Here is a 59,358-nt window from a genome sequence, read left to right as displayed (position 1 = left end):
TTGAATTGTAAATTCAAAGCTTTTTAGTTTATTTACAGAGTTGTGGAACTATCCCTGTAATCTAATGTTAGAACATTTTCATCACTCCGAAGAGAATCTTGTATCTATTAGCAGTCACTCTCCATATCCCCAATCTATAAATTGATAAGAAAAACACAAATAACTCAAAAGACAACTGGACAAAGGAAAGGCAATCCCAGAAGAGGACATGCAAATGAATAATATACATATGAAAATATGATCAACTTTACAAGTGGTAAAGGAAAAGGAAATTAACACAAGATCCCATTTCCCCCTTCAGATGGGCAAAAATGAAAAAGATTGATAACATCTGGTACCAGTAGGGGTGTGGGGAAACAGGCATTCTTAGACACAGTTGGCAGGAGTATGAATTGTTACAACCATTTTTGGAAAGTAATCTGGCACCATTTATTTACTATTTTTAAAGGACATACCACTGGGGCCAGAAGCCCCACTTTGGAAATCTATCCTACAGTGATTAAAGGACCAGCATGTAAGGACATATGTGCAAAACTGATTTCTGCAGGGATTGCAAATTGCAGAGCAGTGTGCAGAATATGATCCTATCTTTGTGTCAGGCACTGCTCTCTGCATAATACATGCCTACTTTCAGTCCTCCCAGCAACCCTACGATTGCAGACAATCCTCTCACCCTCCATGGGGGAGCTGGGGCTCAGAGAAGTAAAGCAAATTGCTTTGGGTCCTACGTGCAACTACCAAGCGGCACAGCCAGCATTCATATCCAGGTCCACTTGGTCCCCAAGCCAAGATCTGCTGAAAATAGTAAGTTTCTGGTTAGAATATCTGAAACTCCCTCAGTGGGAGTGGGGCTAATCTTTTGGGACCTCGCTTTTTTTAAGATGCAAAATGAACTCCTGTCTCAATGAAAGGGGTGGAAATTTGTGACGCTGGGTCTGGGTGAAAGAATAGTAAGTGGGTGACTGGGTTGTGAGGAACGTGCCAATTCATTTCTTAAACCATCCAACGAATATTTATTAGCTTTTACTATGTGACAGGCACCATTTAAAGCACTAGGGGATTCATCAATAAACAAAAGAGAAAAAATCTCTGCCCTGGAGAATTCACATTTGGTGGGGATGAAGCAGACAATTAACAAGTTACACATTATACAACAAAGTATACTTTATATACAATTACATTATATAATATAAATATAGATAGATAGAGATAATATGTGAGATGGTAAATCAAGCTGTGTAGGAAAATAAAGCAGGGGAGGGGAATGGGGGTGGGGGTAATGGAAGGGGCATTACAGTTTGAAGAACAGTGGTCAGAAAAGGACTCACTGAGCAGGAAACATTTAAGCGAAGATCTGAAGGATGTGAGAGAAGAACCATGCAGCTACCCAGGGGAATAGCATTCTAGCAGAGGGAACAGTAAGTTCAAGGAAGCTGAAGTAAGAGTCTATCCATCACATTTAAGGAGAAGCAAGGAAGCCCATGGGCTGGGACCCAGGGAGGTGGAGGGGGTGGAGGGTGGGGGGGATGGTGACGTCAGAGAGGGACCTGGGAGCCAGACTGTGCAGAGGCTTGCTGGCCATGACTTTACCTTATCCTCCCAACAAGATGGGGAACCAACCAGTGCAGTGCTAAGAAGAGGAGTGACAAGATCCTGCTTACATTTTAAGAGGGTCACCATGGCAGCTGTGTTGAAAATAAACTGAAGGGGGGCAAAGATGGAAGAAGGAAGACCAACTAGAAGGCTAAGGCAACGACTAAGGAGAAAGGTGATGGCGGCTAGGACGAAGGTGGTAGCAGCAGAGGGGTAAGACGTGGTTAGATTCTGAATGTATGTTGCAGGTAGCGTCAACAGGATTTGCTGATGATTTAGGTGCCGGATGTAAGAGGAAAGTTTTTGCATGAGAAACTGGAAAATTGGGCTTACTATTTACGGAGAGGGGGAGGCGGAGGCTGGCGGGAGGGGCAGGCTGGGGGTGGTAGAGACCCAGGGCCTGACTGACTTGTGTGAGCTCACAGAGATGGGCCAATTCAAAACACCCACCAGCTTCATTCCTTAAATTGTATTGTAAATGAGACCCAGATATCTCAGTACTGAAAGACGCCCTCCTGGGGTCTGCTAGTTTACACTCAGGGATTCCTTGCCAGTGAAGATGGAGGCCGTCCTTTTCATCCTGAGGTGCATCTGAATGAAAGCAAAACAGAAAAGCAACAAATTCAAAAGCCAAAGGTTTCTTATATAACTGTACAGTGACTATAAACAGAAAACCTAGCCCTGGGCATTATGGGAGGTGCCCCAGGGAAAGGTGTCTGTGGCTAATTGAAAGAAAGGCCCTCTCCAGAGTAGAGAGATGGGAGATAGTGGTCGGCAGAATAATGTCCCTGCCAAAAATCACCACATCTGTGGCTTGCTTTCAAGATAAGATTTAAAGTCTCTGATGCTGGAGAGGCTGTGGAGAGAAGAGAACCCTCCTACACTGCTAGTGGGAATGCAGGTTGGTGCAGCCACTGTGGAAAACAGTACAGAGATTCCTCAAAAGACTAGGAAGAGACTTACCATATGACCCAGTCATCCCACTCCTGGGCATATATCCAGAAGGAACCCTACTTCAAAAAGACACCTGCACCCCAATGTTCATAGCAGCACTATTTACAATAGCCAAGACATGGAAACAGCCTAAATGTCCACCAACAGATGACTGGGTAAAGAAGATGTGGTATATTTATACAATGGAATACTACTCAGCCATAAAAACTGACAACATAATGCCATTTGCAGCAACATGGATGTTCCTGGAGAATGTCATTCTAAGTGAAGCAAGCCAGAAAGAGAAAGAAAAATACCATATGAGATCATATATGTGGAACCTAAAAAAAAAAAAACATAAATACAAAACAGAAACAGACTCACAGACATAGAATATAAACTTGTGGTTGCCAAGGGGGAGGGGGGTGGGAAGGGATAGACTGGGAGTTCAAAATTTGTAGATACTGACAGGCATATGCAGAATAGATAAACAAGATGATACTGTATAGCACAGGGAAATATATACAAGATCTTGTGGTAGCTCACAGCGAAAAAAATGTGACAATGAATATATGTATGTTCATGTATAACTGAAAAATTGTGCTCTACACTGGAATTTGACACAACATTGTAAAATGACTATAACTCAATAAAAAATGTTTAAAAAATAATAAATAAATAAATAAGATTTAAAGCCTCTGAGCCTTCACCAATGTTTCCTTTCCCTGACAGTTGTCCCTTTTTGTCTCTTCTTCACTTAGCATCACTCTTACTGCCTCCTCTGGAGACCTCCTATGATTCCCACTCTCAGATTTTCAATTTATGTTGATGCCTGTGTCATATGTGAAAACCCTTTAGAGACTCCTGCACACGATAAAATTGAAGAGCATTAGTACCACCTGCCTGCTGAGCAGCCAAAGTCTTGCCCACAAGTAGCGTACATCTAATAGGAGTATGATTAATACGACCCAGAGAAACACATGCTAAGAGCCACGAGAACAAGGTAGAAACTAAATTACAAACTCAGATCTGCATCACTCCCATCTTGAGCAGTCAACAGGCAGAAGCCAAGGGCTCTACCAGAGAGCATTTTCAAACCTCCGCTAACGATCACCATCATTTCTGCCTTCGTTTCCTAACACTACTCTGACAAATTACCATCAATTTCATGGCTTAAAGCAACACAGATGTATTATGTCACAGTTCTGGAGGTCAGAAGTCCTGCAATCCAAATGCCAGCAGGGCAGCATTCCTTCTAGAGGCTCTTTGGGAGAATCTGTTTCCTTGTCTTTTCCAATTTCCAGAAGTCATCCGCATTCCTTGGCTTGTGACCCCTGACTTCAGCTTCAGAGCACGTCACTGCCACTTCTGCTGCCATTGTCACATCTCCTTCCCTGACTCTGACCCTCTTGTCTTCTTATAAGGACTCCTGTGATTATGTTGGATAATCCCAGATAATCTTCCCATCTCAAGATTCTTAACATGCTGATATCTATCTACAAAGTCTCTTTGGCCATGGAAGATAACAGGTTCCAGGGATTTTTTTTGGGGGGGCTGCTCTCTATCTAGGAAGTTCCCCTCTATTCCTAGTGAACTGAGAATTTTTACTCTGAATGAGCATGGCATTTTGTCAAAAAGATTTTTCTGCATTAACTGATATGATCATGTATGTTTTCTTCCAGAGCCTATAAATATGGGGGATTACATGGGTTAATTTCTCAATATTGAATTAGCTTTGCATCCCTGGAAAAAAGCCCACTTGGTCATGGTATATGATTCTTTTTATACATTGCTGAACCCTATTTAACATCTCATTAAGGATTTTTGCATCTATATTTATGAGAGTTATTGGTGTATAGTTTTTTGTTTATTGTGTGATATCTTCACCTGGTTTTGATATCAGGTTAATATTAACTTCATAAAATGAATTGGAAAGTGTTCCCTCCTCTTTTACTTTCTGGAAGACATTGGTAGAATTTCTACAAATCCTTCTTTACATGTTTTGTATAATTCTCCCGTTTAGGTATCTAGGCATGGAGATTTCTTTTGGGGGAGTTTTTAACTATAAATTCAATTTCTTTCATAGTTACAGCATTATTCCAATAATCCTGTGGGTTTGGAAGGGAGCATGATCCTGCCAACACCTTGATTTTGGACTTCTAGGCCCCAGAACTGTGAGACAATAAATTTCTATTGTTTCGAAGCCACTCCGTTGGCAGTACTGTTACGGCCACCCTGGGAAAGTAATACAGTATCTATTGATTTACTGTTTTTCAATCATTCGGTTTGAGATCTTCCTGGTTCATGGTCTGATGACTGATCTGACATTTTGGGTATTATGTTATAGGACCCTGGATCCTATGTAAACCTTCTGTCTTAGCTGGCTTCCTGTGACACTGTTCTGTCAGGGGAGAGGAGACACTGTCATGTTACTGCCAGGTGGTGCTGCCAGGTCACCAGGGGCCTCCTTTCACACCTGAGGAAGGGCTGCTGCGCGGGGCCAGAAGCACCAGCTCCCCGCGCAGGCTCTGCTGATACTTCCCTGGCTAAGAAGTGTAGATAGCTGTCACCGTCTCCACATGGCTTCTGCTGACACCGTGAGGGAAGGCAGGCTCATTACCGCTGGGCAGCGCTGAACGTCTTCACTCTCCTCCAAGCCTCCTCTGACCCCACCCTGGCAGGGGCTGTGGGTGCTTCATTACAATGCGATGAGGGAGGAAATCTAAGCTCCCCACCTGGCCTCTGCTGATAGGGCTAGGGGTGAGGCCGCTTTTTCTCTGTAGTACTTGGCTGGAGTAAAGCAGTTACTGTCTGAACGTTTTCTGTTACTCTGGGCTGTCCCTTTTCTGGCCTTTGGCTAAAGAGAGCAGGCTTTTCTTGGGGCTTTTTTGTCCGCATTCATTACCAGTGCCAGGTTGCTGGCCTCGGCCGCTCCAAGTCTAGGAAATGAGGCCAAAAGGAAACCAGAAGAACTCACCACCACATCATTCCTTGGGTCCTAAAATCCCTAGATGGTCTGCCTTCTCTCCTTTTGGAATCTTCATATGTTTGTTTTACATGCAATGTCAAGAATTTTTAATTGTATTTCATCAGAGAAATAGCAAAAAGTATGTGTATTTCATCTTCTAGAAAGCAGAAGTCCTGAACTTTTTAAAAATAATTAATTCAAACAATATAGACCAAAGGTGAAAATACTTTCCCACTCTTCAGTCTCATTCAAAATCAAGAAAACGGGCAGCCTCAGGACCCAGGGGATCTTTCTCTAAAGAAATACAGCCCTTGACTTTACTATCCCTTAGTCAATTGGGAAACCCCAAATACACACTTTAAAAAGAATATTTTGAGCTGCTTGTGTTCATTCTTATTCATCAAGGTTTTGTTTTTTTTTTTCCCCAAATTGAGCTCCACAGAGGACCCTCCTCAGAATCACCTTGAGATGCTTATTAAACATGCATTCTGACCTGCCGAATCAGAGCCCGGGACTGGAGACTTGGAACCAACATCTTAACAAGCATCGTCTGTCCACAAGAGATTCTGATCTGCCTTAACATTTGAGAACCACTGATCTAAGCCAGTGAGTGATAGAATTGCTGAAACACACCAGGTGGAGGATAAGGCCTTACAATGGGCCTGGAGACTATCATTCAGGGGATATTAATCATTAATCAGGGCTCTCAGAGCAGACTGGATCTATCCGTTACTAACCGCCCCCCACACTATAGCCTTCACAGCCAGTCACTATTGTGCTGCTTTGCACAAACAATGCCTTGAAAGTCCTAAGCTAATGCTTCGTCACATTTCACTTGTCCTCTCTCTACTTCACTGCCCCGAGCTATCAATCTGGTAAAACTACCAAAGACAGTGAAACTAGTCTGACAGGTTTTGTCCTCAGTGAAGTCACACTGGGTCCTCTGAACACAAACCATCCTTTAAAAATAATCCATTTTCAATTGTCTCCTGGAATTACCATCAAGCTTACTGATCTGTCTATCACACTTCCTCTCTTTTTTCCTTTTTTGAAAACTACGATCACATTTGCCTGTCTTCAGGCTTCTAGCACCTCTCCTAGTCTCCACATTGATGAAAATAAAAATACCATCAAGAGCAGTTTAGAGGTCTCATTTGCAAGCACTCCCAGTACTCCAAGAAATGTGATTTGTCCAGACTGGAGACTTGAACTTGGTTAAAGCAATGAGATACTCTTTTGATAACCATTTCATCCATCCTGGACTTTCCTTCCTTGACCAATGTTTGGTCTAGACTCTTGCTATTCAAAGTGCTGATGGAGGATCAGCTGCCTCAGCATCACCTGGGAGCTTGTTAGAAATGCAAATTCTTGGGCCCCATCCAGACCTACTGAATCACAATCCCCATGTTAACAAAATCCTGAGGTGATGCATATGCATGTTAAAGTCTGAAAAGCCCTGGGCTAGACTTTTCAGTATGAAAATTTCTCCTTGACAGAAAATACCAGTACAAAGTGAGAACAGAGTTCTGCTCTCTATCACCCTTCACTCTGTCGTTGTTAATTGTATCCCCTTCTTGATTGTCTTCTTGTTCTTAACGTTACTTTAAAAAAGCTCTTTATGGTGACCTTACCATTCCTTGAAGGCCCCAGGTCTACATCTGGTGTTTAGTCTTCTGAACACTGTTTACACAGATCTATACTAGCCTCCTGCACTTATCATTGACTTGGTGGGGCTCCTTTCCAAATTTAACCTGCTAAGAACTGAAAGTAAGGGACCTTTCTTCATTGAGAATCCACAAGGCACAGTAATTCTCTGCACAGGGAAATCTGCTGAAGTCAAGGCAACAGAGCCCTCATCCCTCTCTTTCTGCATAAACCTTCAGACAACCCCAGATTTTCAAAAGGATCTTTGACACTCGCCCGTGAAGGATCTTGTTTCTTATTCCAGAAAAGTAGACTATTCCACCTTTGGCTCCCAGTGAGTTATATATGCTTATTATGTAAGCACCCATATAATAGTAAGGCCGCACATCCCTTTAAAGTGCTCCACCCCATATCATCTACTTCTGGGAGTCCAACCCTGTTTTTCCAATACTGTTCCAGCTTCCACTTCTCCATGTCTTCTGCTTCTCTAGGTGCTTAGTGTCCATAATGAAATACCAATGTCTGTGCTACCAGTGCTTTCTGTAGCGCCTCCCAAAGCTCGTAATCCTTGGGGTGTCCAACTGGTTCTGAATTAGAAAGGTATCCTCCCCAACTCTGTGTCATCCTCTGTCACCTGGGCCTTGAAACAGCCCTGCTTTTGCTCAGTCTCTCAAAGTCTCCCTTAGGCAGGTCCAGCAACTCATGGTTTTCATTTGCTTAACTGTGGAAGTCAAAGGTCCAGAGAAGGAATGCATGCCCTGTTATCCCCTTAGAGCACCTCTTAAGTCTGTCAAGCCCTTCTCACCACCAAAAACTCTTCTTTTCTCGTGGTTACAAAGCAAAAGACCCCACATATATGAATGGGTACAAATGGACCCTGATATGTGTTAGGGGGAGGGGGAGGAGGAATAGTAATCGTATACTTTAGCAGTGACTGGCCTTCAGTTAAGTCAGCAAAAGTGGCCTGTTATCACTGCATTTGGTTAATTTCCAAACATTTCAGGAATTTCCCAGATATCTTTCTCATTACTGATTTATAACGTAATTCCCTTATGGTCAGTGAACGGAATGAATAGAATCTATATTATGTTCATTCTTTTAAATTTATCGACACTTTCATTATGGTCCAGCATGGTTTCCCATGGTGAGTGTTCCTCATAAACTTGAAAAGAATGACTTCTGCTGTTGTTGGAGGGAGAGAGCTATAAATGTCAACTGGGACAAGTTGAATGATGGTGTCTTAATGATTATCTACTTGTTCTATTGATTACTGAGAGAGGAGTGTTAAAGTCTTCAAATAGAATGGTGGATTTGTCTATTTCTCCTTTAAATTCTATCAGCTTTGCTTCACACATTTTGTAGGTCTGCTATTAGGTACACATATATGTTTAGAATTATGTCCTCTTATGAATTGATCCTTTAATCATTATAAAATATCCTTCCATATCTCTGGCAATACTCCTTGTCTTAGAGTCTACTTTATCTAATGTTAATATAATCACTAGATTTCTTATGATTAGCGTTTGTGTAGTATATATTTATTTTTCTGTCCTTTTACTTTAACCCAAGTATTTAAACTAGTTTTCTTATAGGTAGCCTTTATAAAAAAATTTTTTTTGCCAATATGACAACGTCTGCCTTTTATTTGGAGCACTTACTATATTCACTATAATTATTGATATGGTCTTTTCTAAGTCTCCCATTTTAGTGTTTTTTTTTCTATTTGTCTTATCTACTCTTTGTTCTTTTTTTCCTCCTTTTCTCCTTCCTTAGCAATTTCCTGAGTATTTTTAGTATCTTTTTTTTTGGCTTTTTAGCCGTATGTCTTATTTTATTTTTTAGTAGTTGACCTGAGTATTAAGTATGAAACCATAACTTATCACAGTGTACTTTGAATTAATATTGAACCAATTCATATAAAATGTAAATGCCTTATAACAGCACACTTCCTTTTACTTCTCTCCTTCCCACTGTAGTGTTGTTTTCAAGCATTTTTACTTTTAGATAGATTATAGATCTCACAATACACTGTTATTCTTTTTGCTTTAAACAGTCAATTGTCTTTTCAGTACATTAAGAAAAGAAAAACAAGTCTTTTATATTTACCCTGATATTTACCATTTCCAGTGCTTTTCATTCCTTCATGTAGCCCTAAATTTCCAGCTGGTATAATTCCCCTGAAGTCTGAAGAATTTCCTTTAATATTTCTTATGGAACAAGTCTGCTGGGGATGAATGAAAACTGGTTCTCATTATTGGAGGGACTTGTGTTCTATAGAGTCGCCACGCACACTGAGTTACTGAATACTGAACCAATGCCCCTAGGGGAAATACAGGGTTAGGTTCCTACTAGTCTCTGGTCACAAGATTTTCACCAATGGATCAATAAGTCACCTTGTTTTACGTGTTTCTGTTTAAAGATACCTTATTTAATATATAGTTGATTCATTAACATTGAACTCCTGGCTAAACAAAACTTGTCTAACACACTTAGGAGCACTAGACAGGACTTCAGCACTACCCTTGCGGTCATTTTAAATACCAAAATCACCAATAAAAACGTGGCACTAAACAGACCACAGAAACGACATTTGTTTACAGCATGAGAGCTGAAACAAGAAGGCATTGCTGCTCTGCACATGTCCCTGAATGACTTCAAAAATGACATGAGTATTGATTTGGGGATTACAGAAAAATTTTAGCCAGTAGAAGGAATCTGCAAATATGGGATCCATGAATAATGAGAACTGACTGTATCTTATCTTTCTAGAATCTGTTGTCATCCTTTAAAGAGTGTTGAGCTTAGTTCTGGCAGGCTACCACTCGTCTGATGCCTGAAAATAGTTGTTCCATATATTTTGTTTGATTATTTGTTTACAGCCCATTACTTCATCATGCCCAAACCACCCCTGGATTCGAAGGGAAGGCATAAATACAATATTCAATGTCTCCCAGCAGGCATTGTGTGGATATGATTGAGGAGGGGCCTGGGGATGCATTTGCAAAACTTGGTCATTGTATAAAGGACTACTTCCTAGGATCATGCTAGGTGTTGTGAGAAACGAAGAGAAGGAGGAACCCCGATCTTCTTCCTAAGGACTTTATATTTCAGAAGACATCACACACAAAACACCAACATTTCTCTTACTTTAGCCCCCACCTCCATCCCTAACTCTGTTCCCCTGTAAGTCCTCCTCACAAAACTATTACAGAGATGTCTTCAGGCTGAGGGGCCAAGAAAAATCTCCACTGTACACAACACCCTCAAGTTGCTCCATTACGCTTAGGTCCTAGGTTTGTCATTTAAGGTGATCATCTCATTCTGCTTTAACCAGAACTTTCCCAGGGAAAGGCCTGTGTCTCAGGAACCCTATCAGTCTCAAGAAACGAGAATGGCTGGCCACTCTAATCCATATTGCCCACAGAATTTCCACTGCTTGGACATTCATTCTGAACAAGGTGGGGTGTAACATGTGGAACACAGAGATATGGTTTTTAGCCCTCAAATACTTTTTTTCACCTAGACTGCCACAGTGCTCAAAATTCCATTAGAAATAATTACTCTAGGTTTGAGGCATTCTATCTTTTGGAATTTGGTTAAAATGCAAGGATTTCTGGAAAGCATGACATTAGATTATTACCAGTTATTACTATCTGATGGGAATTTAACAGATCAGCTGGTGGAGAGCAAGAGCATGAGAGAATGGGAAAGATTAGCTTTGACAGAGGGTGCAACAGGTCTACAGAAGGCTGCCAGACTTGAGTAGGGGGTAACACCTCCTTTGCCCAAGTGTGGGCAAGACAAGTAGTGGTTCTCTGAACACGGTCAAATAGATGAGCTAAGGCATCTGTGGAAACACCTCATCTAAGAATTGATTTGTAAGGTCCCCACCCAGATCTGGCACGTTAAGCTGGCTGACCCACACCCAGCACCAAATAAAATATACACCAAGTGAATAATTTAGATCCTAGATTATTTTACTACCTCAGCAACATACTCTGTTTTATGACTTCTTGCTTTGTATTCTATATCTTTCAGTTTGGAGTTAGATATCATCTCTTTGATCCCAAATTTAGTTCAACTTGTCAGGCACAACTTGCATTCACTCTTCAGGTCATTCTTGCTTTGGGCATCATCAGGGAGCAGATTCCCTGAGCTTCCTAGTGCTGACTGGTTTGCCCCATAGAAAGGATTGGCCTTTCATACCAGAAAGCAGTGGTTCTAGGAGTACACTTCTGTTATTATTGTAAGGCCAGGAATATTTAGCATATTATGGCAGTATCTACCTAGCAACAGCTTCGGACCATCCCCTCAAGATAAAACCATCAAAATAAAAAAGTAAATCACAGTAACAAGAGCTGCCCTTTATTGAGTGGACTCTTGTCCAAGGAGTGCTGGAAGGGATTTACAGAGATAACCCCATGGAATCCTTACCATCACTCTATGCTGTAGGGACCGTTACTATAGACGAGGAAACAGCCACAGAAAGGTTAGAAAATTTATTTCAGGTCACAGAGTTACAGTAGAATTCAAATCCAAGCTTTCCTGACTTTGCAGCCCTAAATAATTTTTTTTTTACTTTCAACTTTTTATTATAAAAAATTTCAAACACATAAAAAGTAGGGCAATAATCTCAAGAACCCCCATGTACTCATCCCCTAGCTTGAACGATTATCAATTCAAGACCAACCTCATTACGTCTATACCCACATTCACTTCTCCTCCACTGGATATTTTGAAGCAAATCATAGATATCAGTATTTTATCCATAAATATTTCAGCATATTTCCCTAAAATGACTCCTTTTTAAAGTATAATCATGGGGGATGGGTATAGCTTAGTGGTAGAGCACATGCTTAGCATATATGAGGTCCTGGGTTCAGTCCCCAGCATCTCCATTTAAAAAAAAAACATAATCACAATGTTTTATCACACCTAAACATTAACAATAATTCCTTAATATCATCAAAGATTCAGTCAATATTCAAATATCCCTGATGGTTTCATAATGTTTACAGATTTTTTTGCTCATATCAGCATCCAGATAGATTCACATCATGCAATTGGTCGATGTAACTTTTAAGTCTCTTTTAATCTATAGGTCCCTCCACCATTTCTTTTTTCCCACTGGAACTTATTAATGTAGATGTTAGCTAGTTTTCCCTATCTATAGGTTTTCACTATCTATGGATTTGGTGATTACATCCCAGTAGTGTCTTTTCAAGAAAATCGGTAATTAGACCCAGCGATTTATTGAGGTTTAATTTTTTGGCAAGACAACTTCATAGGTGGTGCTGTGTATATTGATCAGAAGTACATAATATCTGGTTGTCTGTCTTCTTGTGATGCTAACAGCCATTGATGATCATTGCCTTGATCCATTATTTCATTAGTGATGGTCAAATGGTGCTACTCTATCATCCCTTCTTCACTTGTTAGCTGGAATACTTCTATAAAGAAAAACTTCCCATCATCAAGTTTTTGGTTACACTAAAGTATAATTTGCATAGAAAAGACTGCAATGGCAACCTTTCTGGTATAGATCGCCACATGCACCTCAGGCTTGGGCTCACTGTGTTTGTTTACAGTCACACTTCCAGCCTTTCTGTCCAAGGCATACCTTCCTTGCTAGTATGTCTGGGTCCAGCCTTGGCCACAGGGAAATAAAAGTTTTAAAATATATAAAATATCAATTCAGGAGGGTCAACATCCATTTAAATGGAATTTCGGAAAGAAAGAAAAACAAGAGAAGGGAAAAAGTAATTTTTTAAAAAAGAAGAAAATTTCTCTTAACTGGAGATTTCAGTTTGAAAAGACCACTGACTGGTAAGTACAATGAAAGAAAAATGAGTTGTGTCTAAACACATCCTGTGAAATTTTAAAATATCAAGAATAAAGGGAAGTTGGGAGCTCGAGATTTGCAGATACTAACTACTATATATAAAATAAATAGACAAGTTTATACTGTATAGCACAGGGAACCATATTCAATATCTTGCAGTAACTTATGGTGAAAAAGAATATATGTGTGTTCCTATATGACTGAAGCATTGTGCTGTACACCAGAAATTGACACAACATTGTAAACTGACTATACTTCAATAAAATACAGTTTATAAAAAAGAATAAAGGGAAGCGCCTTAAAGCTTCTAGTAAGAAAAAAGGTCTATCTACAAAGAAATGAGAATCCTCACTAGCAGCTGTTAGATAAACAAAACAAAACAAAACAAAACAACAAACACAATAGTATCTATAAAGTTGAAGAGAAAATGACTTTGAACCTAGAATCCTATATTAGTTAAGTAAAAGAACAAAAACAGGTATTTTTAGGCATGAAATAACTTGGAAATTTTACCTCCCAGTTACCTTCTCTGAAAAAATTAATTACTTGAGGATGTACTCCAACAATCAAAAAAAACAGATTCAGGAAAGAGAAAGACCTGAGATCTAAGAAGCAGAGACACTAACCCCCAGACACAAAGGAGAAAAATTCTAAGATGACAGCTGTGCAGGAAGGAGGCTTAGAAAGAGTCAGTTCACAAGTAGTCTATCCAGGAAGCTGGAAGATAGGAGTAATACCATGACAAAGGCACAAATACCTTTTGCCAACAACAACAAAAAAAGAAAGATAATTAGAAACTAAGAAAAACAAACATCCTCAAAAGAGGATCCGCGTATAAAACAATGTAAAATGTGGCATGACTAAGCAATTGGTGGATTGTAAGAAAAGAGAAACTATTTGAACAGGAAATTTGTGCTGTTCTCCCCTTCAAGTGGCTCAGGAGTTAGGAGATAAGATTACCTCTCTCCCACTGATCAAATCACACACTCTGATTCTGCAAGCAGTAACTCAGAATCAACGTATAGATAAAGCACAAAAAACAAATACAGTTACAGAATGGAATGGCAATATGAAAATGATTTCAACTTTGACGATGTAAAACTAATCAAATAACTATCAGAAGTTGGGAGTAATTTCCTAATTTTACAGAATAGAGCCCCGAAAGGTAAGTATAAATGGAAATTTAAATACATTATGCAAGGGATTAAAGATAATTGAGGTGCTAAAGAGGAAAGGAGGATTTAAATTCCTCACCTGACACGTGGAGAGTCAGTGCTGCTTAAAGGAAATAAACCAAGATTTTGAAGTAAAAGCATCTCATTTAGAATTATGGAAATAACCAACACAAGAAACAAAAAAATCAGAAATGGCCAAAAGAGGCTCAAGAACATCAAAGGATACTGTAATTAGTAGGACTTGGGGGTAGGAGCAGGAAGAATCCTTCTGCTTTTAATTTTATAACCTTCTATACTGTTATTCCACTCATTCATTCAACAGCTACTTACAAACCATCTGTTACTGTACCAGGCATTATTTGAGGCACAGGGATACAGGGATGCACAAGGTAGAGAACATTCTTGCCTTCAAGGAACTCATATTCTAGTGGGGGGAAGGTTAGCCAATAAACAAGTAAATCCCTTCCTAAAAAAGATAAGTACAAATAATATTAAGTGCAAGGAAGATTATAAGACAAGACAAATGTGCTCTTGAGTGATCACTTGGAAGAAGTAAAATTTGAGCTAAAATCCTTTTTTCTATGAGGGAAGGTATGGGATCGCGATCCCTTTTCTCCCAGGAGGCTCCAGGGCCCCTATGCAAATTTACTTACCTCCTCTCCAGCAACCAGCTTAACAAACCAAGGAATTTTGGGAGAGGCAGCCTTTGTCAAACCAGAAAAAAATCTTGCTGCACCCTTACCCCAGAGCAATGATCGCCACCTGCCTTACATCTACTCTAGGGCCCCTTCAAGAGATTGTTCCCTGAACAAGGAAGACCTGCTCCAAAGTGACTTGCTGGGAAACTTTCAAATGGCCCTTTCTTCCCTCAACATTTCCCTAACCCAAGTCCAGTAGCTCAAGATGAGTCCTTGCCTCACCTCAATGAGGTCTCCAGACTCAGGATGAAGGGAGGCCTCCTACAGAGACCCAGCTGCCTGCTCATCTCTGACAGCGAAGCCCGTATGTAGGTCCCAAGTCAATGCTATGATGCTACAATAGCTGGTTACCAGTGCCCTATGAAAACACACAACACCTTGACTTCTGGCGGCCCGTGACCTACTCAACATGCACTACACAGAGGCATGTTTTTGGCAACAGCAAGAAAAAAGGCTAAAGAAGCTCAGTAGAGCTACTTACTCCACCAACCCTCAATCACCAAATATTCCCAGGAGACCATTCCCTTACCTTCCTCACCGTCTCTCTCCCAAAGTGGTCATAGCGTCACAATCACTGAGGTCAACACCTTATGAGAATGGCCCACTTTCTTTCCCCAGCTGGGCCACTTCCTGCCCCAGTTATCTCTACTTTGTTCTTCAGAGACATAGGTGCTCTGCCTCCCAAGGCAGCCGAACCCTGTCATGTCTGACTGGGGGCCCCCATTTGTGCAATAGTTCTAGTGAGCTATCTTCTAATCTACCATGCCCAATCCACCTGTCCACTGCCCACCACAAGCTAACTGAACACCAGCCAGAAAGAACATGTCAACTAGATTTCGGAGGAGGCTTCTGGTTGTCATACACCTTCTGCCAACAAGCTAGGACTGGGCCACACACATCCCTAAAGCCAATTTTGCTTACCACACTCTGCACCCATCTACTAGAACACTCTTCACCGTAAATGCAGCTTTCTCCCTCCTACCAAGCAGCTGCATCACAAGCCTTTGCTTTCAGTCAACAGACATCAATCACCTACTAGGCCGCAGACACTGTACTGGATGTGAGGGTCATGGCTTCCTGCAGGCCATGTGGTGTCTTGGGGCAAATCTGAGTAAGGCACTCCTTCTCCAAAAAGACACCTCTGTGCCAGGATGCATGACTTGGTGAGTATGGCAAAGGCTGGATTTCAGTCCCCATGGGCCCTCTGGGCCAGATTCCCTTGCACAGTGAATAAGGATTGTGCACAATTGTACACAGCAGGCCTATAGAGCTTGACGGTAAAAAAGAGCCTTGTCACTAACTGGAAGCATTCTAGATTCCCCCAAGAAGGCTGCGGGGACATCTACATTTCCCAAAGATCTTATCTGGCTCTCCTCCTACTGTGTCTGCTCCACCTGCCCTTATTACGTATTTAGGGACCACTCCCTGCGCCCAATCACATTCTCAGAAATTACGAATCCTGTCAACTTCTCCTCCAGCTTCTCATTTCCCTGCATATCTACCTCGTCTTTCATTTCATCTACCATTTCATCTCATTTCCCTGCATATCTACCTCGTCTTTCATTTCATCTACCATTCCTTACTAGACCCAGCTGATCTCAACCCCACCAAACACCCCACCCTACACCCTTAGGAGCCAATGTCACAAAATGAGAAACCTAAAGACATAACACAGGAGAATTTGGAGCAAGCCACCACCTCCAGTACTGATCTTACCCCACCCCATTTAGCAGGCAGGGAGGGAAAAGCAGGAAGGGCAAGTCCAACTCTGCTCTTCCTTAGGCTGATCAAATCACCACAAATGGCCCACATCTTCAATAGAGTGTGGTCTCCAGATCACTCCGCCTGGGCTAAAGACCATGTTCTTTCCATCTCATCCTTAGATCCAGCCAGCTGAAGTAAAGCCCAATGAAGACAACCTTTGACATCACTAAATAGACCACATAAAATGAAATATCTGCATTTCCATTTCTCACCAGCATTCAGGGCTTCCTCCAAGAGCACTGGTAGGGGGATAACTAATACATCCATGACAAAGAAGCCTCAGTTAAGTGGTCTCTCCCAGGGAGGGGGCAGGTTTACCCTAAGACAAATTCCAGATCCTCTGTTTAGAGCCACAGGAAGAAGTGGTAAAACAGAAACAGAACAAAACAATAAAACCTTCAGCAGTGTTCCACCTGCTCTAAATCTAGACGGTTTCAGAAGTATGTCCATCATGAGCAGATCCCTAGGGGTTGCTTGTACTAGAGAAGCATAAACACTTACATTGCCTCCCTTCTGCTAACAGAGTGAGAGGGAAAGACGTCATCTGGCAATTTAAAGCGATGCCAAGCAGTAATCCCAAAGCCAGTGCTTGGTGTAGGTAAGTAACTGCCCTAATGGGGACCTTAAGTTACTGGGGAGCTCAGGCTCCTGAGTCAAACTGAGTTCGGTTCTCATCTCTACCACTTCCAACTTGAACTACAAAAAAGCCACATGGTGTCACAGAAAGCACACAGGCTCTGGACATCTGACTGCCCAGCTTGAAATCCCCGCTCTCCCACTTAACAGCTGTGTGAACTTCAGCAAGTACTGTGCTCATTTCCTCATCTTTGAGATGAGAAATATAATCATTCTTCCATCACAGGTTTGTGGTAGAGCTTAAACTGAGAACATCTATGGCCAGGCCTATAGCAAGTGCTCACTAGATCTTAGGCACTGTTATTATTATTCCACTATGAGTCTATTTCTCATAGCCTGAAAATGGAAAGGGAAATAAAGGAAAAGGGGTGCTGCTCTGCATAACTGTGGGAGGTGCCATCTCCTCCTCGAACTGGGGAAGCTAGGAAGAAGTTTCTTTTCTTCCACGTGGATTTAGACTGCACTATCTCTGAGAATCTGTTGTTTGCCCTGAAGAGATGAATGTAGATATCCACAGTTCATCCAACTGTTACCCACTGGATATGAGGAAAAACAAGAAAGTGTGTCTCAGTGACTTCCACTGATGGGGAACTCTGGAAGGGGACAACATGTGGAGTGCCAAAGCCCACCCTAACCTGTCCTGTTGGAAGACCCAGGGCTACGTGTCAGGCTGAATAACTAAGACTTGGGTCAGTGTGCTACTACGGGAGGGAGATGGAACCCTGGGCAAGACCAAGCCCTGTGAGAGGGGTAGGTCGAGCATCTCTTAGCGGTTTGAAAGAGGAAGAGGAAGGTGAGCCTGAATACAAGGAAGCAAGGGCATGAGGGCAATCCTGTGATGGACCTAACTCTTTCTCATGACTTTCTCTTGGTCTTTAGACATGGATATGGGTAGTAGCATTTTTTAAAAGTTCTTGTACATTAAAATTCCCTTCAGTTATCCCCAATCTTTTCTCAAAATTGGAATAATCTTGGTGGTGATGTTGGGGAGGATAAATGAGTAGGACAGAACAGGAAGGTGTGGCTTCCCCTAATTTCACCCACTAGTGTCTGTTGACTCTTTTTAAAGGAGATTGTAGTTCTGGATTCCTGGCGAAGACCAGCAGCCAACTGAGGGTTGGCTACTGGAGCTACAGAGAAAAACAGTTGCCAAACAAATGACTCAGAGAAAGGGCCCGAGTCTAACCCCCTACTCTGTGATACATACACCAGAAGAAAATGACTTATTAAGGAGGAAGAGCGGAATGACGTTGGCACTATTAACTGGTATCTTTGAGTGTGTGACTTAACATCTCAGTGCCTCAGTTACCTCATCTGGAAAATGGGGCTCATGACAGTAGTTAACACATAGGATTGTTATGAGGGTGAAATGAGTTAACTTTTGTAAAACATTTAAAACAGTGACTGGTACATAATAAATATGACATGAGTGTTTGTTAAAGAAAAGGAAAGTTGGAATGACAGAAATGTGGGGTGACTGATAAATAATACATTGAAAATGCAGAGCTGGCCAGTAAGGATTTATCTCCCTGTTCAGGGAAAAACACAGTCCCTCTATGCCACACAAGTGTTCTGGCCACAAGGATGTGCACGCCAACACAGGGCCGGGGTATGATAGTATTACGCCACGCAGAAGTTGTCAGCTGCCCCACTGCTGCTCTTTTGCTGGTCCAAGATACAATCCAGGATCCCACTTTGTATTTAGTTGTCATATTTTCTTAGTCTCCTCCAATCTGGGACAGGCCTTCTCTTTTTGTTTTTCATGATCTTGACACTTTTGAAGAGGAATGGCTGCTTATTTTGCAGAATGTCTCTCAATTGGGTTTGTCTAATGTTTTCTTGTGATTAAATTCTGGATATGCATTTTGGGGAAGAAAACCACAGAAGTGATGGCAGGTCCTTCTCATTGCATCATATCAAGAGGCACATGATGTCAATATGCTCATTACTGGTGATGTTCACTTCGATCACTTGGTTAGGGGGTGTCTGCTGGGTTTCTCTACTGTGATGTTACTATTTGTTTCTTTTGTAATTAATTAATAAGTTTCTTGTGGGAGATAGTTTGAGACAATGTAAATATCCTGTTTCTCATCATACTTTGCCCACTAATCTTAGCATCCAGTGATAATTCTTGCCTAACACAATTACCGTGATATTTGCCTGAAGGGGAGTTTCTATTTTCATCTTTCCTTCTACATTTATTAATTGGAATTCTGCAAGGAAGAGCTTTCCCTTCTTCCTCACTTATGTATGAATTCAACTTTTTATTTATATAAGCATGGACTTGCCAACAGAATGTACTGTCATACTTTTTAATTTTCACCCAATCTGATAGGGGAGAAATGACATCCTGGTGTTGCTTTAATATGCATTTATTTAATTATATGTGATATTCAAAGGTTAAAGGACAATTTATAGAGAGATAAGGAGAGAGGGGAGAGGAAGACAGGATGAGGAGAGAAGGGGAGAGAGAGAGACAGAGGGACAGAGAGAATTATCTGTTCATGTATTTCCCCACTTTTCTCTTGGGTTTTTGAACCTTTGTCCATAACTTTTTAAAAATTCTTTATATAGTCATGATTTAGCCCTTTATCTGTGATACATGTTGCAAATATTTGCTTCTGGTTTGTCAGTTGTTTTACTTTGATTATGATTTGCCATGTAATTTTTTAATTATATAGTCAAACTTAGCAATTTTTTTCTTTTATTGCCTCTAGCTTTTGAGTCATATGGTTAAAGAGCTTTTCTTTACACCAAAGCTAAAGGAGAATTGTTTCACATTTCTTTTCAACATTTGTATGTGTTCATATCTTACATTTGGATCTTTGTTTCATTTGGAGTTTGGTCCTGTGTATGGCATGAAGCTTGGATCTATTTTTATATTTCTCCAGATATCTAGTCTATATATCCAGCACCATTTATTTAAAAATCCATCTTTGTCCCCAGTAACATATGTTTATTCTTTAAAAATTCTAGTTATAAGTAAAATGTTAAGAAAGAAAACAAAAAAATTACCCCTAAAAATCTCACCACCCAGAGAAAATCACAAATTACAGTTTGGTAACTGCACTTCCCTGCCTTTCCCTTTGCGCGCGCACACACACACACACACACACTTTGAAAACAATGAAATCTCATACACGCTGTTCTTATTATGGACACCTTTACTCACACTTTTTCTTGTACCCAGCCCTAAATACTTTTTCTTGTCCCTACTCCTAAACATAATTAACAGCCTGGTGTGTGGCCTTCAACATTTTTTTTGTTATGTTCTATACACACTTATTCATATACATACAGGCTGTTTCATTTGTTTTACAAAAATGAGATCATATTACATATACTCCTCAGCATTCAATCTTTCCCACTTAATAGTACTTTGAGGAATCTCTAAATCTGCTGGTGTAGACCTAATTCTTCCTTTTTAATGGTAAATATTCAGTGATCTGGATTTATCAGATTTCTGTATCATTAAATATTGATGAGAATTGATTCTATTTCCTTCTTTTTTGCCACTGCAAACTGCTCTACTACTAACATCCTTGTACATATATCTTTGTTTATATAGTAGCGTTCTTGTTTCCGTGGTACTTTTCACTTTCATCTCTACATTGTTTGAATTTTTACCACGAACAACTATCAATTTTACTTAGAACAAAACATACCAGTGTATAGAGGTGGGTTTTGAAATTACACGCATATGAATTCAAACCTACCAAGGCTCAGATTCTGCTGGTGGGAGTGTAAAGTAATACATCCCACTTTGGAAAACTGTTTGGCATAATTTACTAAATTTGAGCATGTACATAACCTCTGACCCCACAGCTATACTCCTTAGCTCACCCGACGCAAATGCATGTACACGTGCCCCAAGAGACACGGCCAAAGCTGCTCTTACCACTTCTCTTTATAATAACTCAAAGCAGAACATTCCAAATGTCCAACAATAGCAAAGATAACTAAATTGTGGTATATGCCTACAATAAAATACTATACAGCAGCTCTTCTCAAAAATGTGATCTGTGGATCCCTGGGGAATCCCCAAAACCCTTCCAGGGGGTCCTCAAGGTCAAAACTCTTTTCATAATAGTATTGAAAGGTTATCTGCTGCTTTCATTACATTGACTTTTGCACTGATGCTACAAAAGCAAAGATAGATTAAAAAAAAATTGCTGGCACCTTAGCACACATCACGGCAGTGACATCTACTGTACAGCTAGTCACTGCACTCGACACCACACACTCACAGTAAACAAAGTCCTTGATGAAACAGCATAAAAATGAATTGTATTAAATCTCAACCCTTGAGTACATTTTAAAAATTCTTTTCCACGTGATGAAATAGGAAGCACGCATAAAGCACATCTGTTACATACCAACGTGCAATGGTTGCCTCAAGGAAAAGCACTTGTTTTTGTGGGCTGAACTAGACACCTTTTTCATGGAACACCATTTTTACTTAAAAGGATGACTGATAGACACACTGTAATTATTCAGATTGAGGCTTTTGGCACATTTTTCCTTAAAAATGAACTAAGTGAGTCTGTCACTTCACTGACAGTGTCTGCTACCGATGATAACATTGGAGCTTTTAAATAAAAAAATCCAGATTTTGGAAAATCTATCCACCACAATGAGCTTGACAGCTTCCCAAATGCTTAAAGACTTTGCTGATGAGCTTTGTGGTAATACTAACAAATGTGATTTTTTTTGATAATGTACTGTAAAATGTGTCAACATTTGGAAGGTCTGCATGCCTCAGTGAAACAATAGTGGTTTAGAAAAGAGGTACGAGGGGTTCTGGATTTGTCACTGTACTGTTCCTTGGCCTGAGTGCTAGTTACACATGTGTGTTCAACTGGTGATAATTTATTGGTGTTTCCTGCATTTTTCTATACTTGTGTCTTGCTTTGCATTTTTAAAAGTTGAAAAAATGCCCCCCTGAATCTTAGTTCTGTTATCTTCTTGTCACGAGTTGGGAAAGTTACTTGGCCTTCTTCATTTATTCAATCAACAATTCTTGAGGACCTACTGAGTGCCAGGTGCTGTGTTACACAGTAGGCATAGTAGCAGCATGGAATACACAGTCCCAGCTTTGTCTAGTGCAGTGCAGGAGAGACAACCATTACAAACATCATCACAGGGGTGCTAAGCCTTGCAAAAAAAGAGGTACAGGGTGCCATGGAGAGTATAATAGGAGACTTAACCTAACAGCGAGTCCGGGACCAGGAGGCGACACTTGGCTGAGCTGTGAAAGATGAGTAGGTGTAAGCCACAAAAGGAATGGGGAGATTGTCAATTGACATCTCTGCTTGGCTGTTTGATAGGCATCTCAGTCTTCACGTGGCCCTGCTGAACTCTCGGTCTCCGCCTTCCCCACCCCCCACCACATGACCCACCTGCTCCTCCTGTCTTCACCACATCAGAAATGGCAACTTCAGCCCTCTGATGCCTCAGGCCAAAAACTTGAGAATTATCCTGAATTATCCTCTTTCTGACACACCCCAGATCCAATGCTAGCTTCTCTTGAAGGTGATAAAGTTTTAGCTTCAGGGACCCTCACATTCCAAGGCCCTGGAAAGGTCCCTAAGAATGTGTTCACATTGTCATATATTTTTGTATAAATTGGGAAAGATATTTTAACTGCAGTCAGTTAAGACCACTGTCTCTTTCCAACTTTCCTTCCATCACATTTCCCCTTGTGTTGTGTGGTATCGGAGTGACCATGGACATTTGGGGGATCCTGCTTAGGAAAAGTTAAGATGGGCTTTGGGGAGATGCATTTATGTGGTTTGCATTCACTTCCTGGTGCTGTGTCAGAAGAGTGGAGGACCTCCATCGTGACAGGAACCTGTCCTGTGGTACTTGGTACTGGAAGTATACATGTAGTAAAGCGACACAAGGTTTGAAATGTATAGCGCCAGAAGCTAGTCTGTGGACAATTGTCCCAAATTATAGAATTGTACACAGAGGACTTGGTTCCTATTGATGCCTAAATAAAAATGGAATTTCCTTCTTGTTAAAAATATACTGGATAATGCAGCATACACAATTATAAGTGCAACGTGCTCTTTTTCTTTCTTTTTGATGGAAATTCCATTGAGTACTTGGACCAGAATCCCTATGTTTGTAGGGCACACACCTGTAGCAGTACTACAAGCACTGACTATGTGTGTGAAGTCATGTTTGTTTGGTGAATCCCAGCACACCAAATCATATCTTAGAGTATCTGACCCATCCATCTTGTCTTGACAAAGCCTGCCTGATTGTTGTGATTTTTTCTCAATTTCAATACATACTCACTTTTGTACTTAACTTTGTACTTTTTTTTTCAAACAAGATCCCACAAATCATGGAAGCTTCAGGTTGTACATATGGACTAGAGCCCTGCTCACACTCTGTATCCAACCAGCAAGTCCAGATGGCTATACAGATTAGAATAGATCCATAATCCAACCCCTTCTCACCACTTTGACTGCAACTACTCTGGCCTAAGCCACCAGCAAGGCTCACTTGGATTTCCTCTGCAGCCTCCTGACCAGGCTGCCTGCTTCCTCCCCACCCACCACCCCCACCCTTACCCCCCAACCCCATACAGTCAGTGTCTTCTCAACAGAGCAGACAGAGGGATCTTTTCATAACATAGATTACGTGACTATTCTGCTCAAAACCCACCGCCATAGCTTTACATCTTGCTTTGAGAAAAAAACAAACTCCTCAAAGCAGCTGCCCCACATGGTCAGTTTGGCATCATCGCGACCACGCTTCTCCTCCCTCGCTCCACTCCAGCCTTACCAGGCTCCTCAAACACACCCCACAAGGTTCCCTTTCTCCCTGCCCTCCCCCTTGGAAAGGTCTTCCTTCAGACATCCACATGGCTTTTCCTCTCAGAAAGGATTTGAGTCTTTGCCTAAGTATCACCCTCTCAGTGAGGCCAACCTTGATCTCGCCATGAAAAATTTCACCCACCCACCCTCCTCTGCACTCTTGATCCTGCTTACTTTGTGCTCTACTGTTTCCTTTTTCCCATAGTGCTTACCCTTTTCTAAAACACTAGCCAAACAACAAGGTCCTACAGTATAGCACAGGGAACTATAGTCAATATCTTATAATAACCTATAATGGAAAAGAATAGGAAAAAGAATATATATATATATGATTGAATATATATATATGACTGAATCACTATGCTATACACCAGAAACTAACACAACATTGTAAATCAACTATATTTCAATTTTAAAATTAAAAAAATAAATAAAACAGCAGGCAGTTTACTTATTATACTTATTCTGTTTAATCTCTCTCCTCCTTCTAAAATGCAAGCTCACAAGCACAGGAATCTTAATTTTACTCACTGCTCTACCCTCAATACTTAGAATAGTGCCTAGCACCTAGTAGGCACTCAATAAATATTTGTTGAATGAATGAATAAATGAATCAAGAGTGCCCCAGTCACAGGGAAGAGCATGCGCAAAGATCCAGAGATGAGACATGTGTGGCTTATTCCAGGAATTCAAAGAAGTCTCAAGGAGAAAGATCAAAAAGGAAAGTGGCTCAAGCTGGAGTCAGGCAAGGCAGGCAGGAGCCAGCAGGTGACAGGATCTGGAGACCAGAGTAAGGATACTGAAGTTCAGAGCAAGGAAAATCCACTGAGGAATTATAACCAAGGGAGTGCTGTGAGCAGAGTTTGGAGACATAATTGGCAGCTGTATAGAAAAAGGATCCATGTGATGGTGATGGCAGGGGTAGGGGGACAAAGGGGTGAAGACCGGAGGCAAAGAGACTGGTTAAAAGGCTACTGAAGTAGTTCAGCCAAGAGGTGATGGTGTCTCCGACTAATCTGGGTGGTGACAGGGGATATAGAGAGAAGTAGAAAGACATTTTATTTAGGAAGTAGAGTCAGAAAGCTCTGATGATGACCCAAAGGAAGAAGGGGTTTTGATAAGAAGGATATGGTCATCTGTGCTGCCTGCTGCTCGGGGGTTCAGCTAACAAGGACTGAAAAGTGTCTATTGGGCTTTAGTGACAGGGAAATAATGGGTGAGCTTGTCAATCGCATTTCCATGAGAGGGAGATGGCTAAAGTCACCCTGGCCTGGAGTGCATGCATGGTCAAGAGGAGTGGGGTCTGGGGAAGGAGAGGCCACTTTACACATGGACAAAGCCCCTGACACCTAGTAGGCACTCATTACATGCCACTTTCCTCCCTCCTTTCCCTGTATTAATAATGCTGCATAACTGTGATAAGATTGCTAATTAAACTCTAGGTACAGAAAAAATGTTAAATTAAAATGATACTATAAGCAGTTAAATATTTGCTGTTCCTTTCGCATCAGATTTCTTATAGTAAAATATTAAATTCAAATATTAATAAGAGAAACAGCTGGTACTGAATATTCAGGCTCCCAGAGGAACACATTAATGAATCATTTTTAAAGCCAGACAGCTTCACATTTAATCTGTTGAAGGAATAGGAACACAGTCATTTCTCAATAATCATTTTATAAAATGAACATAAATTTCCTATTAGTCTGTTCCCAAAATGGTAATGGCCTTTTAACATCATCATGATAAATATTTGTTGTAAGAAATTCATGCATTACCCTAGTGCATAAAGAAGAAAGGAGGTTTAGAGTTTCAGTTTTGCAAGATGAAAAAAGTTCTGTGGATGGCTGGTGGTGATATTTGCAGAGCAATGTAAATGTACTTAATGCCAATCAACTGTACACTTAAAAATGGTCGAAATGGTAAATTGTATGTTATGTATATTTTACAATTTAAAGAATAAATAATTTTTAAATAAAAGAAGAAAGAGAAAATTGCCCTCTAATCCCACAGCTTAAGTTAGCATATGTGACTCATTATTCATTCATTTGACATATATTTATTGAATGCCTTCTATACACCAAGCACACGTCTAAGTGCTGAGAACATGTTAGTGAAAAAAAAAAATGTCCTTCCCTTGTGGAACTTACTTCTAGTGGGGAGGTGAAAGAAACTAAACAAAGAAACAGGAGATTTTGTATTATGTCAGATGGTGATAAATGATAGATTGAAAAATAAGGCAGAGAAGGGAGATAATGAGTGATGGAGAGGGTGTAACTGTATACGAAGAAGGCCTCACTGATAAAGTGACATTTGAGAAGAGACCTGAAAGAAATGAGGGAGCGAGCCATGCAGACATCTGGAAAGAAGAGCTTTCCAGGCAGAGGGAACAGCCAAGGCCAAGGTCCCATGGCAGAAGTAGGTGTGGCATGTTCAAGGAACAACAGAAAAGCCAGGGTGACTGGAAGGGAGTAAATGAGGGGAGGGGAGGAGGAAAGGAGGTCAGAGAGAGGTGTGGAAGAGTGCAGATCACGCCGGTCTCTGAAGGCCATCAAAAGGACTCTGGATTTTACTCTGAGTGAGGATAGAAATCACTGGAGAGTTTTGAGCAGAGGAAGAGCCTGATACAGCTTCAGCTTAAAAAAAGATTACTCTGGCTGTTGTGTAGAGATTGGACTGAAAGAGGGTTAGACAAGAAGCAGGGAGGAAAATTAGGAGGCTATTGCAGTAATCCAGGTGGGAAATGATGGTGGCTGAGACCAGGGTGGTGGCAGTGAAGACGCAGAGAGGTGCTCAGATCCTGTATGTATGTGGATAGTGGAGCCAACAGTGTTTGCAGAAGGGCTGCATATAGGCCAGGATCCATCTAGGCTTTGAGAAGCCTGAGTGTATACAATTTGGGGGGTTCTCAGTTGAGAAGAAGGATAAAAAAATTGGGTCCAAAAATGAATATTTATTTCAAATGGGAAAACAAATCACAAAATAACACAATTTTATAAAAGCTGACAAACACTAAAAACATCAAAAAATCTAGAAAATAACCTAATATTAACTTCCTGACACATCTTTGTAAAGCCTTTTTACTATATAGTTGGTTGCATACTATTTATTCACCTGCCCATATTATTTTACAATATTATCTATAAAAGAATAAAAGGTTATTTTCTCTCTTAGCAGAGTTGATCAAAATTTGTATTTTATTAGTGATACTTTTATTTCATTCTTATCATTGAGAAAGCCTTTAATTGTCATAGTGGTCTTTCTCGGTTTACATATTTAGCTTCCTTCCTATCATATGTAAATTCTTGTCCATCAAAAATTCCAAAAAACAAATCCAAAGTTGATCCGAAAATAGTGCATTTATATGAGCAATTAGAATGCATTTAAAAATTAACACTGCACTGCACTATGTAATTATACAATCAAATCAGTCTTAACATTCCATACATTGAGTTATTGATTAATATGTTTTGGCTTTTTGTGACAAGAACACTTGTTTTTTTAGGCTAGCTGCTGTGTCCGTGATACTTTCATATGCCATTTCATCAGAAATTGCCAGACTTCATCAGAACAAGATGAGTCAGATACACTAAAACATGATCCAATATGTTAAGAAGCATAAAAGATGCAAATTCACACATAGACAAAATCACAGTTTGCAGTACTGCTACAGGCTGGTGCTCTGCAAAAGTAAGATATCTGATAAATTCTATTTCACAAGATTCCCATAAAAACGTGATGTAGCCACTATAGAAACAGTATGGAGTTTTCTCAAAAAATTAAAAATAGAACTACCACATGATCCAGCAATCCTACTTCTGGGTATAAATCCAAAAGAATTGAAATCAAGATCTCAAAGAGATACATGCACTCCCATGTTCACTGCAGCATTATTCACCATAGCCAAGATATGGAAACCATCTAAATGTCCACTGACAGATGAATGGGCAAACAAAATGTGATGGTGATATAGATATACATGTATATATATATACACACTCAATGGAAGATTATTCAGCCTTAAAAAAGAAGGAAATCCTTTAACACGCTACAACATGGATGAACCCTAAGGACATTGTGCTAAGTGAAATAACCCAATCACAAAAAAGATAAATGTTGCATGATTCAACTTACATGCAGTATCTAAAATAGTCAGATTCAGAGGCAGAGAGTAGAATAGTGGTTGCCAGGGGCTGGGGAGAGGGGAGAATGGGGAGTTGCTCTTCAGTGGGTATAAGGTTTCAGTTATACAAGATGGATAATTTCTAGTGATCTGCTGTACAACATTGTACCTTTGGTCAACAAAAACTTATTGTACAATTAAAATTTGTTAAGAGGGTAGAGTTCATGTTGTGTTTTTGCCACAATTAAAAAAAAAAGGATGGTGCATTCAGAGTTACATACACCACACTGTTGAGCATATTAGTGACAGAAGAAAATTCCCATTCTGACTAGGTGGTACTGAATAACCCCCTATATATAGTTTTTTTTCTATTCTTTTTTATTTTGTTTTTTATTCAAGTATAGTCGGTTTACAATGTGTTAATTTCTGGTGTACAGCATAGTGATTCACTTATACATATGTATATATTTCTTTTCATATTCTTTTTCATTATAGGGTATTACAAGGCATTGAATATAATTCCCTGTGCTATACAGTAGGACCTTGCTGTTTATCTATTTTTATATAGTAGTTAGTATCTGCAAATCCCAAACTCCTAATTTATCCCTCCCCTCTTCCCCTCTGGTAACTGTAAGTTTGTTTTCTATGTCTGTGAGTCTGTTTAGTGAATAAGTTCATTTGTGTCCTTTTTTTAGATTCCACATGTAAGTGATATTATACGGTATTTTTCTTTCTTTCTCTATATATAGTTTTACATGTCCAGTGAAGGGAAGAATTATCCACAGGCTAGTTTCTGCCTCTGTACATTCCCAACCTTACTTCTCCTCAACTCTACATATTTTCAGTGCTGGGAACTGCAGGACACATTAGTACTGAGATATTATCTTTGGCCCTACACCATCAGTCAGCATAGTGTGAGGTAAGAGTATTCCCAGAAGCCATTCCTACGCCAGGATAGCAAGCGATGACATAGATGTGACTGCAGCCCATGTAAATATATCCGCTCAAATCCCAAATAAATGGAAACCCAACTCAACTTCCCCTTTGTATGACCCCAGAAAGTCCACAGTCACCCAATGCCAACCCCACCATGAGGGGAAGAATGACAGAGGGCAAGTTGGAGTGGAGAGAGCTAGCTTAATTAATTGCAATTAAAATATCTCACTTTTGCAAATTTTACAAAAGCCTGTAGCCATGTGATCCCATTGTTAGGACCTTGTAAGAAGCTACCACAAGTGAGGGGCTCTGACGCTTAAGCTTCATTAACCTCACAGTAAATTTCGTACTAGAGGCGGAGTGAGAGAGAGAGAGGAGTCAAGGATGGCACCCAGGTTTTTGGCCTGAGGAACTGGCTGAGTGGAGCTGCCACTTACTGAGATATAGAAGAATAAGAGAAGAGAATTTTCGGGTGAAAATCTGAAGTTTGATTTGGAACAGGAGAAGTGTAAGATGTCTATTAGACAGCTAGGAGGAGAGATCAAGTAAGCAGTTTATACGAGTCTGGAGTTCACAGGAGAGGGTTGGCTAAAGAAGTGAATTAGGGTGATAACATCACATGGGAGGTATTTGATGCTGTGAGACTGAATGTGGAGTGAGGAGACAGAAAAGAGGTGGACCAGGATGGAGCCCTGAGAAATGGTATTGTTGGGGAGAGGAAGAGGGATGAGTAAAGGAGATCAACAAAGGAGTCAATGGGGCCTAAAGAAACCAGGAGAGTGTGAGGTCCTGGAAGCCAAGTGAAAAAAGTGTCTCCAAGTGGAAGGAATGATCAAAGCATTTCAAATAATGAGAATTGAACATTAGACCTAAGATTGAACGTTAGCATCATAGAGGTCAGGGTAACAGAGAACTTGCCAAGAGTTGGTTGGAGTGAGTTGGAGAATGGAAGGAGGAGAACTAGAGCCAATGATCACACTTGGTGTCCTGGAACTGAATTTTCTCAGTAAAAGATCTTGGGATTGTTTCCCATCAGCACATATAGATCTATTTCATTATTTTAAAAACTTGTTTAAGGGGGGAGGGTAGAGCTCAGTGGTAGAGTGCCTGCTTAACATGCACGAGGTCCTGGGTTCAGTCCCCAGTACCTCCATCAAAATAAATAAATAAATAAACCTAATTATCTCCTCCCCCCAAAAAAAGTTTTTTTTTAAAAACAAGAGAAATTTAAAAAGTTGTTTAGTGTAAGAATTACTATAATTTATTTCTCTAGTTCCCTTTTGATGGATATTTATGCTATTAACCTTGGTGATTATAAATAATGCCACAATGAATATCTTTGAACATATATTTTTGTGCATCTGCAAAATATGCTTCTAAGATAGATTCTGAATTCTGAAATTGCTAAATAAATAGTATAGTCTTCCCTAGGTATCTGCAGGAGATTGGTTTCAGGACCCTGTGGATACCCAAATCTAGGGATCCTCAAGTTCCTTAATAAAATGCTGTCGTATGTGCTTATAACCTACTGCACATCCTCTCTTACTTTAAATCATCTCTAGATTACTTATAATACCTAATACAATGTCAATGCTGTGTAAGTGGTTGTAAATACAATATAAATGCTATGTAACTGGTTGCTGAAGCGTGACAAATTGAAGTTTTGCTTTTTGGAACTTTCTGGATTTTTTTCCGAATATTTTCTGTCTGCAGTTGGTTGAATCCGCAGATGCGGAACCTGCAGATATGGAGGGCTGGCTGTTATGCACATTTTCAGTTTTGACGCCTACTGCCAAATTGCCCTCAATTGACTTTCTCATCAGTGATATATGAGAACTGCTCTTTCCTCATACCTTTTAAAGCACTGGATACTAATAATCTTTTCATCTCTCCCACTCTGATAAGCTTTTTTCAATAGCAATATTATTTTAATTTGCATGTCTTTGACCACCAGTAAAGCAGAACAGCTTTTCATGTTTATTTCTTTTGCATTACAGCTGGGACCTTGGCCGATTTTTCTGTTTGAGCATGTGTTTTCTTTTTAATCAATTTGTTAGAAACATATCATGTATGTTGCAAATATTTTTCACCAAATTTTATTTAACTTGCAACATTATTTATGGTGTTTATAGAGGTTTTTTTTTAATGTGGTCTAAGCTTTCATTGTTATCATTTAATGGTTTCTGCCTTCAATGTCACATCTGATTGTTTTTTAACAAGAGCCACAGAAACAGACTTTAAGATTATTAACGCCAAGCTTAGAGAGAACACGTTCTCTTTTCATAGCTAATCAGACATCTGCAATGGGGACAAAATTGCCCCTCACCACCCCCAACTTTAATCAAAATGTTTCTCTTTATATTATTGGCAAAAGCTACTGCTTAATTGAGACTTCTGTGTATTCAATGAATGCTTCTATGGATTTGGCCTCATGAAATCCAGGGGCTAATGGGACCGTGTGTTTTCTCCAACAAACACAAGAACAAACAAGAGAAAGACAGCCTATTATGGGCTTTTTCAGCCCTTTTGTAAAATACATATAATACATTTTCAGCATGCAAATTGCATGAAATGGTAGCAATGCCATTTTCTAGGTTTGAATGCCTTTCAGTTCATTCTGTGTATAAGGCAGACTTGAAATAAAGTACCTCCATTCCAAAATATTTTTTAATTGTGGGGTTTTTTCTTAAGTTCTTTAGGTAAGAAGTTTTTGCCTCGCATGGGTTAGAAATCATTCCTGGTCCATTAAATCAAGTGGCTTCCACAGTATTTGAATACTGCAAGTTGAAGTTTATTTAAACCTAGCTGAAACAAAAGAGTTTCAGTATGAACTGAATTGTTACAGTAATTTTCTTGATGACTAAGAATTCAACCCCAAAAAATGTCAACTAATGCACAGAAGAAAGTGTCCTCAATCTTGTTTCTGTCCCAAAATAGTGCAGGTATTTCAGAGGTAAATTTTGAGTTCAGTTAGTGTCCAAAGTAAGGAAAACCAAAAAAAGCATCCAGACTCAATTACCACTAAAAAAAAAAAAGAAAAAAAGATTACAAAATCTTTCAGATCACAAGAAACTGTGAAGTTGCTAAAATATCAGAATGCAGAAACCAACACTTCAAGCATTCCTGTTAGGGAAGTAAAACCAGGAAAAAGTATTCTTTATTTAAAATTTTTCCCTCAACTTATTATCTGAGATGGCTGGTTATGAGATTATAATATAAAATCGATAACTGGCAGGGGCGATTGGTATAGCTCAGTGGTCAAGCGCATGTTTAGCATACACGAGGTCTTGGGTACAATCCCAAGCATTTCCATTCAAAACAAGTAAAAAAAAATTGATAATCAGTTAGAATTTATAATAGAAGAAATTATCCCATTCACAATAGTAAAACTCATAAAATATCTAGGCCTAAACAAGAAATGAGCAGGAGGACCTCTATAAAGAAAACCATAAAAGTCTTATGGGACATAAAAATAAGGCTTCAATAAATGGAGACATATTTTATTCTTAAAAAGATAGATTCAACATTATAACAATGTTAGTTCTCCATAAATTGATATAGAAATCCAACATACACCCAACAAAATTCTAGAAAGGAATTCTCTGAAGGGAAAAATGGGGAACTTGGCAAAATTATCATAAGATACATTAAAATCTGGAAAAGAAGGGTGATGAGTGAGGATTAATCCTACCAGATAGTGAAGTATATTATAAAGCCACAGTAATTAAAAGAGTGTGATACAGGAATTGACAATTTAATGGCTCAGAATGGAGTATAGAAACAGACTTAAATATATGGGAGAGCATAATCCTATATGATAAAGTTGGCATTCATTCATTCATTCAACAAGTATTTACTGAGCCAAATCTGGATGTAGACATTCAGCACTCAAAACTTCTACCTTGAGTGGAGCTTAAATTCTCGTACAAACAATAAATAAAATATATAGTACATCAGACAGTGATCAGTGCTACTGAGAAAACTCTAGCAGGAAAAAGAGACGGGAGTTGGAAGGATTGCTATTTTAAATAGAGCAGTCATCTTTGAGAAGATGACATTTTAGCAAAGACCAGGCGGTGAAGGCATAAGCCATGTAGATATCTGAGGAAAGGGTAGATTAGATAGATAAGGTTTCTCAACCTGGGCACTGTTGACAGTTTCGATCAGATAATTCTTTGCTGTAGGGGAGGCTGCTGTGTGCATTGTAAGATGTTTAGCAGGGTCCATGGCCTATACCCACTGGATGCTATCTTCTACCCAGTTGTGACAATCAAAACTGTCTGCAAACATTGCCGTATGTCACCTGGGGAGCAAAATGCACCCCCCCCAACTGAGAACCACTGGTTTGGAGAGAGCAGTGATGGCAAATGTTCCAAGTAGCTGAGGACAGTGGCTGACCTGTTAAAGAAACAGCAAGGGAGCCACTGTGACTGGAGTGGAGTGAGCATGGGTCAAGGATCAGGGTGAATGAGGGGCTGGGAGAATTAGTAGAATATGATGTAATACATTTCGAGGGAGAGAGTGGTCTGTGGCAGATCATACAAAACCTTGTAAGACACTGTGATGACTTTATCTTTTATGCAGAATGAGACAACAAGCCATTGGAGGATTTTGAGCAGAGAAGTGATTTGATGTCTTATATTTTCAAAGAAGCAGTCAGTCTGCTGTGTTGAGAATATGTTGTAGGGGAACAAGGGAAGATGCAGAGAGACCAGTTATTGTGATAAGCCAGAAAAGAGGTGTTGGTGGCTTCAGAAAGGCTTGGACTAGGGTGATAGTAGCAGAAGTGGGGAAAAGTGGTAGATTGTGGATATATTTTGATGGTAGAGTCAACCAGATTTGCTGACAGATGCGAATAAAAGAGGGGCATCAAAAATGATTTCCAGGATTTTAGCCTAAGCAACTGAGGGATTGAGTTGCCATTTACTGTTATTGGGAAAACTTCAGGGGGTGCAAATTTTGAGGGCAGATTAGGAGTTGCATTTGGGACATGTTGAATTTGAGTGGTCTTTTGGGCATGAAAGTGGAGGAATGTAGTTTATTATATGTATGGCTCTGGATTTCATGGGAGAGGTCAGGGATGGAAATATAAATTTGAGGTCATTAGCATTTAAGTGGTATTTAAAGCCATGAGGCCAGCAGAGATCACCATGGGAGTAAATTCAGACAGAGAAAGGTCTAAGAACTGAGCCCTGGGACAGCCCAATGTTAAGAGGTCAGGTGTGGGAGGATGGGGTGGGAAAGGTGAGGAGCTGGCAAAGGAAACTGAAAGGGTAAGTCAAGAGAGATGGAAGAAAACCAGGGAAGTGTGTATCCTGGAAGCCAAGTGGAGAAGATGCTTCAAGGAAGGAGAAGCAATCAATGATGTAAAATGTCACCAATAGGTCACTGAATTTAGCAACAGGGAAGTAATGCAGGCCCTTTATAACAGCAGTGGTAGCAGAATGGTGAGAGTGAAAGAATGGCTGAAGTGAGTTCAAGAGAGAGTGGGAGGAAAGGAATTAGAGACCACGAGAACAGGCCACTTTTTGAGGAACTTTGTTTTGGAGGAGAGCAGAGAAAGGGATTAACTAGAGGAGAAAGTGAGTCCAAGAGAAAATTTTAAGATGGGGAGTAGAAACTGCATCTTTGTATGTTGATAGGAATGATGCCATGGAGAGAGAAAAGCTGATGGTGCAGAGAGAGGGAAACTGCTGGGGTGAGGTCCTTGAGTAGAACGAGGATGGAGTCTAGTGCACCAGTAGAGGATGCGCTGTACACAGAGTCATGGAGAGTTGACTTACAGTAATAGTAAGGACAGAAGTGAATAGAGACATAGTTGCAGGTAAAAGGGTAAGTGTGAAGCTGAGAGCTTGAGGAAGTTCTCTTCTGATCCTATCTTCTCGATGATATAGGAAGCAAGGAGAGAAGATGAAAGGGGGGTGCAGAGGCTTAAGGGAGGAAAACATGTGTGTGTCATGAGGTTAATTTCAGGAGGTCTAGAATTAGCCTGGCCTGTTTTACTAAAGTCCCTGCATGGCACTGGCCCCTCATCAAGGCATGAAACATACTAACTAAGGGTGTTCCTTTGTAACCAGGCATCTGAGGAGATGCAAGGTGGTTTGTAGCAGCTGGTCAACATTATGTATTGAGAACAGTGAGAGTGTTTTGCACCTGGTCTCGATGTGACACCTGCCCCTTCCTCCTAGGGCTCTGCTGTTGAGGCTGGAATATGCCTATATGACAGGCAAAAAATTTTTTTTAATCCCAACTGAGACTTCATTTTAGACTCCCTGGCTCTGAGGTGTTCCACACACATGTCAGTGGCTCCTAGTCTGAGTGAGAAAGTGTCCTGCCATGGCACTTATAGAAGAGGACAAGAGGACCCCTTGCTGTATCCTTTTCCTGTAATAAACTGTACATCTGTAAACAGTGCTATTGGGTCCTGTGAGTCTCCTTTAGCAGCTGAACCCTGTTCACCTGCCACTGTGAATGCAGTGTGAAATAGTTATTCAGCAGAGTGGAAGAGATGTTAGTGGGGATAAGACACATTGTTCAAACATGGCACTGGGAAAAATGGTGTAGTAGATGTTTCTGCCCAAATCAATTCACAATGATTCCTTCTAGAGAATTTCCACCCTCTATCTTCCATTCCAATCCATAGGGTTTCAGGATTGAGTTCACAACAGTCATGTTTATTTTAAGTGACCCATGTCACTGGTTGGATCAAAGGTGAGCCCCTGGCCCAAGCTGAACTAATCAGAGTCTGTTCCAGTCTGAAGGGAGAAGACCTAAAACCTTAGTTCTAAAGCTTTGGTGTGGCTAGCCTCCACCACAGCACCAAGTAGCAGAGAAACCAATCCACAGAGAGATATGAACAAAGTCAATACTCAGCAGCAGAGATGAGAGAGGGAAAGAAACTAGTACCCTTTGCATTCCTGACACCTTTTCCCTCCCAGATTCTAGCCCTTTTGGAAGCTTAAACTCCATCCCAGAATAGGCTTTCAGGGAAATACTCCATACTCTCATTATAAATTCCCTCTTTTCCCATCAAGTTAAAGTTAGTTCCTTTACTAGCAGCTAAACACCCTTAGCTAATTAGTCATTTAGAAATATACAAAGCTGGATCTCTATCTCATCTCCTACACAGAAATACATTCCAGATGGAGTTACGATTTCAATTTTAAAATAAGACAATAAAGGAAGCAAAATAAAATATAAGAGAACATTTTTGCAATCTTGGAATCCAGAATCAAAAAAGGAAAAAGATTTAAACATTTGGCTATATACAATTTTAAAACGTGTAAACAGCCAAAACACATCATCAACGAAGCCAAAAGGCATAAAACTGGGGAAAATATTTGCAACAAATGTGAAAAGCAAATGACTAATATAATAAACAAAGGATTGCTATAAATCAATAAAAAGTAGACAAATTGGTAAAGGACAAAAATTGGTAAAGCACAGAGGACAACTTATAAATGGCCAACAAACATATAAAAAGATGCTAAACCTTACACTTAATTCAGAAATAGATGAAAAATATAGATCAGCAAATATGAAAAAGATTAATAGCCCTAGTGTTGACAAAGTTTTGGAAAAACATGCATTCTCTTTTGCCACTGGTAAAGGTTTGGGAGTGTAGTTTGGCAATATCAATCAAAATTCTAAATCCACAAAACCTTTAGACACCAGGAATTCCACCACTAGGAATTTATTCTACAAATGTATTATAATTTGTATAACACTATTTATAAAGATGTTTATTATACGATGGTTTATAATAGTAAAATTTGGACATACCCAAATATCTATCATATGGCACTGTGTCTTTTTAAAAAAAAAAAAAAAAGCATGGTATATCCACAGAGTGTAATGTGCTGCAGCAATTTAAAAAGACTGAGGCAGCACTGTATGTGCTGACACGAAGTTGGGAGAGATTTTGAGTAGAAAAAGCAAATTGCAGATCACATGAAAAGCATGATTTTTTTTAAAGGGAAAGGGGGGATAAATTAGGAGTATGGGACTAACAGGTACAAATCACTACACATAAAATAGATAAGCAACAAGGACTTGCTGTATAGCACAGGGAACAATATTCAATATCTTATAATAACCTATAATGGAAAATAACATATATATATATATATATATATATATAAACTGAATCGCTTTACTATACAGGGGAAACTAACACAATACTGTAGACCAATTATATTTCAGTTAAAAAAAAGAAGGGGGAGACTAAAACACCATGACCTAGTAGCAGTGATTACCTATGATCAGTGGGAATAGGGCAGGACAGGGGAACAGAAAGCTTTTAATTTTTACTTGATGCAGTTCTAAGTGGTTTAAACTTTCTACAACAGACACATGAATTTTGTAATAATTTTTAAATAAAATATTTTTAGAAACTTCAGACAAAAACTTAAATAGAAAGACATACCAGATTTTCAAATAGGAAGACACAACATCAAAATATGTCCATTCTAGGGGGAGGGTATAGCTCAGTGGTAGAGTACGTGCTTAGCATGCACAAGGTCCTGGGTTCAATCCCCAGCACCTCCATTAAAATAAATAAACAAATAAACGTAATTACCTCCCCCCCAAAATAAAGATATGCCCATTCTTTCTAAGTTAATTTATAGATTTAATATGACCACAGTAAAACTGCCTACTTTGGGGGCTACAGAAGCTTATCGAATGTTCATACGGAAAAATAAGCAAGGAAGAGTAACCAGAAAACTTCTGAAAAGGAAGAATAATGGGGCAAGGGAGACTGGTCTTACTAGATATTAAAGCATATGTAATATAAATAGCAACGATGTTTATTACAGCAATGTTTGTATCAGACACAAACCATAGACCATTGAAATACCTACCAATATCAGACCAGTTAAATATGGTATGTCCATGTTACAGAATACTAAGCAGCCATTAAAAATAATGAAGTAGATGTACTGATGTGAAAAGATGTTCATAATATATTGGTAAATCCAAAAAACAAGTTGCAAAACAATAAACATAATGGAACCCCATTTATGGATTGGAGGAGTCTTATGCTCATATGAACACACATACATTACATGTATGTAAATATATAGAAAGTAGGTGGGAATTATGCTGACTGAACTGATAACAGTCATTACCGCCAAGGAGGGGACTGGGATTCAGATGGTAGGAGGGAAGGTAACAGGGACTTTTGTTCTGTATACTTCTAGAATATTTTAATCTTTTATGATGAGAATGCATTCATGTATTATCTGTGTAATTTTTTTTTTCATTTCTTTTTTTAAACTTTTTTTGTTTGTTTAGTTCTGGGGGGGAAGCAATTAGGTTTATTTATTTTTAATGGAGGTACTAGGGATTGAACCCAAGACCTTGTGCATGCTAAGCAAGTACTCTACCACTGAGCTATACCTCTCCCCGACTCTATCTGTGTAATTTTTTAAAAAGCAGCTCATAACTTTACTGCAAGAACAGTTACAACCTGCTTTCTTGTGAATGTTTAGGCGTATTTGACCACAAGCAAAGTTTACAAATGCACCTTCAGTGATTCATTCAATCACCTGTTCATTTCCTCATTCATTCAACAAATATTTAGGCTCCTGCTCTGTGCCAGGCACTCTCTCTGATCCAAAGCAGCTCACTCACCAGATGATTGCAGAAGCCATCAGTCAGACAAAGTGACTGAGCTGCAGGAGCAGTCGATATGACCCTGATCAATTGTGTATGACTAATGGTGACCAATAAAATAAGAAGCTAATGCCTATCACAAGAATGTCCAATAGTGAGAGAGAACATGACAGAGGCAGAAAATTTGGATCTAATGATGTCAAAAGCAAGCAGCTTTGAAAAAAATTCAACATGTTTCTTGTAAAACTTTTGCCTAAAGCCTTCCTGGCTCTTGGAACCAACTATGGAATTGACTCTGCCCTTCCTTGGACTTTCTGAGCAACCAAAGTGGAAACCTCGCCATGGAACTCTGCATTTTCCTTCTGTATCATCACAGATTCAGGGAGTCAAGAGTGGCAGGGTCCTGCCAGGGCAGCAGAGATCTGTGGCTAAATGTCTGAATCCTCCCTTCCTGGGGAGGACTGCGTTATAAGTGGCCAGAGCCAGAGTGCGAGGCCTCTAGCAGAGGCTGCCAAGAACCTGAAGATCAGGTCAAGTAAAAGCCCATAGGAGACAGCTGAGGTCTGATCATCATGATGACGTCGCACATGCCCAAATCCAGAGTCAGAGGCAAGAATTTGGCGCTGCGTCTCCTCTCCACTTGCCAGCCCAGTCTCTCTAAGCTACCGAATTCCCTCCTCACATTCCCCTTTCTGTCCACCCACATCCTTTGGACTCAATTCATAATGTTGGCTGTCCTGTTAGAACCTTGGCTCTTCTCCATATAGCGCCTGGCTCTCTGCCTTGGGCTGCTCAAAAGTCCTGAGACAACCCAGCCCCCGGGACCCTACTGACAGAAATTAAGGCTGTGCTGGCACTCCCATCGCATCTGCCCTAGTCCCTTTGGGAAGGGGGCAAGGAGGACCAGGACCCAGATCATGGGCATGAGAATCTCACTAAAGGACCCCTGGCAAGGCCCTGTCTGAGCAGCTCTCGCATTCCAATGTTGCTTTCTTGGCAATATTTGCAACACTTGGCAGTGTAAATTCCCAAATTTCTCAGTGTAAATTCCCAAATTGGTATTCTGGATTAGCAATCAGCCCCTTGTAAATTTAGACTGGGGAATTCTGACCCAAGAACTGAGCACTCCTGGGGATACCAACAAGACGATGTTTCTGAATCCTTGAATTTGAGAAACAGATCCTGGGTCCCTGGAGGCTCTGCTCCTACAGTCAGCTGGTTTCCTTCTTTACCGCCTCATCATGGCAACAGGCAGAGTCCAAGGGATGATTCTGAAATGGAGGACCATCTCTGGGAAGGTGGGCTTAAGGAGGGCCTCCAGGAGGGTCCTTGGGCGAAGTCTAAAGGGTGTGAGAGCATATGGTAGTGGGGAGAGGTTGATGGCCTGAAAGAAGGCGCAGAGTAGCAAAGTAGTTAAGAATGTGGGCTCTGCCTTTGTTTGCATCTCAGCCTGGCCACCTGCAAGCTGTGAGGCTCTAGACAAGTTAATTAACCTCTCTGAGGCTCAGTTTCCTCATTTGTAAAATGAGATCATCATAGCATTTACAGCTGTGTTATGAGAATTAAATGAGACAGTACCACAGAAGACTTAGCACAATGCCTAGCACATAGGAGGCACTCAGTAAATATCACCTGTTTCTGGAGGAGAGAGTATGGTTAAGAATGTTCCAACAGGGAGGAAGAGGGGAATGAAGGAGATGTGAGAAAGATTCAGATAATTTGCCTAATTCCCACTTTTTTCTTAGGGCCAAGCTTGAATATTTCAGGTGCTTACCCAGAAACATATTTGCATGCTATGTACGTTTCCCTGTCTCAAATCAGTAATCTGATTTCCAGTCCCAATTCTGTCCTTGTCTAGATGTGTGACCTTGGGCAAGTCTCTTAATCTTTCTATGCCTCAGTTTCTCCAAATGTAAACCTAAGTGGTTGTTGTAGAAAAATGTTAATGTCCTATTCTAACATTCTGGTTGTACCTTCCATACTTGTCTTTTTCTTTGGGAAAGTATAAGGGGTTGAATTGCGTTCTCCAAAAAGATATGTTGAAGTCCTAATCCCTTGTACCTATGTGACCTTATTTAGAAATAATTACAGATGTAATCAAGTTAAGATAAAGTCATTAGGGTAGGCCCTAATCCAATATGACTGGTGTCCTTATAAGAAGACTAGAAGATATACAGAAACACACAGGGAAACACTTAGCTTTGGGAAAATAGGTCAACAGGCACATAAAATAAGTGATGCATTCCATTTTTATACTCACAATCATGCTTTTAGAGACAACCTTCTCAGGCATCAAAATTCACATGTGATCCAAAATACTTAAAAAAATCATCAAACAACTTGCTATACGTTTGAAACTCTATATATTAATATCATGAAGTAACATTTCCACCCTGAAATTTTCACAAACTGATAAAATAACCTTTCACAAATTCTTTAGTCTTATTTTTCTGACTTCTTGGGCATTTGACAGCAATTTCAAATATTATGAAACATTCTTAAGTATTTTATAGCAGCCTGCAAATTTTGACTTCCTATTTTTATTCATAAAAGAAACTTTCTAACAGACTTTAATGTATTATATTAATACAGTAGTATGTATATAAAATGACACTGTGCGGGGAGGGTATAGCTCAGTGGTGGAGTGCTTGCTTACAATGAAAGAGGTCCTGGGTTCAATCCCCAGTACCTCCATTAAAATAAATAAGTAAATAAATAAATAAACCTAATTACCCCCTCCCAAAAAATTCACACTGTTTCTTGAATTTAGGTCACTGAGTTGAAAGCAGAGCTACCAATTGTTAAATAAAGTGTATTTAATCAGGGCGTCTAGAAGGTGGTCTCAGTCCAGACTGAGAACAGCCAAATATTATAACCTCAAGGAAACCATAAAGTTTAGAATGCATTCATTTTTAATATTCCCAATAAAATGTTTTAATACATGCCTTGTTTAAGAAAGAAAGAGAGAGAGGAGGAGGAAACAAAGAAAGAAACAGGGAGAAGACAGCCATGTGGTGATAGAGGCAGAGACTGGAGTGATTCATCTATAAACCAAGAAACACCAACCAGCTGTCAAGGGCCAGCAAACAACAGAAGCTAGGAAAGAGGAAAGGAAGGATGCTTCCCGGCAGTTTTCAGAAGGAGCATGGCCCAGCTGACACCTTGATTTCAGACTCCTAGCCTCCAGAACTGTAAGAGAATAAATCTCTGCTGCTTTAAGCTACCAAGTGCGTGGTATTTTGTTGTGGCAGCTCTAGGAAACTAATCCAGAAAGTTTTCCCCAAAGCATGTCTATCTCGTGCTATCAAACCATTGTTTCCAAGGGTCCGGTCTGCTTTCATATCTCCATCTTTAATGAAAGAAAGCTTAAGGAGAGCATTCTAAATTCCTGATTTAGTAATTTCATTAAATGATAAAAATTAATGCACGATATACCAGACATTCAGAAAATGTAAATTACCAGAAGATTGTTATAGCAACCTCCATACTGATTAACATGTCTTAAGAAAGGCCATGCATGTTTATCAACTAATTAGAATCACACGATCAAAAGAATAAAGAATGCATCCTTGGGGACATAAAATAAATAAATAACTATAATATTTTCACTCGATAGTTGGCCATGTTCCCTTAAACTTATTTGAGTATGAGAAATTGATGTATAAATGAAATGCTTTTATAGTTCAGATTTGATATTTAGAAGAGACTTAGACCATTAGAGAAAATTGTTTTATGTTTATATATTTGAGAAAAACTATGATGCTTATGATGCCATGTGAAGAAACTAAGCAACAACGCATTTCAAATCTTGAAGAAAAGAATGTTTTAGAGACTCGTTTCCATATTCTTATACCTGAAAAATTATCAAAAGTTCAGAGGGTTTGATTAAAAAATGCACCAATTCCTGGATCAGGGATTGCCAAGTATAACCCACAAGCCAAAATTTATCCCACCACTGGTTTTTGTATAGCCCATGAGCTAAGAATGGTTTCTATACATTTAAATGGTTGAAAAAAGCTCAAAAGAAAAATATTTTGTGACACATGAAAATTATTAGTGCCTATAAATGAAGTTTTATTGGAACACAGCTTCCCTTGCTCATTCATTTACTCATTGTCTATGGCTACTTGTATTCATTTTCTATTGCTGTGTAGCAAAGTCTCACAAACTTAGTGGCTTAAAACAACACCAGTTGATGACCTCACGGTTTCTGTTAATCAGAAGTCTGAGCAGGACTTGGTGCAGGGTCTCCCCAGACTGAAACAAAGGTACTGGCTAAGGCGGTAGCTTCATCTGAGGCTCGAAGTCTTCTACGATGCTCACATAGTTGTTGGCAGAATTTAGTTCCTTACAGCCGTAAAACTGAGGCCTCCTTTCTCGTATTGGCCATCAGCACACAGCTGCTCTCAGCTCCCAGAGGCCACCCACATTCCTTGCCACATGGCCCCCCATCTTCAAAGCCAGCAACAGAGACTCTCCCTCACACTTGAGTCTCTCTTCTTACTGAGAAGAGCCCCATCCCTTTCAAAGGCTCATCTGATTGGGTTAAGCCTGCCAAAAAGTCTTAAAGTCCATTGATTTGGGACCTTAATTACATCACCAAAATCCCTTCACAGGAGCACCTAGATTCATGTTGAATTGAGTAACTGAAATAAAGTGTGTGTACCTCCAGGGCCAGGAAGCTCGAGGGCCATCTCAGAATCCTGCTCACCATATTGCTTTCCAGCGACTATGGCAGACTTGAGGAGATGCAGCAAAGACCATGTGGCCTGCAAAGCTGAAAATATTTACCAGCTAGCCCCTTACAGAAGAAGCTGGCCAACTCCTGTCCCCAATTAAGCTGAGTTTCAAGTTCAAGAACTGTGTGATCCCTGTTCAGCAAATAACTCTAAAGCTAGGATAGTATAAACAGAAAGAGGAGCCACGAAGATGGGAAAATAGTAGCATTACTAAACTGGTTAAGCATTTCACTCACACATACCTCAAAACAGATGATGCTGACTAATGGTAATTTCTTCAAATGAATCATTTCAAGCACACATGAAGGGAATAATAAAATTATTACTCATGTCATGTCATGATATTATCACTACCTACTCATCTTTGTCAAATCTTAACATATTTGCTTCTTTTTTAAATAACAAAACACATACAGTTGAAGCCCCCTATTGTACCCTCTTCTAATCCCATGCTACTCCCTCCCACTTCAGAGGTAACCACTACCCTTTGACCACATGTCCATCCACCCATAGACAACATATGGCACAGTTTATCATGTGCCAAAACATGGCATGTTTTGAAACTTTACATAAACGGAATTGTACAACATGTATTCTGTAGTTTGGTTCTTTTGCTCTGTGTGTTTATGAGATTCATCCAAAATGACGTGTTTAGTTATACAGTTGTTCCTTGGTATCCACAGGGGATTGGTTCCAGGCCCCCGCCACAGATACCAAAATCCATGGATGCTCAAGTCCCTTATATAAAATGGTGTAGTATTTGCATATAACCTACACATATCCTCCTCTGTACTTCAAACCATATAAGTATATAATCCCTAATGCAATGTAAATGCTATGTAAATAACTGTAAATACATCATAAGCGCTATGCAAATAGTTGCTAGTGTGCAGCAAATTCAAGTTTTGCTTTTTGGAACTTCTGGAATTTTGTTTTGAATATTTTTGATTTGAGGTTGGTTGAATCTGTGAATGCAGAAACAGTGGTTATAGAGGGCCAGCAGTAATTTGTTAATTTTTACTGCTGTACAGCATCCCATTTTATGAGTAAATCATGGTTTGTCTCTTCTACTGGTGACATACATTTGGTTTATATCCAGTTGTTTGTTATTAAGACAATGCTGCTAGAAACATTCTTGTGCAGTCACTTGACTCAAATTTGAAAAAGCATCTCTAGCGTTTCTACCTGGGAATAGAATTTCTGGGTTTTAGGGTAAGTGACATTTATCTTTATTAGATATTTCCAAATTCTTCTCCAGGATGGTTGTGCCAGTTTGTACTCCAACTAACAGTGAACAGTGTTCCTTTTTCCTGAAGTCCTTCCTGACAATCGGTATTGTCAGACTTCTAATTTTTGCCAGTCTCTTGCATGTGAAGTTATTGTTTAACTTTGCATTTTCCTGCAAATGATATTAAATATCTTTCCATATTTTTATTATCTCTTCAGGTGTCCTTTTCTATGAACCGCCTGTTCACAGTCTTTAACGATTATCCTATTGAATCATTTGTTCAAAGTTTTCTAATTGATCTGTAGTTCTTTACACATTCTAAATACTAATCCTTTATCATTACATTCATTTCTTATCCACTCAATAAGCATATATTAGTATATACTATGTGCCAGACATTATTTGAGGGCTGAGAAAAATGAGTCAGCAAAACAAAGTCCCTGCTCTCAAGGAGTGAAGAGACACGTAATAAATAAATGAGCAAATATAGTGTCAAGTAGTAATAGGTGCTATGAAGAGAAAACAGAGGAAGAAGATGAAGCAACAGAGGCGTTATTTTCAATATGGTGGTCAGATAGGCCTCTCTGAGTAGATGACCTCTGAACAGAGGCATTACTGAACTGAAGGAGAGAGCAAAACGTATATTTGGAGGAAGACAGTTTCAGGCAGAGGAAGATCACGTGCCAAGGGTCTGAAGTAAGAGCAAGCATGTTGCAAATATCTTTTCCTAGTTTGTGGCTTGTTTTTGTTGTTGTTGTTGTTATTGTTCATGATTTATTTCTTTATACACAATTTTTTTCATTTTAATGTAGTCAAATTTATCAAACTTTTATTATAGTTTATTTGCAGTTTGTTTAAGAAATCCTTCCCTACTGTATAGCACAGGGAAATATATACAAGATCTTGTGGTAGCTCACAGCAAAAAAGAATACAACAATAAATATATGTATGTTCATGTATAACTGAAAAATTGTGCTGTACACTGGAAATTGATATAACATTGTAAACTGACTATAACTCAATAAAAAAATGTAAAAAAAAAAATCCTTCCCTACCACAAGGTCATAAAGATATTTGCCTGTATTATCTTCCAAAAGTTCTCAAGTACTTGTCACATGTAGATCATAAAACCACTTTGAATTTGCTTTTGTATACAATGTACAGTCAGGATCTAATTTAATTTTTTTCCATATGGGTAACCAATGGCTACAGCACATCTGTTAAATAATTCCTCCTTTCCACACTGTGATGTATCAAGTTTCCATTTATGTGTGGGTCTGTTTCCAGGCTCTCTACAGTGTTCCATTGATCTTTTTATTTTCCTCTGCACTATCTTAATTCCCATAGTTTATAAGAAGTGCTGACATCTGGTAGGGTATATCGTGCTGTTTAATACTGTCTTTGCTATTTTTCCTATTTAGAATTTTAATTAGAATTTAATTAAATCTCTAAGTGAATTTAGGGAGACTTGACACCATTGCTTATTAAGTTTTCCTATACATGATCATATTTTGTCCCTCCATTAACTTAGGTTTTCTTTAATGTCATTCAAAAAAGATTTCCATTTTTCTGCATATAGGTTTTACACATCATTTATAAGATTTATTCCCGGGTGTCTTTTAGTTTTTGTTGCTATCGTAAGCTCTAATTGTTGCACTATTGATTTTTTTTATATTGCTCCTACATCCTCAAACCTTCTTATTTGTTTCAACAGTTTGCACAGTCTCTTGTATTTTCTATGTAGATAATCATGTCATCTGTTAATAATATTTGTATTATATTATTGGATACTTTTTATTTATTTTCTTTTTCTTACTATACTGACTGGGACCCACAGTACAAGTGTTAGTTTTGCTCCTTTATTCTATTATTGTAGTGATTAAGTAGATTTTTCTTATCTTAAAACATTCATATTACTGAAGTAAATGCAATTTGGCCATAATGTATTTTTTTCCATAATGTATTTTTAATACATTATTATTTCTGATTGTCAGTAGTTCTTTCTGGATTTTTGCATATATATTCATAAGCGAAGTTAGCCTGTAATTTTCATTTCTCATAATAGCCTCGCCCAGCTTGGCATCAAGGTTATGCTAGCCTTATAAAATGAGTTGGAGAGCATTTACTGCAACAGTTTTTACAGTATTGAGATGATCTGCTCCTTGAACGTTTGTTGGAACTCACCCATACAACCAACTATCTAGTGGGTATATGGTGAGTTGTGTATTGTGAGTTGGCTGGTTCGTTGGTAGACTTCAACCACTGTTTCAATGTCATTAATAACCATACGCCTGCTCCATTTTCCCATTGCTTCCTGAGTCAACTATGGTAAATTGTAGTTTTATATGAAATTATCCATTTCATTCAAATTTTCAGATTTACTGGCATAAAGATGTTCATAAAGTTCTTTTATTGTTGTTTCAATATCTTATCTACTGTATCAGTTACGTTACATTTCTTTCATTTTTATTATTTGTGCCTTCTTTCCTTTTTCCAGAGAGTTGTCTGTTTTATTCATCTAGCTAGAGCATAGTGTGTTTTATTCATCTTTTTCAAACAACCAGGTGTTTATTTCTTTTCTCTGATTTGTGAATGCATTTACAGCATAGACTTACAAAGGTTAAATCACATTTAATTCTCCATTTAATGAATAACATTTCGTAAAATAAAATTACATGAGAAGAAATACAAACTTTAACAATAATAATTATCTGTTATCATAACAGTTAAGTCTATGAGATCAAGCCTATCCTGGCATATCTAGTATGTATATTTGTCATCTTTATATTCATATAAAAATAGTATTTTATTTTGTTATTCCTCTTGATGTGGCTTGCTGTTCTATTTCAATAATTTCTGCTCTTACCTTTTTGTAATTCTCTCCCTCTACTTTCTTCGTGTTTTATTTCTAACTTCTTGAGTTATTTTTTAGCCTTTCAATATAAGAACTTAAAGCTATATATTTTCCTCTTGGTACCACCTTTGTTGTACCCTCACAAGCTCTGATATCTCTTATTTTCATTGTTACTCCATTCTAAATATTTTCTAGTTTCCAGTGCAATTTTTTCTTTGACCCATGTGATATGGGATTATAAATACCCAAGTATATGTGGCTTTAAAATTATCCTCTTGTTTATTATTTCTAACATAATTTCACTGTGATCAGAGACTATGATTTCCATAATAAATATTCTTTGCTATTTGTTATTTGGTTTGCAAGTTAATGATCAATTTTTTCAACTATTATATCTGTGCTTGAAAAGAATATGTATTACCAATTGATAAATGTAAGGTTCCATATATGTGCAGTAGAGAAAGCCTCTTAATTGTGCTTTCAAATCTTTTATACATTACTAATTTCTTGTCTGCATAATCTCTCAAATATGAAGAGAAGTATGCTGAAGTCTCCCCTATTTGTGTGTATTTCTCCTTGTCTCCTTGTAATTTTGTCCATTTTTGCTTTTTTACAATAATATAATTAGATACACACAAGTTTTGAATTTTTATACCTTCCTGATGAATTGTTCCTTTCATCAAAATGTAGTGACCATATTTATGCCTAATAATGTTTTCTACATTAAAGTTTATTTTGTCTGATATTAACATCACACCAATTTTCTTTTGGTTATATTTTCTGGGAATATTCTCTTCTGTCTTTTTACTTTCAAACTTTCTGTGTCCTTATATTTTAGGTATATTTCTTATAAATAGCATAGCTGGATCTTTAAAAATGCAATTTGTCAATATATGTTGCTTAACTTGTAAATTTCATCTGTTTACACTTGTCATTGCTAGTTTATTGGATTTCTTTCTACCACTTGAATCTGTGCTTTCTCTTCACCCTATTTTTTCTTTTTTTCTTTATTTGCTATTTATTTGTGCTTAGAGTATTAGTATTATTTTTAATCTATGGCTAGGTTTGTGGGGAGGTTAAGCAGAGGGGTATCTGCTTTTACAGGAATCATTTTAATCTCCTTTTACATTTTGTAAGGGTTAGCTTAATTAAAACAAGATCATTTTATTTATGAACTCACTTAATTCAACATAGTAAATGATAAAACCTTGCAATACACTAGAACTAAATGAACCTCTTGCACTCCTAACTCTGTCTCAGTATCTCCTTCCCAGAGGACCTGAACTGACACAACTGGTACTAGAATTGGTCTGAGAAAGCAGAGGTAAGGTGGGGCTTTGGGACTGATCACTTACTAGGTGAAATGGAATGAGGACCTCATCCCAGGTAGCATGTGGGCCAAGGATAGTTTCTGGCACAAGATGGTGGTCCAGTTGCTAAAACTTTCACTTGGTAGTGAGTGGGGAGAATGTTCTGGTGAAAGAAAATGCCCTAGCAGATGCAATGAAAAGAAGATGTGAATAACATTGTTTACAAGGACAGTGGGACTGGCTGACTGTTATTAAATTGCATTGACACCCTACAGAGGAATAATAAAACTGCTAAAGGCAATTAACAGCAAAAAACTGTAAAAGCCAGAATGCCTCTTTGGTAGCTCACAAAGAGATCCTTATCTTCTTCAATGGGAGAGCCGAAAAACCTAAAGGCCAAACTCAGAACTTAATCATTAGAGTCACCAAGCTTCAAAGATGACCGAATGCCTATCCAAAGCAGACCTGCTATGCCAAGGCCAGGGCTCTAGATGGGAAAACCCAGGATCCTGGCCAATGGCATAGGAACATCTACGTGGGTGCCTCCAAACATTTTTGGCTCCCCAGACTGCTCTGAATCCTCAGAGCCTGCAAAGATAAACCACCCTTCCCTATTAAGGGATAGCATTTACCTCACTTCTTTAGGGAAGATGGCACAAAGGCCTCTCCCTTATAAGACAACAAGATCTGCCTTCACCTCTCTTCCTGGTTATCAGGCCAGTAACTAGGGTATAACCCAGCCAGGGATGTACTGGGCTTGGTAAGAAAGAAAAGGGTCTACATACACCAAAAGACCTGCCAGATCAAGCCAACATACACTGGAAGAAGCCAGCGAGATCCCATGAATTGGATTACAAGGATGTTTGAGCAATGAGTCCAGAACTTAAGACTGAATAAGGGAGAGTTTATTGACTGAGGGTATTCTCTCAGGATATAGGTCTTAACAGCTCAGCAAGGACCCTAGGGGCAGGTACAAACCCACTGTTATGGTGGCTCCTAGAAGCTGCAGGGAGTGGTAACCCACACTGAGTGAGGTTAGAATGCCTTAATTGCCACAGCAGAGAGTAAAGAAAGGAATTCAAAGACTCAGAGAAGTGAGCATGCTGGAGTAGATATGTCACCTGAGGCCAAAAGATCCACCAGAGAAGGATGTTGCACAGGAAGACTCAGGAAACACACTATTAACCAAAGCCAAAAGGAATGCACTGGTGAGATGGGTGCCAGCATCACCAAGAAGTTCCAAGGTGGCTCTTCTCAGCAGGCCAGGAGAGATGGTAGGAGAGGCAATCACAGAGTTGGGTTCATTAATAGAGGCCAAAGTAATAATGACCAGGTGGCTATGTTTAACTGCCCAAAGCCATGAGGCCACAATGATCATAATGACTGGCAACATCCAAGGAACAGCCAAGAGGGCTTGACCCTCAGGGAGTCAAGAGGACTAACAGAGTATGGTGCCCCTAGGAGCAAAGAGATGCACAGCCAATAAGGATATTATTTAATTACATATTTTTTTCAGAGCAGCAATAGAAAAAAGGCTGAAGGTTAACACCCCAACAAAAAGCCATGATGCCCTGCCCAGTTCCTAGACCTGAGTCACTTTTCAGACCCAGAACCCATTGACTGCAGAAGTGGCTAGGTCTCCAGGAGAAAGAAACTGCATCACCATAGCAATTACATATCATAATAATAGTTCCAGTCCTTCCCCAAAAGAACCTATGGCCCTTTACTTGGGTGACTGTATGCTGGGGAAAGGGGAAACATTTAGAGGACTACTGGACATTGATACTCAGAGACCCAAAGTGTCTCTCTAGTAAGGGACTCCAGGTAATAAATAGGGATGTAGAACACCGATTTGGATAAAAGATAGTTTATAAATATAGGAGTAATCTCCTGGTATACAAGATTTAACACCCTGGCAGGGACCCTGAAAGGTGGTACAAACATACCTAGAAGATTGGATCCTAGAAGTATGGAAAACATGTTGGTTGATATTAACTTTGGGTAGAAATGCCTGAATTGCCATGACAGATGATGCTTAGAAGGCTCAGGGAGGTGGGTATGCTGGAATGGGTCTGTTATGTGAGGCCAGAATACCAACTGGAGGATTATACTATACAGAACAGCTTAGGGAACACACTGATCACCAAGGCCATGTGGAATGTGCTGGTGAGAGGAGCACCAGCATCACTAAGAAGTTCATGTGACTCTCCTCTGCAGGGCAGTAGGAGGGGCAGCCACAGACCTGGAAAGGAATTCATAGGCTCAGAGAACTAGCAATAGGGATGATAGGGCCTATTCCATCCAAGAATGATCAGAAATTCATTCTCATAGAAATGGACATATATTCTGGGTGTGGTTTTGCCTTTCCTGCCCACAGAACCTCAGCCAGTACCACACTATCCAGGGACTTAAGGAGTACCTGATTGTGCACACCATGGAATCTGACACAACATAGCAGCTGACCAGGGACCTGCTTCAAAGCAAAGGAAATGTGGGAGTGTGCCCGTGACCATAGGCCCCCCCTGGCACATCACTTTCCACACCATTCAGAAGTAGCCACCCTAATAAAGCAATGAAATGGTCTGCTGAAGGTGCAGCTGGAGCACCAGCTCAGAAGCAATACTCTGCAAGGATGTGGTACCATCCTCCAGGACACAATATAAAATGCTAAATCAGAGACCTCTATATGGCACCAGCTCCCTCAGAGGAAAAATACATGGGTGCAGGAATCAAAGAGTGGAAGCAGGAGTGACCCAATATACAGTTATTCCCAATAACCTACTAGTAGGGAGATATGGTGCTTTTGATCCCCTATAATTTTAAGCTCTGCAGTGTAAGAGGTATTTGTCCCCAAAGAGGGAACACCCTTGCCAAGGGCACAGCAAGAATTTCACTGAACTATAAGCTGCCACCAGTGCACTTTGGAGGCTAGAGGGATGGGAAATAGGAATCAAAAATACTCTTTTATAAGGTACCTGTACTACATATGAAGCAGTATGGTATTATTTGAAGGTGGACTTAGATTAGTTAAAAAATGTATATTATAAACACTAGGGTAACAATTACAATTGGTATACCAAGAGAGTAAGCAAAGTGGAATCATATAAAAAGCTCAATTAAAACCATGGAAGACAGAAAAAAAGGATGGGGAGGAAACAGAGAACAAATGCAACAAATAGGAAACAGTTACAAAGATGATAGATAATAATCTAACTATCAATAATTACTTTAAATGCAAATGCTCTAAATGCACCAATTAAAAGACAGAAATTGTCAGAGTGCATGAAAAATAAAACTCAACTGTATCTTGTCTATAAGAAACTCACTGTAAATATAAAAACACAGGTAGCTTAAAAATAAAAAGGATAGACACAAATATACGAAGAAAACACTGACCAAAAGAAACTTGGAATAGCTACATTTCTATCAGATAAAGTAGGTTTCAGAATAAGGAATACTATCAAGAATAAAGAGGCACATTACATAATGATAAAGTGGTCAATTCCTCAAAAGGACATAACAATCCTAAATATATATGCACCTAACAACAGAGCATCAAAATGAGGTAAAAACTGATAAAACTGGAAGAAGAAATACACATACTCACTATCAGAACTGGAGACTTCAACATCCTTTCGTCAGTAATTGATAGATTGAGCAGGCAGAAAATCAATTTGAATATAAAATGGATAGTGGAGGAGGGAGAAGATAAGAAGCAGTGGAAGCTCTGAGACCAACTGCAGCAAAGTGAAGTTCTTCCCACTAATCTCTTCTATGTTTACCATCAGAAAGAGAGGCTCATAGGAACACCGTACAGGTTTGGAGAAGTGAATCCATGTAGCACAAAGGAAGGAATGGGTAGGCATAGAGGTGCATGGCTTAGATCTCCCTTCAAGAAAGAATCTGCCGTATATCTGTAATGATCAAAGTTGGCTGCCAACCTCCAGCTGCAACACCTTCCAAGATCAGCTGCAGCATTCTTGAAGAAACCATGCTTTCCCTTGGAAGATTCCAGTCAATGATCAATCATAGTGGCAATATTAGGGCCTGGCCATTTCTGTCCAACCTAGGACTCTAACAGGCAGTCTTTCTTTCAGAACTCCCCACTGGGTTGACCAGGACTTTGTCACATCTGCTTTGCAGCCTAAGGCACCAATGCCCAATTCCCCTTCCTCTCCCCACCCTTTCACATGTGTCAGATCTGCATTATGATCTAAGGGTTTTCCTTGCCCAATCTTGCTCCCTCCCCTTTTATCTTTCACAGGAATTATCCCCAATCAATATCTTGCATTCCTAACTCCATATTAACATCTGCTTCCTGGAGAACTCAAATTAGCACAATTAGTCACTCACCACTGCCATCCACTTTGAGAAATTCTGCAGAAGACATTTAATCAAGCATTTCAAGAGTCTCTTCATTATCATCAAAATGTTTTCAGCAAGTTCCCTCAGTTGAATTCACAACTAGGTAACTCAGACAATGAAAACCATTTAATACCCCATACTCACAACCTCCATCAAAGCATATGTGATACAGCTACAGTTTTTGTAATCATTGCATTCAGTTTCTCTTGCATGGTACCACACTGATGAAGCTTGTAATAAAAGCATAAATTTGGGTTGTTCAAAGTCAGTCCAAGCCAAATTTATGATCATTCAAATTGAAGGGGTTTTTTTTCCCCAGAAAGACACAGATTCTTCTTGAAACTCAAATATTCAAGTGATGATTTCTCCTTATGAAAGAGTGACTTTCTTGAGCTAAAGTAGTTATTTATAGTCTTTGCCCATCTCTTCATAAAGCTGAGAAAAAAATCCTTAACATAACTGACAAGCAATTAAGTGCTTCTCTTAAATCTTCATGTATTATAGCTCAGGTGGAGAGGGCTTTCCTGTGGATAACAGTGTAAAGATATGTTAGTCAGGGTAGATTAGACTCTGCTGTGGTAACAAAAAAAAAACCCTGAAATTTCACTGGCTTTTTAACACACAGGTTTATTTCTCACTCATACAAAGTCCTATGAGATGGTTCTTGTCTGAACAACTCTCCTAGATAGATTTCCTCTAAGTGGTGAACTCAGGGATCCAGGTTCCTTGCATTGTGCTCTGCCATTTCAAGTCCTTGGCTTCCAGCTGTGTCAACAGCAGAGCATTTCAGCATAAAAAATTATGAGCGCTATTTATGGGCCAGGCTTGGACGTAGCAGTTATCAATCCTATCCACATTCCATTGGCCAGAACAAAACCATATGGCCCCATTTGGCTAAAAGGAAAGCCAAGGGGAAATAAAGAGGAGCACATGGATATTGATATACAGTTTCTGCCATAATAGATTTTGCTTTTTGTGTAACAGCTTGAATACCTGAAACAAGCCCTCAAGTTGGATTTGCTACAGTTTTAACACCCTTCATACGCTATCCTTATACATCACTTCCAGTCTAAATTATTCTCATGAAGTCCTTCCCTATCTTTGTTAGTTGCATCACTATCCAGCCATTTAATCAAGTCCAAAATTTAAAGTTATCCTTGTTTCCTTTACATGAAAACTAGAAAAAAGGGAGCCATAGCCCAATGCAGGGGTGATTTCAAAGCAGCTTCCACAAATATTACAGTCTTTAGAAGGCATATTCCTATAACCCAAAGATGGGTTGATTGCATTAACCAGTAAACAGTATCCTAAATTTCCCTAACTTCTCATTGTAGTGTGATAGCCCATCAAGACTCCCCTAAGGGGGGACATGTCAAGATGGCACAGCAGATAGACTCACAGCTCACCCTCTCCCACAAATACACCAAGAATTACATCTACAAACCCACTGAATCACACAGAACACCTACTGAACTCTGGCAGAGTGTCTCTCACTTCGAAACACAGGAGGATTCTCACAAAATCCAGTAAGAGAAAAGAAGGAAAAATCAGTGCAGGACCAGTCCTACAGGGAGGGAGCAGCAAAGGAAGAAAGGCACCCTCACACTGGGACACCCTCCTCTCCAGCCAGGAGGTCAGCAGGGAGAGAAGTGGAACTTCCAAGGCTCAGAGGAGAAAGTGGCAGCTGCTTGGCAGACAGAACTAAGATAAACTGGCACGAAGGATCCTGCAGTCCCCAGCCCTAGATGCAGGCTGGTAGGGACAAGCCGGGACTGGCTGCTGGAGATTGGTGAGGAGCCGGGGAGAGGTATGGAGCCCATTCCACAGAGGCAGCCTCAGGGGTGGTGTGAGCTCTGGCTGGGGGTGTGTGCAGAACAGAAATATCTGGGACCCCCATAAAAAACTGCTGGTGTGAATGGTGGGGGAGGGGCACAATGCTGCCACACCATAGCCCCATCTCAGCTTGGCTCCATTGCTGGTGTGTTGAGAGAAGAGAAGTGGGGCTCTGCTGCATGAAGGCAGGGCTGAAAGCTGAATCCTTACCCAGTGGCCCTGCAACTTCACAGGTGGGACTAAGATTTGTTTACAGCCCAAGGCAGAGAGGGTGGATTTCCTCTCTCTGGACTATTTGTGGACCCGTGCCTCTGGGACAAACAGGCAGTGAGCTGAGTTCTGGCGCATGGCGGGGGCAAGTAAGGCCTGCACACCTTACTGTATGCAGAGGTGGGGCTGGGGTCTGCATTGACCCTATGGTGTACCATGGATTCAGGTGTGTGACTGCACGCTCGCTACAGCAGGTCCTAATGCCTGACATTGGTGGATCTGCACTAGTGGTTCCTGGGGCCCAGAACCTGGGGACACCAGAGTGGGTGGCCAACATTCCTGCAGCTAAGGCGAGGACAAGGTAGCACCAACAAAGAGTATTTTCTAAGCCCACGTAACAAGTGACAGACAACACAACAGAGGGCACCTCCCAGTGGACATCTCCTGCGGAGGTACACTCAGTGACACTTCTTCCCAGCTGAAGCCCTCCAACCCTGCCTACCACACACCACAGCTCAGAAACGGGCCTAGACGCCTCTATTCCAGCAACAGGGGAGCAGACCTGGCCTCTGTCAAGGCTGTGACAACCACAGAACAAAACAGGAGGACCTGTTCAACAACAGTCAGGGCAGGCTCTGATCACCACACCAACCACATCCCCAATCAAAGGGATGACAGGCAACAGACATGGAAGAAAGACGTGGCAACCATCCATACTAAGAACAGCCCTCGCAACAAAACTATTAGACGCACACAGTCTACACAGGAATGCTCCCACTTTAAATAAAAACAAACAAAAATAAAATAGCCTTTCAAGACCACAGTAGATCATTGATACTCCTAAATCCACAAAGCCAGAGAAATATAAGTAAAATGAAGAAGCAGAGGAAGCACTCTCAATTAAAAGAACAAGAGAAGTCCCCTGAAAGAACAACAAGATAGACCTTGACAGTCTACTAGATCATGACTTCAAAAAGGGGGTGATAAAAGCACTGAAGGAAATAAGAGACTATGAATGGAGACAGAGACTACTATAAAAAGGAAAGAGAAACCATAAAGAGGAGCCAATTAAAAACAGAAAACTCAGTAGCTGAGGTAAGAGCCGAGCTAAAGTCAGTCAAAAGCAGACCAGATATTGCAGAGGAACGAATAAGTAACTTTGAAGACAGGATAACAGAAGTTACCCAATCAGAACAGCAGACAGAAAAGCAAGTAAAAACCAATGAAAGCAATATAAGGGACCTATGGGATAATATAAAGTGTGCCAACCTATGCATACAAGGGGTCCCAGAAGAAGAAAGAAAAGGGGAGTGAAAAGGTATTTGAAGAAATCATGACCGAAACTTTCCAAACCTAAAGAAGGAAACAGATATCCAAGTCAGGAAGCACAGAGGGTCCCAAACAAGAAGAACTCAAACAGACCTATACCAAGACATATTGTAATTAAGATGGCCAAAGTTAAAGATAAAGAAATGATTCTAAAGGCCGCAAGAGAAAAACAAAGAGTTAGTTATAAGAGAACCCCCATAAGGCTTTCAGCTGATTTCTCTACACAAACACTGCTGGCCAGAAGGGAGCAGCAAGATATATCTAAAGTCCTGAATGAGAAAAGGCTGCAACCTAGGATACTCTCCCTGGTAAGACTATCCTTTAGGGTAGAAGGAGAGATAAAGAATTTCACAGATAAGCAAAAACTAAAAGAATTCAGCAATACTAAACCTATCCTAAAAGAAATATTGAAAGCTCTACTCTAAATAGAAAAGAAGCAGGAAGCTATAGAAATGAGAAAACCATAATTGGAAATGTGATAACTACAATAAGTTGCAAGAGAATAAACATGAAGACGTAAAAAAATAAAAGAAAGACATCTCATAAACGATGGGAGAGGGGAGCAAGAAAATATAGATTTTTTTCCTCTCTCTTCTTTTTTTTCTTTTTCTTTTTTTGTCTTCATTCTTTTTAGGATGTGTTTGAACCTACATGATTACCAGTCTAAAACAAACAGATATAGTAAGGGGTTAACATACTTGAAAAACAAGGTAATGGCAAATCAAAAGCATATAATAGAGTCACAAAAACCAAAAAGAAACCAAGCTAATATGAAAGAAAATTGTCAAACCAGAAAAATACCATACGATATCATTTATATGTGGAATCTAAAAAAAAGACAAATGAACTTATTTACAAAACAGAAATAGACTCACAGACAGAAAACAAACTTATGGTTACCAGGTGGGAAGGGATAAATTGGGAGTTCGAGATCTGCAGGTACTAACCAATATATACATAATAGATAAACAACCAGTTCATACTGCATAGCACACGGAACTATATTCAATATCTTGTAGTAACTTATGGTGAAAAAGTATATGAAAACGAATATAGGTATGTTCATGTATGACTGAAGCATTATTCAGTACACCAGAAACTGATACATTGTAAACTGACTTTATTTCAATAAAAATATTTTAAAAAATTCCCCTAAAGGGAAGAGGGTGCCCCGAATATCCAATGTGAGTATTCAGGTCTGCTTAGCAGTCATATTTCTCACAATCAATTAAGAAACAGACATTCTAATGCATATACCAGTATGTCATGAGTTGGATCATTCATTTATTCACATATTCAACAAATATTTAGTGACTGCCTACTAGGCTACTATGTGCCATGGCACTGTTCCAAGTGCCAGAAGTATCGAAGTATACAAAATAGACAAAACCCCAACCTCACGAAGCTTATGTTCTAGTGGGCTAAAGAAAGACAGATTTTTAAGAAAAATATAGGGTATGTCAGATAGTGATAAATTCTATAAAGAAACATAGAGAAAGCATGGAAGGGGCAATGATGAGAGTAGAAAGGGCTATTACGAGGAAATTCCAATAATGTAAATGAGAGACAATAAATTTTAAAGAGAAAAATGAGTGTTAGGCACAACTATAAGATTTTTGGCCTGAGTTACTGAGAAAAAAAAAGCAATTCCATTTACTGACACAGGGAAGACTAGGGGAGAAGTAGATTTGGTGGAAGATCAGGGTTTTTGTTTGAGACACATTGGGCTTGAGATGCCCAACAGATGTCTAAGTGAAGCTATTAAGGAGGCATCTGGGTATGATCAGGGGAGGATTCCAGGCTGGAGATTTGAGAGTCATCAGGACATAGATGGTATTTAAAGCCACAAGACTAGATGAGATCACCATGGAAATCAGTTTAAATAGAGAAGAGGCTCAAGGACTGAGCCTGGAGCACTCCAATATTTAGAGGGTGTAGAGATGAGGAAGAACCAGCAAAGGAGACTGAGAAGTAGTTATCAGAGTCAGCTCCCCAAATCAGCTCATGCCAGGGTACACTGATAAAGCTGAATTTCTGGATCCACAAAGCTGAGGAACAGATAGCAGGGGCTCCCACCAGGGTACTACTGACCTGTGAAATCTGGCTAGTCAGCCAGCTTTTCCCTTTGACATCTTTGAAATGCGACATACCTCGTGCAAATTAAATGCAAAATAGCAGCAGCATGGCAATATTGTTGTAAATAGGACTTCAATCTCTGGTTGGGGACACTAAACACCAGAACCACGCATGCCACACTTGCAGGAAGAGCTCAGCCCTGTGCCCCTTCCAACCAGGCCCTCAGGCCAATCTTGGAGAACACCCACAAGAGACACTGAGAACCATTCCCAGTGCCCCAACAGCAAACGGCTACGTGGCTCACTGCAGCCAGCAGCTGCTACGTTCATCACTGCTGTCAACACCAGCTGACGGAGAAGTAAAGGAACACTTAGCACTACATCAGCTGGACCTTACAGCAGGCTATGGTGAGGATGAGGGTTAAGTTAGGGTTAGGGTTGGGTTAAGGTTAGAACTTCCAGTCTGTGATGCGCTAAGTCCCAATAGTCTTGAACCTCTCCTTGGGATGTGCCCTCCACATCCTACTATAACTGACACCGTGGCTGTCTGCTGACCCCTCTAAAGCACGGGCTGTTTATTATCTCATCTCCTCACAGCTAAGTGCCTTAGAGCATGCCAAGAGATGGAGCTAGAGCTCTCTTGGCTCCCCAAGGCCGCTTT

At 39.8% G+C, this 59,358-nt stretch overlaps 1 non-coding gene across 1 annotated transcript; it reads left to right on the top strand.

The window, feature by feature from the left end:
- Nucleotides 1–41,375: 41,375 nt before the first annotated feature.
- TRNAC-ACA (transfer RNA cysteine (anticodon ACA)) lies at nucleotides 41,376–41,448 on the top strand. Its single transcript has one exon. It is a non-coding gene; the product is annotated as a tRNA-Cys (tRNA).
- Nucleotides 41,449–59,358: the final 17,910 nt, after the last annotated feature.

This window comes from Camelus dromedarius, chromosome X (genome assembly GCF_036321535.1).
Source record: "Camelus dromedarius isolate mCamDro1 chromosome X, mCamDro1.pat, whole genome shotgun sequence".
In the NCBI taxonomy this organism is placed as follows: domain Eukaryota; kingdom Metazoa; phylum Chordata; class Mammalia; order Artiodactyla; family Camelidae; genus Camelus; species Camelus dromedarius.
The sequence above is the reverse complement of the archived record's forward strand: the minus strand, read 5'-3'. Positions and strand labels throughout refer to the sequence as shown.